This window comes from Sander lucioperca, chromosome 1, assembly GCF_008315115.2.
Source record: "Sander lucioperca isolate FBNREF2018 chromosome 1, SLUC_FBN_1.2, whole genome shotgun sequence".
Classification (NCBI taxonomy): domain Eukaryota; kingdom Metazoa; phylum Chordata; class Actinopteri; order Perciformes; family Percidae; genus Sander; species Sander lucioperca.
In genome coordinates this window covers 35,899,221-35,967,674 of record NC_050173.1, presented here as the reverse complement: position 1 = coordinate 35,967,674, position 68,454 = coordinate 35,899,221, and the positions used below count along the sequence as shown (strand labels likewise).

Below are 68,454 nucleotides of genomic sequence, written 5' to 3'. Positions count from 1 at the left end.
CAAGTCAAATCAACTTTATTGGGGCGACCTCTAGCTCACCCAGTAAGAGCGTGCGCCCCATGTAGGCTGAGTCCTGCAGCGGCCTGGGTTCAAATCCGACCTGCTGCCCTTTGCTGCGTGTCATCCCCCATCTTTCTCCCACCTTTCCTGTCTATCCACTGTCACTCTGAAATAAAAGGGAACATTTTTTTTTTTTTTTTAAATCAACTTTATTGTCAATTCTCTCAAAATATGTGCCAGACATCCAGAGGGATCGAAAATGCGTTTCTCTCCGACCCATGGTGCAGTAAGGGTAAAAAGATATATATACAACATCATATCAGGTATCAATTTTAATTATTCATAGTACAACACATATGTTTTGAAAAACAGGTGGTAATGTACTCTGTACAAAATTGAAACCTGTCTTGTGTCCCTAAAGTCTAATATAGTATACAAAATAATATTGTCATTGTATGTGATCAACTTTTTGTGATTATGTGCACATGTGGGATTACTTTAAGGCTGGAAGAGAGTTAGAGAGTAGTGTGTAAAAGTAACATTTCTTATTTTGTGACATAAATGTGCGTATTTCAATATACAGTATATTTATGGCACATATGTTTCCTGGCCGTCTTCAGGAACGTATTTCCTGAAAAGAGCAAGATGTGCCAAAACACAAAAATAACACTGCACTTATGTGGGAGTGGGTTAAGGCTGGAAGCAAGAAATAGTGTAAAGCAATATTGCAGTTTTCAACATAAAATATATATTTGAATATACTACATATTTATGCCACATACATAAGTCTATGTGCCAAATATGATTTACCTAGTACGTCAAGATAAGGTTTATTTTCATTGCAGGAAAAATTCAAAGCCTTTCTGGAAGTGGAACATGACAGGTTGGCAGCTATTTTCTTTTTCACCATAATCATAATCCTCATCTTACTTTCCATAAGTACGGAATGGATTATAGTTTGTGACTCGTGTACCGTTCAGATTCATTTTACACATTAAAAGTGTTCTTTCGTCTATTTTAGGAGTACAGTTCATACTGGATGATTTTGCGGAGTGTAATTCACATCCAGTGCCAAACATTCCGTACCAACACAGGACGTACAGTGCCTTTTATTTAGTGTGCGTGGATGGTTGCAGAGCAGCATGTCATTTCATCCTATTTGAATCCAGCATATGCTGTAGGTTTTGTTTAACCCCTTTTACCATAACCACAACCTTTCCCTAGCCTTAACCAAGTGTTGTAGTTACCTAACCTTAACCATAGGCTAACTAATTGCCATGACTACAATATTTCCCTAACATTGACCATACACTGTACTTAACTATACCAGTAACTGTGCACAGATGACGTAGAAATAGTGAACATTAAAGACTTTGTTAATGAATATAATACAGTTATGCAGAATTGTGTAATAGTATTTTTTTGTCTGGTGGTATGGCTGCTCCTTTACAGTAGACTCAGAATATCACTTATTCTAACAATATATTACACTATTTGCATTTTTTTTAAATCAGTGACAAGATTTCTGCCGAAGGATTCATCTCAACATGCTGAGAACAGTTATGAGTGTCTAGAAGCTAAAGTGAGGAACTTTGTCGTAACATTTGTTGACTTTAATAATGTTCTTTGCCTTAGAGCAGAGATCTTCAACAGGGGGTCCTCAGAGTTACGGCAGGGGGGCCACCAAATTCTTAATGTTTTGAAAGTTTTTTTTTGTTTTTTTTTATTTAAAATGTCTTAACATGAATCCAACATATTATTAGCAAATATAATGATAGGTGTACTGGCCTATAGGTAAGGTAATCAGTAAGATAGCCATCCACAGATACAGTTCATCCCAAATGATTCACTGTGCCATATGTATGTTTAACTCTAAAACATGATTTATAAAATCATGCCAATAATTCTTATTTTAATAGCACAGTTTTATATGCAACTAATTTTAAACAAGTTGTAGTAGGGGGTCCCTGATCCATATCTCTTCCAGTTAAGGCGTACTTAGAAGGAAACCTATTGAACTCCCATCTGTCAATCAATATTAAAAAAGGAACCAAATTCTCAGCAGTCCCACTATTCTCACAAAGGGCATGTGAGCCTCAGAAAATGTAAAAATATCCTGCGGATTAATAAATTCCCTTTTCTTGTTTTTCTTTCCATTTTTCATTTTTTTCGTCAATGGAAGATTTTATCTCACAGCATGCAACAGCTTGTGGATGGTTTATACTTGTGGACACAATGCCACCTACTGGATTTAACACATTATTATCAAAATAATAGAGGAGAAGACTCCACTCTGAACACAGTGTGCACTCAGTTCATTTTTCTGTAAGAATGATGGAAGTGCTGTAGTCATACGCACTATATGTTCAATATCACACTTTCAACACGTATTTATGATTATATTTTTTTGTTAAATATTTTTGAATTCAATCATCCCAAACAGACATAATTGTCTTTTCCATTTTGAGCTTGTTTTGAAGAATTAACTGTGAGACCTGAGAATTTCACCCCATGTTCTCACATTTCAATACAAGAAAGTTGCTCTTCCTCTATTTCTGCTGCAGATTTTTATTTAAGAGTCACTTTAAATACTTGTTTTGTTCCTGTTTTGGTTGTGTATTTTTTCAGTTAATTAGTGTAGCAATTGCAAGCGAAATACAACAAATCAAGGCGGAAGACATCTTTTCTGGGTCTTTGAGAACAATGGGGCTGTCACAGTGTTTACAGGAATTTCATGACTGATGTGAGATCATTTAAACTGTGGTAAGTCTGCATCTTGTTGTTGCGGTTGTATGTGACTTTCTCTTTTATTTCTGTCTATGTGTGTACCCGAGTGCACATGTGCAATAGAGTTGGTGTTAGATGGATGGGATGAGATTAGATAGATAGCTGGAAAGAACAAAATATTACTAAATCTGTTAAGTAATTCTGCGAATATTAAAGTTAACCTGCTGTGAATCCTACACATAATTACAATAATTAAAAGAATAGAGCTTTGTATTTTTAATATTGTAATGGTTAGTTGTACCAACCACTTGTTTGTGGGAGTGATCAAAGAGGAAGTTCTGTGCTGGGTTACTAAACATCCAGCAGACCCCAGTGTTTACTCAGCAGTCTAAGAAGCATACAGAAGTCCATGGCCCTTGAGTAAACCAGACTTTCTATTTCCATCAGTGTTATATTTCAAGACAATATGAGTTAACATTTTTGGAAATGAAAAAGGTTATCTACAACCATTTTGTGTTCCTGCTCACCTGATGTTGGCTTCAGAGACTCTGAGCTATTTTGACCACCTTTAACAAATTAGTTTCCAGTGTGTACTTTGATTAAAAAGTAGCAAATTTTACTACAGGATTTCTGTAGATGCAAAGCTGTTCAAATGTTTAAAACGTCTCAATGTCCTTCTGTCCCTATCACTACAAGGAATGAGAACAAACAACAGAAGCGAGGATGGTGTATTGATAACCTTGATTCTGTCTCTGTCTAATCATCAAAATGAAACAGTGTGCCACTTCTAGGATAAGGAACCAAAACCACAGAAAAGGAAACAGCTCTTTTCTACATTCCTCTTCTGCTAGCAGAAGTTGTTTGTGTGAGCATATCAAGGACAGCATCATGTGATTTGGAAGGATTTCAAAGCTGAAACCACACTGGTTTGGTTCAGTGTCGCTCAGCAGGTGGACTAAATCCTTGGATTGCTTCTGACACAAGACTAAAATGTTTTTTTTAGGCAGAAGACACCTCACTCTGTGTTGCAATCTCCTCTTTTGTCTACTCCTAGGTAAGACGTGAGAATGATTTGCATTTTGATTTAATATACCCTGCCAAATATTCCTTGTTGCCAACGGGACTTTCTGCCTTTTCAGGTTGTGTGACTGCAGAAAACATCATAGCCACTGTGGGAGAGGATGTGACTTTGATATGCAACTATGATGCTAAGTACTACGGCAAGCTTTCTGCATGCTGGGGTAGAGGAGCCATCCCCAACAGTGGCTGTGCCAATGAGGTGATCAAGTCAGATGGTACATCAGTGATCAGCAGACTGTCAGAGCGTTACCTGCTCAAGGGTAATTTTGGTGAGGGTGATGTGTCGCTGACTATCAGGCAGGTTGAGGAGGGCGACTCTGGGACGTATGGCTGCCGTGTGGAAATACCAGGCTGGTTCAATGATCACAAACATCAGCTGACTCTGACGGTAGTTGCAGGTGAGACCCACAGGGAGACATTATAATCTCTAAGGGGGAGACAAAACATTAGTATTTGTGATAAAATGAGTTAGTGGAATTTCCTGGCGACTCCCTGCTTGTTGGAAAAATGTCCCTCATAACTTCCCATAGACCCAAGCGATGAGGAGAAGCTGGAACAAGCACGTTTAGCAAATTAAATGGTTTTTTTTTATGGTCGTTTTTTATGGTTTTTATCGGTCTATAGATTAATCGACTAATTGTTTCAACACTATTTCACATTTAAATTTGTTTTATTTTATTTTAGTGCGCCCTAATGCCCTGAAGGTGGAGACGAAAGAGGTGAAGGAAAGAACTGTCACTGTTCGCTGGACTCCTGTGTTTGATGGCGGCAGGCCCATTACAGCCTACAGGATTGATCTAAAAAACAAACAGGGTGAGCACAAGAAAACTATCTCCATAAAATTTAGACATTTGGCAGCCAATTATATCTATTACAATATACAATAATTTTGGAGTATGCAGTATGGACCTTATGTATGCATCCCTGTTGCATAGCATCCTGGGATACTGCAGTGACAACTGAAGTCTCAAATCCTGAACTGACTCAGCTGACTTTGGTGGATTTGCATCCAGCCAAAACCTACAACATCCGCATGTTTGCTATCAACAGTGTGGGCATGAGCGAGGCCAGCAATGTTCTGACAGTCATAACGAAAGAAGCAGGTAGTGTCTATTATTCAGGCTTTCAGATATAATTAGAATTATGCAGAACTAAAATAAAAAAAGTCGATGGATCATGGATGGCCTCTTTAAAATGTTTCTTCCCTGCAGCACCAGAGGGTCCTCCCCTGGATATGCAGCTGGAGGCCCTCACTTCTCACAGTATCAAAGTCACTTGGAAGGTAAAGTCACAGTTGTGAAACTTTATTTGCAGACACATTCAAAAAGATTCTCAAAAAATGTAATTTTTTATATTTGAAAAAAGCTAAAGATACTTTACATGGCACACTCTTTGCCCAGGCTTTGATTGGACACAGTTGATCCTAAATGATATATCTAAAAAGAAAAAGAGTGTTAAATACTTTACTGTTCTAAGAGTGTTTTTCTCTTGACCAGCCTCCGAGGCTCGATCAAAGAAATGGGGTTCTTCGGAGTTACAGCATTAGCTACAGAGAGTACGACCCCGCGGGCAGACAGTTCAAAAGGTGGCAGCACGTAAGTGTGGCGGCCACACGAGAACTAGAGAGCGTCATCCTGAGCAACCTGAAACCTTCTGCCAGATACGGCGTGATTATACAGGCCAAAACATACGCAGGAATAGGACCGTCATCGACTGCACCTCTCTGCTCCACTCTGGATGAGGGTAAGATGGGAAACATGAGAGGATATCAAAATATGACTAAAAACATGAATATAATTATGAGTATTAAGGCAGTTTAATATTAAGTAATTTACAAAGTTTTAATTGTATTCTGTTGCAAGTTCACACAACTTCAACAGCATCCACTATTATGTCTACTTCCACTGCTGCCACAATATGGATACAAGACACTACAAGTTTCACTTCAGGTATGTGTTATTGGGGTTATTTATTAGCATCTTGACAACTATAGAAATAAGTGAATTGATTATGACTGGAAAGTGATTTTCTTTACTCTGTCCCAAGTTCACACAACCTCAACAATTGAGACTGTTACTGCTGCCACAGTTTGGGGAGAAAGCACCACAAGTGTCACATCAGGTACTTCATGTGTTTCGGGTTTTTTCACTAACACTGAATTCAGATTACTGTACATCATATTTATTTTGGACATTACATACAAATTAACTTTATTTGATGTATCCCAGTTAGATTACGTGAGTGCTGTTATAGTGTCCCATATATGTAGATCCATTATTCACAGTAGAACTGTGAATAATGGGAGTTATTTGGCAGGGTATATTACATCAAAATGCAAATCGTTCTCATGTCTTACCTAGGAGTAGACAAAGGAGGTGATTGCAACACAGAGTGAGGCGTCTTATTTGTCTGAGCAGGACATAATCATCACAATCTGTCTTTCTGCAGAAGAAACATATTAAATTAAACTGAGTTGTGTGAAAAAAAAAAAATCTGTTTATTTACTAAATGTCTCCTAGTGCCCCCAGATCCCCCAGTGGTTGAGTTAAAAGAGGTCAAAGACAATACAATTTCCCTTTTATGGACTCCTGGGTTTGAAGGTCACAGCCCCATCACTGGCTATTACCTGGAGTGTAAAGCCGTTAACGGTATGAGAAATTAAATATTTGCCACTTCACTGTAATTCAATTGTGAAAGTTAAATTCCCATTGTCAATCCCTCTGGCATTTGGTGATATTATGTAAAATCTTGTTTCTCTTTCTTTTTCTCCACAGCCTCGTGGGATTACAGAAAGACAGTTGTTGACTTTGGCCCCAATCAGACAGAGGCCACGATTATAGAGATAAATCCCTCCACATACAACATCCGCATGTTTGCTAAGAACAGTCTGGGCACCAGTAGAGCTAGCAATGTCCTCACCATCACCACTGGAGAAGCAGGTGTTGTGTTTCTTAATTCTGTTTATTTTAGTATTATTATTTTTTATTTCACTGTCTCCATTGTATATTACTGTGGTACATCAGGCAGAACAGGATGCTGTGGATCATTAGTTCAAGTTGTGGCCTGTATTCACACTCAGCAAGGCAGCCCAAAAATATAAATGAACTCAATTTTATTATAACCAAATGACAGTTCCTTAGAAAACAGGAAACACCTTATGTAACCTAATATCTTCCCGGATTGCTTCTTTTGATAGATGTATTGTTTTTGCATGTTTAGCAATTTTCTGAAAAACAACACTTTCAAAACTTCCTCTCAGCTACTTTGTTTTGTGGGTGTCTGACAGGTCATCCGAGGGGTGATCTCCCTGCCACCATATCTACTGACACTCATGCTGCTGTAAGTATGAAACCAATGACAAAAACAAACACAAATAAACAAATGTGGATATTAACAATAAATTACAAGACTGTATGTAAGTTCATGTTAAAGGGTTCACTCATAGTGACAAACCCACACAGAGTTAGCTGCAGGGCTTTAGCCTCTTGCAGCTCATTGTTTTGGTTTTACAGCCTACACATTTACTGCATGTTTGAGTCTGAGACACTCATCATCAGTGGTGGAAGAACTCACTCAGTAATACAAACATGTAGAAATACTCTGGTACAAGTAAAGGTTCTGCATTCAAAATCTTACTTGAGTAAAAGTACAAAAGTATTAGCATCAAAATATACTTAAAGTACCTAAAGGCTCATTGTAATTACTTCATACTGCTGGATAGCTTAATCCATATTAATATGTCATTATCTATTAGTTGATTTGTATGTTGCACAGTAACTGGTAACTAATGGTGTCAAATAAATGTAGTGGAGTAAAAAGTCAAATATTTCCCTCTGAAATGTAGTGGAGTAGAAGTATAAAGTAGCATAAAATGTGGCTAGCTGCTGAACATAGTTGAGCAACAAGCTAAAATAATTTGCGCTATTTTGTCTCAGGTGTAGGTAGACGCCAAAACGGCTAAAAAGCTAAAATGAGAGTGATATTTTGAGATTGGACTTACGTTCATGAGGTGGCCAGAAATGTGACTCCAAATGAATGCTCTGTATCCGCAGGATGTGAAAGTAGGCAATTGTTTGCTAACTCATCATTAGCCTTTTTAAAAAAAAAAATTTGCTAGTGACTTTGAGGCTGTGAATTTGTAAGCCTGTTCTTATGTTCTGATCCCAAGTGGCAGATATCTGTTTATGCTACTTTAATGCTCACAAGATAAGCAAAGATAGACAGTATCTCCAGTGAAGGTAAAGTTGAACTGTTATTAAATCCTGTCTGCTAGGCGAGCGTTGAGGAGAGTCAAAGTGGTCACCTAGCCGCCATCGTGGTGCCAGTGGTGCTGGTGGTGTTGGTTGTTGCCATGGTAACCACATGGCAACTTCGACGTGAGTATTCCTTTCATTGTTAACTTGACAAGTCCCACAGGATTTGCTTCATTAATTTGATCCTTACCCTCCTGCTCATATAGGAATAAAGCAGAAAAAAGGCAGCCTGAATATGTGAGTGGTTTGCAGTATTTGTCACATTTGTATCGAGAATTAAGCCTCTTCAAATAACTGTAATTCCCTCTCCTTGATTGAACAATAACTTTTTCTTGTGTGCAGATGGCTGACCAATGGAGCGCTACGCTACAGAGCCTCTGAGTCACTACAAGAGCTGTAAAACTCTTGAGTTACTCTACATTTCACCACGAGGCTAAAACTCACAAATAAGCAGTACATTTTATGAAATTTGCTAAATAAGATTTTATATATATATATATATATATATATATATATTATATATATATATGTTTATGTCATTGAGAAAAGAAACAGAATATACTACAACTTCAACTGCAAGTTGAGTTGAACTAACCAAAAGAAAGAATAATCACTCATTTCTAACTACTCACTAAATAAACTCTAATCACACAACATATCTCATTTAAAAGGTTCATGTGATATCTTATGAAAAGTTATGCACAAATGTTTGTGCGTTATCCTACAAATGTGCATCAACACGAGTGATCAGTGCACTTGTGCAAGTCCCTGCAGTGCAGAACCTGTTTAGGCAGCAAAAAAATCCACGATGACCTCCTCCCTATGCAGACTTTGTCTTTATACCACATCGCCTGACTTCCTCCTCGAGACGGCCCTGCACGTCCTGGCTCATGATTACTTGGGTTGTATATAAAATAAAGTAGTGCATTACTTTCCGTAGGTATAAGTATGACCAGTGAATGAGAACAGCCTATATCACAACACCAGCACGGATCTGCCTTTACTTCCAATATTTTTCTGTTGGAGCACCTTTTTATTAATTAATTTGTTGTTTTTTTGTTGTTTTTTCTCTTTCTAACAATATATATATATATATATATATATTCTTTCTATTTTATAACCATCAACAGGTCATTAAATGACCCGTAATATTTTTTATGTGACTTTATGTGTAATGAAAAAATACCACCATCATTGCTATTTTTCTTTAGGCTATAATAAACATCCAACGTGTTTGTTCATCAACATGTACTTTATTTTATTGGATAAAATATGTTTCATTGTGTCATGTAGAAAGTTAGCAGATTTACTTATAGGTTACCAGCCACCAGCTGTAGCAGATGAGCTGTTTAAAAATATAGTAAATGAAGTCTGCTGGTAATAGTCCAAACCACAAATGCATACATGATGAAAGGTAGTTTATGAATGCAGTGTTGAGATAACATTGTCAAAAAAGTCAAGTTTCATTAAAAAATATCCCTCCATCCCATTCTTTCCTTTAAATTGTATCTATACTTACACAAATGGCTCCCCTGACTAAAATCTTTTTATTGAAAAAAGTGTTTGCTTCATCACAGTAAAACAGTAGCCTACACTCAACAGGTGTACATAATTAGAAATATAGAGGAACTGGTGTTTTTAACCCATCAGTTATTTTAATTAAACCCAAACACTTAAGACCGAAAAAATATTCTTCAAACGACCTAATCTCCACAAGTCTCACAACCACCGACCACCAGTATCCAGCTCCAACCACAGGAGGGAGCCAGAGTGCCACCAGTGAGTTGATCTCATGCTCTCCTGTGCTCAATCAGATCTCACCTCCTCATCTCTCCTCAGGGACAGGCACCGTAGCCAGCTGGATTTCCATCCATCTGTCCTCTAAATCTCTCAATTGTCCTAATTAAGGAGATGAGGAAGAGGAGGAGATCTGATACCTCTGTAGAGCTTTGAGGCAGCTGCCTGCAAGGGAGTCTCTTACTAATGGGGGATCAAAGCTTGCATCTCAGCGGGGACTACATGGCACAATAGGGATGTGTACTTCCAATTCCTTTTCTGCTTGTTTATATCTATTTCTAAATAAGGCCTATGACTGAGCTACTGATGAAGGAGATGTTGTTTTTTGTTGCTTCTGCTTTCCCATGCTAAATTATTACACTTCCTGAGAAATTGACTGTCTACAGTGCTGTGTATATGGCTTGATTACTCTTTTGCAGTGGTAACCCATTACAAACTCAGAGCTGCTGACACACAAAGCCACAGTGCACTGTGTGACCGTGGCCTGTAAACACAACTCTACCACATCCCTCCTTTCTGGACTTCCTCTCAACTCTGGTCCCCTCACTTCCGCTGTCCCCTGCTCTTCTCCCTCTTTCCTCGGTCTCCTCACTCTGGCTTTGCTTACACAAACACCAGTGTCTTCCTGTTCTGGTGCTTTCCTCCATCTCTACTAACACCCCGCCACCATCATCTCCATTCATCCATCTTCCTCTCTGTTCAAGCCTTGCTGATTACACTGTGTAGCACTTACATAAACAGAGTAAAGAGGCAAGGAAGGTTGTGGGAGGCACTGGTTGGATGACTTTGATGAGGTCGCTTTGATTGGCCACACAGCCAAAAACCAGTTTACCTCCCTGCAACCTCCACCCCCACTTTTCTTGGTTCCCCTTGGACCATGCCTGCCACCCGTAAACCACACAAGGCAACAAAGCAGTAGTCAATACAACAAGTTGGTACACAGATGGAAACAGCTGATCTTGCTTAACCAATATGTGTCATCGCCACAACAATTTTGTCACCTCATTCACAGCATGGCTCCCCCACTCTCTTCTTTAAACATCCATTAAGGCAACAACACAACTCTCCTTGTGTAAGCCATGAACCAGAGCTGTGTCAGCTGTATCTTGTAAAGGCTTCTGTGTAATACTGCAGGTGGGAGATTGAAGAAGGAGGGGAGGGGAGGGGAGGGGGGGAGTGTATGGTCATAATAATGGCAGTATTAGCAGTGGGGACAGAGTTAGTACTGTAATAAATCATGCACTATGGTTCTGGCCACATCAAGGCACCAGCACTCAGGAAGTGGAGACCCTGAACGCTACCACACACACCAAAGGCTGAGCTCAACAGGAGGGGCTGGTCTCCAGGCCTCGTTGCCCCAGAACGGATGCACGGGCCTGGGCCTAAGGAGCTGCCAGATGTTGGCCCTTCTGGAGTGCCTTATGAATTTGCGAACAGCAGAGCAGATGAGAGTATTGAACAGAGCAGAAATGAAAGGGGCAGTTTGTGAAAGCATGCAGAGCTGGAGGTATGGCCTATTTGCTGATGAAAGACACACTAATTGAATCAAGTCTTTATCCAAACCCACCGCAAACTATGGCAGGTCAAAGGGAACTCTTGTTAGAGCTAAAACATGCCTATGAGTGTGCAAATGAAAACAAGTAGCAATCCTAAAATCAGATCCATAAGTTTTGTGTGAGCTGGAAAAAAATTCCAATGTCACAGTGACTGATAACAAACTTGTTGGTTAGATCTAAAAAATCAAAAAGAAATTCTCTTCATTCATGATGAGATCTGACAGTGCATTTGTGTGTGTGTTGATGTGATCTGATTATCCAACCTGAGCCAGATGGAAGGCAGCGCACATGTTTGAAGGTCAGACATAACAGTCACCATGGAGACATCACCAAGTAGACCATGTAAACCAAGTACAACGTTATACTGCACTGTCGCTTCTCCCAAGGGACCTGTGTGTGTGTGTGTGTGTGTGTGTGTGTGTGTGTGTGTGTGTGTGTGTGTGTGTGTGTGTCTTTTGTCTGGCAGTTTCAATTATCACTCTGTACTTTGAGCATCTACAAAGGCATTAAGATTCATTTTCTGATTATTTTACTGCTCCCCAATCCTATAACCAGGCAAATTATTCCACAATGAAATAAAAAGTTACAGCATGAGGCAACTTTAAAAAACTTTATAAAATCTGTTTACAAAATACTTTTTAAAGTAATTTAAAGAAATCCAACTGACTTGTGTTTTGCTTGTGACTAACGCAGATTAAAAAATGATTTGATAAATGTAACTGCATGCTTTTGAACTAAAAGCGTTTGTCTTCAAACACATTACACAGTTGTTTCTATGATGCATATGTAAACTGAACACTGCAGATTTATCATAGTATTTTACTATTGAGCAGATCTTGAGCTAAGTGGCAAATTTCAACCTTCTCAGAGGCCTAAGTTTCCATAGAAACACGGACTTTATATTGATGTAGCGAGTTTATCAAATGCTGGAAAAAAATGCATTTGGCAGCCAGTCATTGAGTACAGAAATAGCTATGCTGACATGCTTGTTGCCTCCCTTTGCACACCCATAATCCTTAATGCTTGCAGATATTTCCATAAACGTTTGAACATCCCAAACCATATCTTGTACGATTCATATCACATGTCACCTCTCATTCAGGCAGCATTAAGTGTCAGAGCTTTGAACAGAGGCATGAGTCTTAATCTGTTTAAATGTGCTTCCTTCTCTGCGCTAACCACTGACTTTTGCCTTTTTTTTATACACCTGCCCAGAGGCGAGTTCTAGTAAGAAGAGGCGTCAAATTGGAAGACCTCCATCGTCCTGGCAGCTGAACACAGTGGAAGTCTTGGATCTGTTCAGGGGATTGGACCAGCTGAGCTCTGCCATGGAAGACAAGTGGCTGGCGCTGTTGAATGGGAGAACGAGTGTGGAGCGATGGAGGGAGAGGGGGTAAAGTAGAGGGGGAGGAAGGGAGGGAGAGGTAATCACATCAGGGGATTAGTGGCTGTTATTAATGGAGGATAAGGCTCTTTGCTGTCACTCTCTCACCCACACACACACAAACATACACACACACACACACACACACACACACACACACTGATGCACATATACACTATCTATCTATCTACCTATCTATCTGTCACATTTCTTCAATTACACAGCTGCCTCTTCTCTCCTCGTCCGACCTCTGGCCTACGGCAACGCGTTATGATTTTGGTTTGTAATATTCTCGCTACCTACTTCATGAGGGAGAAAAATGATCTGCTCCCGTGTGTAAATCTGTGTATGTGTGTGTGTGTGTTTGTGCTGGCATGCCACCCCTTGAAAGATGGCCATTCAGTGGTGAACAAACAAGACATTTGTCTAAAGTCTTGCATCACCTCGGGGGAAGACTGTGGAAATGTGCTTTGCCAGGTTATCTTTCGCTGTTATTTTCAGTCTCCCTGTGACTCACAGGATCCAAACTTCATGACAAGAATTGTGAGAAAAAAAATATCTTTTCGACACCTGTCTGTCATTTGTGCCACATACACTGAAACATAATTTGACAAACTGTCTAACCTGTTTCTTCAATCCAATGCCTACACACATGAATTAACACTGCACACATATATACACGCATGGCTATAGTGGTGTGTGTAAGGCAGTTAAAGAAGATCATAAGATGGTGTGTGCGTGTGCGTGTGCGCACACACACACACACACACACACACACACACACACACACACACAGACACACAGAGGCAGATGACAGTCACAATGGCTTCTCAGCAAGAAGATGCATGGGCCTGGGCTAAAGAGGCACATTTGCAGGCTCTTTCATCAGTGAGAATTCGCCTCAGCCTCGCAGAGAGCCACAAAGACACCAGCATCCCACCGTGAGCCGCAGACACGGCTGCACCGCAGTTTCATCATCTGAATGGAGTTTCACAGCAGTGGCAAGGAAACCAAAGTCCCCGAGCCCGATCATATCACCCGAGGACCCTGGAGGTGCAGCTGCATGTCATAGAAGCTCAGAGGTGACACAAATAAGTAAATAGACAGAATCCACATGCAAAGTGAGAAAAGCTGGAGGGAAGGATGGAGAGTACAGTACCTACAGTAGATAAAGCAGAGTAACTTAACTTGTGCATGAAACTTCTTCACAGGTGTTGAATTAAGATGTAGTGACTTGAATAAATTGGTACTTTGTTGCACTTTTCTCCAAATAAGTAAACAATGCTAAAAGTACGACTGCCTGCATGTTTTTACATGGCTTTTTTTTTTTTAAGTTGGTCTCTATGAAGAAAGGGAACCAAAGGCCCTGTGGGGATATACACACATATCCGCAGACACACACGCCAATCTCTCTGTCTGTCAGCTCTGTGCTCATAATCACATCCTATCCCCTCGTGTTCCCATACACACAACCCCCCTGCCTCGCTTCACTGTAGAGGGAAAGAAATGAGAGATCTCAAACGCTCTCTAAGATTAAGGCTTTGTGTTTTACATGTGTTATCGTTGCTTCCCTTCGTTATCCCCCTGCTTTTGTCTCAGCCTCCTCCTCTAATTAGAATCTTGTCCCTTTCATTCCTCCATGCGCCTTTCTTACACCTGTGAGAGTGAGGAGAAGAGCAAGGAGAGGGGAGAAGAGGAGAAGTAGAATAGGGAAAGAACGGGTAGGGGAAAGATGAAAAGCACACCACACAGAGCGAGTGGCGGAGCGTTGTGGAATGCGGCGTCTGAGGGGAGGATGAAGGCGCTTGTCACGTCTCATCACACGAACGTACACACACACACACACACACACACATATACACACACATATATACACACACACACACACGACCTGGCTGTGGTGCAGCAGAGACACAGTCCCGCTGAGCCGAGCTTTGAAAAGAAGAAAGTGTAAAGGGAATGAAAAAGAAGAGAGAAGAATAAGCAATAAGAAGCCAACGTGTTGGATGTTTCATTTTGACCCATATTTGTCCTGACGCATAAATCAAACAGACTCTGAGGAGCCCAGCGCATCTGTCACGACAGGTAGTTGGAGAAAATATCTAAGCAGATCACCCGAATGCACACACCGCTGGTGGCATGAACCGCAATTAGGAACTGCAAATAATAACAACAATAGAATACATACAATTTTAAGGCAAGTAAGCCTAGATGCTCCAGTTTGTTTCTCTTAGAAATGCTCTAACAAGCATAGAATCATTGCCTTGCTTGCCTTCCCTGCTCCATCCCCCTCTCTCTTCCGATCCCTCCAGCCAAGTTCAGCGCTGTCTGTCCCCTGGCCCACAGTGTGGCCTCCTTGGCTGTTTATGTGCGAGGTGAGGGCAGGCTGGCACTGTGCCTCTGTGTGCGGTCAGGCTGTGTTTACATCTGTCTGGCCCTGGAGCCTGGAACCTGGAGCTGTGCGCCGGTGCATCCTGGACATCACCCAGCAGACTGTAGCAGGACCTGGGGACCGACTTTCACTCTGGCTCAGACTGTGCAGTACTGCCTGATGAATGGCCTACAGTCTTACAGAGCCATGCATGTCCCTTTGCATAACTGACCCCTTTTTCCTACATTGCTCTTAATATCTTCTACTGCTTTTGTTGTCTACTGCCTCCAACTATCACTGCGCTCCACACTATACCCAGACTTCCCAATATCTTCACATAAGAGAACGTATAAGGAGCTTTCGCCTGCATGTTAAGAAAACTACAGACCCTTTCTCTGATTGAATGTCTATATGTTAGTACTTAGGATTTGTGTGTCTGAGATATGTTCAACATGCACTAATCTGCCAGAAGCAGCAAAGAAGGGAAAGAATTGAATAGCGCTGGTTGCCGTACATGACAAACAGTGTGATCTGCCTTTTGTTTTTGATAGCTGATGAATATGCATGTGGCCCCGGGAGTGACTGCGTTTGGGGTGGGGTGGAGGCTCAGAGGAGCATGTTAAACAATGGAATTACATCTCTGACATACATCCACCGCAAGGCTGGGATTAAACACAGCGCAGAGGAAAAAACAGAAAAGAAGGGGAACGGGATAGAGATGGAGAGTGAAGTGATAAAGAACGGATCCGCTGCTTATCTATTGAAGAAATAGGGGCCTCGGGGAGGGGGGGGGGAGGGGGGGAGATGAGGAGGGAGGTAGTGGTGGCGAAGAGAGGGGAGGGGATGGTGGGTCGTCAATCCAATGTATTTAATTTCTTTTGCTGTTAGTGAATCATCAAGAGGATGATCCAACAGCGGATCAAAAGAACGACCAGGGGAACGGGAAAAAAGCAGATCAATGCCACAGAACAAAGGAGCAGTCTCTCCAAGATGATCGCAACTCTTCTTCCTCCATCATTCACTTACTCTCCCTCCTTCTTTGCCCACTCTCATCTCTCTATTTTTTTCTGTTTTTCTTCACACATACACAACTTTCATAAATGGTGTGAAGCGACGAACAGGACACAAGGGCATTGACAGGAGTTTATCATGTAGTGGGAACAGGCTTGGCACTGGATATTCTGGCCTCCTTAACAACTCCCAAAATGTTCTTGAATGACAAATTTGGTAACATCTGTTTCATCTTTATGTGTTTCATCTGTGCCCTGTCATGTATTGTGAGCAGCTTCCCACGGGGGCTGCAGGCAGACCACTTGTTTAGTCTGAGCTGCAACAACTATTTTGAAAAGCCCACAGATCAGAGCTGCGGATGTCCAGTCGACGTGTCCGTTTTTATTTTGAATCCCTGAGTCTGCTTAGACATTGTTCATGTTTAAAGTAAAGCCTTAATCTGGACTGTTATATCCCACTATAGCCATAGCATAGTTCCCCCTGAGTGCCGTTGGTTTGAGGTGGTGTCTTTAGTGTTTTCATGTAGTATTGTTGTTGGCCCGGAACTGCTCCTTCTGTCATTTTGTCAGTGAAAGGAGAGCATTATGGTAACATATCTCAAGAGGTTTGAGCTTTGACTACAACACTGTGGTAAAAGTATTGTAATCACAATATTGTGTGTGTGTGTGTGTGTGTGTGTGTGTGTGTGTGTGTGTGTGTGTGTGTGTGTGTGTGTGTGCGTGCGTGCCTGTGTGTGTGTGTGTGTGTGTGTGTGTGTGTGTGTGTGTGCGTGCGTGTACACACAGGAAAGGTGGGTAAGGGGCCTGTCATGTCAGGCTTGAAAGGCGCTCTACAAGACAAACGGGCAGCCAAGATGGTTTGACCATGTCCAGTTAAAACAAATATAAGAGGCCTCAGCGATGCTGTTATAATCCCATTTTACATTTCACTGCCCCCCACTCTCTCACTTTCTCTCCCTCTCTCTGTCACCTTTTCTGTCTCTCTGCCCAAACCGCTGCAACTCCCACACAGTTCACCGTGAAGCCTCCTCATACCTGCCTGTCTTCTCCAGATGGCAGATTGAGACTGGAGACTGTGCGTGTGTGTGCGTGTGTGTGTGTGTGTCTGTGTGTGTGTGTGTGTGTGTGCACGCGCGCGCGCATGTGCATGCGTGCACGCGCATGAGCTGTTAAGCCTGGTTCTGTACCCTGCTGGAGTCCCCTCCCCTGACTTTCCCTCCCCCTGTTAAACTAGAATGAACTGAAATCTGAAAAGTCAAGCGATGTCCAGCCAAGCTCACGGATGGTTGACGGTCAATATTGACCCTGGGCTCCATGTCTTTCTGTGGAAACGAGGAATAAACCCCAAGCCCCCCTTCCATGTCACCTTGACTTGCTCACACACCGATAGGACCAAGTTGCCGGCAGAGGCTTGACCCAACCGCTGACCCTGGTGTGGGTATTTTCTCATCCTCCTGCTGGTTAAGAGCAGGCCACAGTAGGAGAGGGTGGGAATCTGTTCTCAGTTGTGCGAGCCAACAGTGAGTGATGGATGGGAGTGAGATATTGTCACTGATGCTTAAGTTTGAAGGTGCATCGTTAACTGCTCTTTGCCAAACGACTACAAAGCCAGTCCTCATGCTCATGTGCTGTATTAAAGCTCAGCATTAGTTCTGAGAGTTTGCATGTCTGGAAAGAGACAGAGAGAAAGTAAAAAAGTATTGTATGTGCGTGCAGTGATGTATAAGTATGCCACTGTGTACTTGCTTTTGTGTGTTTGTCAGCACAAACACCTAACATTGAAGGAGACAGGCTGCCTCCTGACAGTTATTTGCTAGTTTTGGTCTCTCTGTGCTCTGTCTAACTTTCTGTCTCTCTTCCTCTTCCCAAATTACCCCTGGAGGACTGAGCGAGGGTAAACACAACCGCTAGGAAAAGGCTTAAGACACACCGCTTGTTATTGTGAGTGGTTTCCCTCTCTTTCTCTCTTCTGTTTATCTGTGGCTCTATGATTCCCTATTTGTCAGCCATCTGGGTTCTATAGAAACTGAGTGTATGCTTTTTATGCATTTGCCGCACAAAGCCGAGTAAGCATTGTGCAGCAGAGACACACAAGACACACAAGGTTTAAATCCAGAGTTACAGCTGGGTCAGCTGCTCTGTCAGTGCATTACGGAGAAAATTACACCATTGCAAGAATGAAAGCGCTGGTCCTCAGAGGGCTTGGGAAGGGGAGCATTTGAGCGTAGGAGTTTGATATTACATGAAATCATTTCAAGTTCCATCAATTATCCAGCTCATTGGCCAAGGTGAGATGCCACCAACTAAGGCTTTGAGGTTTTAGCCTCGCTGAGGAGAGTGAACTGATACTAAGCGATTTATTCATGACACCTCATCTCCTTCTCTTTCACTCCCCTCTAAATATGAGCTGCCTTTGGGATAAAGAATTCCTACTTTGCCTGATTATGAAGAACCCAACTGCTCCCAGACAAGTTGATCATAGATAGATAGATAGATAGATAGATAGATTGAACATCTGAGGTTGCTATAGCCAAGCATATGTCAGGCATGCATGATCACACACATACACCATAATCACAGATGTCCTTGGTTTCATCAAACCCCCTAATTTTCCCTATTCACATCTTATAACCCCACCCCCATCTCAGTCTCTCACAGCGCACCTGCACTCAATATGAGCCCCCTTCCCACCACACACACACACACACACACACACACACACAGTGTTTGCAGGACCTGCTCATGTGCTCCTAGGCAGCCCTCAGCCTCGTCACCACTCTGTGTCATGTGTCCACCGACAGGCATTACACATGAGCAACCCCTCCTACACCCACCTTGTTCTCTTTCATTCAACCTGGAGTTTCATTACAACAGGATATCCTGAACATTTTACATTTCCTTCAGTTGTGCAGCACATGTGCTCGACTGGCACAAAGCGAAAGAGAGGGGGAGCTGGAAATGCTCTCAGTCGACCAATGAAAAAATAGCCAGCTACCAGTTCATATCCATGTGTTTTCTCCTTTCTCTTCATGTTAACTCGCATGTCTGTTCACTTCCGCTCTGCCGCATCCCCAAGGTGACGGCTGGCTTGGGCTACCGTGGCTCATACCTGAAGGCGAATGTGCCCGCTCTCCTTTGTGGCCAGAGGCCATCCTACCCCATTGATTCTAAACAAACCTCAACTGCATGTTTCTTTGATGAGTTCTGTCCGAATTAGTTAGCATTAGTTTCTCTCCATCTCAAAGTTATCCCCAAAGCCGAGGAACATACAGAGGCACTCTTGTGATAACCACTGAGCATATCTTTCGGTGTTAACATCAGGTGAAAGCCAAGTTTTTCCTTGACATACTGTGGAATCTAAGAAATCCCAAATACATTTAGATTTGAGAACACACATTGACACAAACATGCACACTATCCCAATCCCCTTACATTTTACTTAAAATATTATTTGTTTACACCCCCCTCCAAAAAGTCCCAATGTGCTGGAATGCGCAGGGAAAAGCACTCTGAAGCCCCAGTGTGTTTGCAACCCTATAAATAAAGGTGGCGGTGGGGAGTGTGGTTGACCATAATTACACAGGCGCTGTTAAAGCCGAGGCGCGCTCTCTGTTTGTCTGTCTGCTGGTCCAGTCATGGCCACTCCCACACACACACACACACACACACACACACACACACACACACACACACACACACACACACACACACACACACACACATACAGAACCCCTTTCAGATTGGATGTGGGACCAAAGTTTAGTTTTTTCTACATCTGTCTGGACTTTTAAAACATTGTGACTGCTGAAAGTCTATTACATAATTGAGGTATATAAACAAACAAACAAATGTTCAGCTCTTTTTCTTCTTTTGCTTTACAGATGTACAGCCTAAAAGAGCCACTTCAGATTTGTGTGTGTCATACTCTTATTGGTTTTTCTGTGTGTCCGTGATTGATTAGAAAACATTGATTTAGCTTGTAATCTGTTGGTTGGAGAAATTGAGTTTTTTATGTCTCGAGTAGACATGTTGGCCCAGCTTTTCAATGAGTTTCCAAAACCTTGTAATTGAACTACCCCCCCCCCCCCCCATACAAAAGCAGAACTGAGTTAGACCTGATTAGAGTGGCAAGACTCTGTTTTTAGTCCTTTTAGCTATGTGTATTTTCATCTCCATCTGGCCGCTGTGAAATGAAGTTCACAGCATTGGAGTTAAGATGTAAACACACATTCACACAGTGTTCTCTTTCTCGCTAAGCTGCAGAGACAGACATTTACCAAACTGTGCTGTATGTCGCATATCTGTACCAGCCAAGATTGGTTTAATGGTGTGTGTGTGTGAACGTGCACCTGCGTGTGTGTGAATGTGTGTAAGTGCACACAGACAGGAACGTGTTCGAACAACAGCCAAGATATTTTTTCTTACACATGGAGCGGAGCTGCTTTAAGCGGCCAGAATAACGCTACAATTTCTATACTCTCAGCCACATGGTACAATTTGTTCCAAATCACTTGCCTTGTTGTACAAATCACAGCCAGGCAGCCAACTATAGCTAACTCAGTCTATTACCATCAACAGGCCAACTGCCAAGAGAAGAAACACATCCAACTGTTTTAATTCCTTGTTTTTTCACACAAGCAGTTTTTCACTCCAGCTTATAAAAGCCAAATGACAATAACAATAGCATGTACAAGAAAACCAGACTTGTTTTGCTGTAAACTAAAGTCTTCTTAAAGCTGGTGTCTTTGCACCAGGCCAATGGTCCTTGTTCCCCCACCCTCTTTATCCTCTTGTGGTTTGGCACAGAAGGCATGCGGTCTGGGCAGGGTAATTAATTTTGTTTGTCTGCACTGTGCAATGTGAATACAATGCTTGGTCCAGTTTTGCTATTATGCGAAAAAAAAAATTACACACATTCCTAATCACACGTTTGTCTTAGGATTCTTGCACACTGAATGTTTGAGAGTTGGATGGTTTCCCCCACAGTGGGCAAAGATGGAAAATGCTGAAAAGCATCAGGTTAGTGTGATTACTTTCCCCTCATCTCTCTGGTCCATTTATCTCAGAGGTACTCTGAAGCAGAACGGCAGTAATGTATTTTAATGCACCTCTACATGATAAGTTGACCGGCTGCTGCTACATGTGCCACACTTTAGTATTCATCCCCTCACATTTCTAAGTCTTCCTATGCACCACTGGGCCTCGTAGCATTAAACATTCAGGAGAAACAAATGAAAGGCTCTCTTAAAAGCTCTAACCAATAGGCTTTTACAAGCCTACCAGGCTGCATTCGAATAAAAACCAAGACTAAAGTGGTCTAGACAGCAGGAAATCCAACTTTGAAAGAATACAACTGAAGTTAAATGTTTTCCCCTTTGGTGGTGGAGAATGCATTGTAGTGTACCATATATATACTCATTTGGTTTATTGCTTGCAGAAATTGAATTGGTGCCACAGAGATGCAATATTCAGATCTTAAGGGGGCTGGTGGAGAGTGGCTGGATGGCCATAAAGACAGATGAGTGAAGGATGGAGAGTTTGTGGAGCTTTTGATGAACGGTGATGTATCATCACATACTTTAACGGTCTCTAACACTCAGGATCAACTCCAGTTATCCCAAGCAGAGGCAATGACAAATGTCATCAGGGAAATGTGGGAATATATGAAATTCCTCACTGGTTTCGGTTCAGAAATGACATTAGTGTTGGACAGTAAATCAACAGTATCCAGAGATGTCTCTCCATCTGTCTGTCTGTCTGTCTGTTTCTACCATGTGTCCTCTAGGTGTCACTAGAGATGTTCATGGACCAGACAAGGCTGACTTATCTTGGAGTGTGTGTTCACAGTGTGCGTCCACGTGTGTGTCTGTGCGTGCGTGAAAAGTGAAGCTGCAGCTTCTCCTGTGCACTGACAGCCTCAATCCAGTTGCCGTGGTGATATCCTCTCCCAGGTGCATCAGTCACACACACACACACACACACACACACACACACACACACACACACACATACTGTCTCTCTTCTTCTCTCAGACACACAAAGGGACACACACCTCTGTCTCTCAGGAGTCGGCTCTGCTTCCTCACATGCCTCGACACCCACAGCTGGCTGTTTGTGCCCTTCCCTCCAGTAGCTTAGACAACCATCATTAACACCAGTGTCCCTGCGCTGCGCTAGTGTTAGCTCCTCTGTGTCACTCTCCCTCCCTGCGCCGTACACCGTGCACCCCGCTTTTCCGCAGGTGTCCAATCCCCCCACCCACCCACCGCGCACTCGCTAATGAGAGTGAAAATGAGAACAATGGGGAGAGGAGCGCGGGGCCCGCCAGCTCATCTGGGCTCCGTTGATCTTGTTAATTGCGTCCGTGGACGCGCTCCGCTCCCTTTGAAGTGTGTCTGAAGAGCCCGCTTCAGAGACTGGCAATTACCGCACATCATGTAATTGCTGCAAGACAGGCAGCCATATGAGAGAACTCATGTTACTGTATGTGTGCGTCGGGGTGTGTGAGCCTACATGTCAACAATGTGTGCGCGTGTGAGAGAGAGAGAGAGAGAGAGAGAGAGAGAGAGAGAGGGAGAGAGAGAGGATGAGTCTGATGATGGTGATGCCTTCCAAGGTGTTGTAACAGCATATCAAGTAACGTCCTGTCAACCTACAACACCTTCAGAACAAAATCTTAACAGCTTTGATGCACCATACAGCTGCATTTTGTCAAATGCCTTTTAACCACTTTGTTAAAATCAATTTGCACAGATCAAAAGATATTTTTTCTCTCCTTTAGAATTCAATTAATCTGTTTATTCTCGCAAAGTACCATTGCTGTGGTTTTAAGAGGAGGCGCCCATGGCCTGTTTACATCCTCTACTTCTGCTCATAAATGTTTCGAGGTCAGTGGAGCTTTGTGATTCTTTGTGGCAGGAGACCTGTGTCTCTTCAAACGCTACGTAAAGTCCCTTTTTATTGGTTTCATCCCTCGCCTTTGTAGACTGAAACATACCAAGTTTGCTGTTGTTTCCCTTTGTCATGTCCTGTGTTTCCACAAACTATCCAGGCAAGGTACAGTAGGCTGTATGCTTTCAGCACTGCTATAATGCTTTTACAAGGCATCACTTGGCAAGTAAGGAGTGTGTGTTAGGAAGTCGCGTAATAGCTGTGATCAGGATCCGAGCCCTAAAAGCAGACCTATATACTTTTGTAGGAAAGTAAACTTAGCACAACAAGTAAGGCAATTTGTGTTTGGTAGATTATTTCTCTGTGGTAACAATGCTTTTTGCCAATAAATCTTATACCATTGGAAAGCCTGTTTAGTTATAATGGTGCCCCATTTGTAAGGAACATGCATTTGTGGGATGAGCAGCAGCGCTGAGTATGTGGGTTGCGCCCATGAAAAATTTGCCAAATCTTCTCTGCCAATGCCAAACAACTTATTCTGCCATTGACTCATTTGGTGTTTGGTGGATTAGATGATTGAAGTTTGAAGAAACAAGACATATTGGCAGTTGAACAATTTATTCATTTCACAAACAGGAGCCTCAGTAGCGTGTGGAAGACGCTACTGAGGCTCCTCATGCTGGTCACCAGCCTGGTCACACACTGATTGTGGGATGGCATCCCATTCTTCAACCAGCATTTGTTGCAAGTCAGCCAACGTGGTTGTGTTGGTCACTCTGGCACGAACAGCACGCCCAAGCTGATCCCACAAGTGTTCAATGGGGTTGAGGTCAGGACTGCTGGTTGAAGAATGGGATGCCATCCCACAGCAGTGTGTGACCAGGCTGGTGACCAGCATGAGGAGGAGGTGCCAGGCTGTTGTGGCTGTGTATGGTTCTTCCACACGCTACTAAGGCTCCTGTTTGTGAAATGATTAAATTGTTCAACTGCCAATATGTCTTGTTTCTTCAAACTTCAATCATCCAATCCACCAAACGAGTCAATGGCATTGGCAGAGATTTGGCAAATTTTTCATGGGCGCAACCCACATACTCAGCGCTGCTGCTCATCCCACAAATGCATGTTCCTTACAAATGGGGCACCATTTGAAAGGGAACTAAACAGGCTTTCCAACGGTATAAAATGTATTGCCAAAAAGCATTGTTACCACAGAGAAATAATCTACCAAACACAAATGTCCTTCCTTGCTAAGTTTATATGAGCGGTAAACAGCCTGATTATTAAGATGCTGCTAGAAGTATTGTGCATGAACACTCAGCACAGTGAACTAGTGGAAGAGAAGCTGATGAATTGCCCTCCCCTCTTTAACAATCAAATCATGGCCAAATAAAATGCTCTGTCATTACAGACTTCCATTTCCTGTACTTGCACTTATCTGCAATGTATAACTTATTTGTCTAATGAGACAGATAAATCAGTGGCCCATGCTTCTGCAATATGACAAGTGTAATTCACATCCAGATTCCCTGTTAGAAGCAATAATCTATATATCTATATATCTATATATCTATCTATCTATCTATCTATCTATCTATCTATCTATCTATCTGTTCCTTTTAACCACTGATTAAATACTCTTTGCAGTAATGTATTTCAGAAGAAAAGAGCCCACTGTTCTGTACAAAAGACCCAGCTGATATATGCTGCCAACCTGCTCTGAGCTGCAAAGCCTCTTACTCACCCCCTTTGCCATAAATCAGATAATGTAACAGTAGCACGCCGCTGTGCTTTATGAGAGATACAGATACAGCGAGGCAACCCTGTGCTCTCACTCCCACGTCTGAATACAATTGAAAGTGGTACAGATGAAATGTACCACTCGGGGCTAACTACAGCTGTAAGATAAATACTGTGCCACATACTGCTGTGGTTGCAGACAGGGATTTGTCTCTGTGTGATAAGGCCATGAGTGTGCACACTATCAAACACGCACAACGTGTGTGTGTGTGTGTGTGTGTGTGTGTGTGTGTGTGTGTGTGTGTGCCATTATAAATAGGCATGTGATGGAGGTTGTAACTGATTGAGGAACTGAGAGAGTACCTGGTTATTCTTACTGTAACAAAAATTGTTTTCCTCCTTTGTAGCAATAGAACATAATAAAGGTTACTGTAGGCTACTGTAGGTCAGTGCTCCTCCATTCACTTGTTATCTATCAGATAAATTGGATAAATGCAATGGGTACATGCACATGGAGAGAAAGCTGGCATGTAATCAAGTAAACAAAAATAATGCATAATTTATACTTCTGTGGCTGTGTGCCCATGTGTTATGCGTAGGCTGGTGTGGGCACCTCTTGTGCACGCCAGGCATAGTACTGCAGCGGATCGCACGCAGCATTTCATTTCACACATGCGTGTTGGGACCAGAACTGTCTGGAAATCCCACCTCCCGGCTCTGATGTCCAATCTAACTTCTGCACCGTCTGCGGTGCCTGGCAAATAGGGACCATACATGTCGGTACAAAATGTCATCTTAATCCTTTTAATAGTTGAGATATTTCAGTCTGGACCAAATTGGTGAACCGATCAACTGTAAGACCGACATTACTGTCCTTAGAGCCATACCGCTAGCATGGCTAAAAAGTTTATTTCCTCCAGCAATTTCTCGCAGTCTATGAAAAGAAACTGTTGGTGCAAGCCTGGGAGTGACGTCAGCTCTAAATAAGCAAAGAAGACAGTGGACCTGGTTAATTATCCATAATATGAGCACCTGGGTATCATAATAGGTTGTGACATTTCACATACACAGCCCTCTAACTGTACAGAGAAGTTTGAGAAGCTTTCTATGAAAACAAAAACAAAATCAAAAAGTACATTGTAACCCTCACACAAGCCTTGTCAGACTGCTGTACAGGTGGGGTGAAGCTTAGCCAAAACAAGTGTCTCCGTATATTATGGTCATGTTATAGACAGTTTACTTGCATGTTCCACCCTGAGCTGTGGTGTTATAACACATTTACTAGTCTGTAAAACAGGCCAACAGATGACTAAGGAGCAGGATTAGGTTAACTGCTCCATCAACACAACAGGCACTCCTGAAATATTCTCTAAAGGTACATGAGAGAGAGAGAGAGAGCGAGAGAAATGGAAACTTTATACATAACATATAATAAACTGTAGATGGGTTAAATACAATGAATGTGTTGCAACATGCTGCATTATTTTGCATGTGGATGGCCCAGCATAACGTAATAATAAACACATACATGCATACACACACACACACACACACACACACACACACACACACACCTAGTGCAAGGGGAAAAAAAGGATTGTGCCGAATGGCAGCCTGCCAAAAGAGTGGGAGAGAGAGGGAGGGAGAGAGACACACAGAAAGAGAGAGAGAGAACAAGGGGAAAGAGAGAGAGAGGGCAGGAAAGTCCTTACATAGCCCACAGGAAGAGCTGTGTCAGGGCAGGAAGCTCCTTGTTTGGACATGGAGGTTTCCTGGCTGCTTAGAAGACTGACATTTCCTCTACTGGTTGGCTCCTGTAGAGGGGATCACATGAAGGCTTTAGGGAGGCTGCAGAGGTGGTGGTGGGCCGCCGGTCGGGCTGGGCTGGGCCCGTTCTCTGGTTTCAGCTCCAGCGCTCCCTCCCTCTGTTTCTGTTTCGCTCTATGTACAGCCTGCAGCTAGTGGCTTATTGCTGTAGCAGACACTTCACAGGCTAGCATTTATTCTCTGCACTCTGTACCACTGTGCAGTCTGCAATGTCACATAACACATGTTGCTCTATTAGCATAGTGATGTAGTTACTATGGGTTGGGACAGCATGGTGAACTGTGGATTGCATCTACATATAGGCCTAACTATACATTTGTGTAACTGTATTTAAGATTTAGTCTGTTTAGCCACACTAGCGGCATGGCTCTGGGGATGACAGTGTTGGTCTGTTGGTGCAAACTGAAATAGCTCAACAACTCGGATGGATTGTCTGAAATTTGATACAGATGTTCATAGCTTATAGTTCATAGGATTGATCCTAATGACTTTGGTGATCCTCTGACTTTTCCCCTAGAGTCACCATAAGGTCAACATTTTTATTTTTTCATATTTTGGTTTATGATCTAACAGGCTACCTGCTAATGACATTCCCATCAATTTTAGTTGTACTGTTTTTTTGCTGCATGCTTACATGCTAAACTAAAATGGTGAACATGTTAGCATTCCATTGTGAGCCTCACAGAGCTGCTTGCGTGGCTGAAGACACTTTGTCTTAACATTGACAGTTTTGCTGTAGGGAGAACCAAATTGCTTTGATTTAAAGTCTACCTGAAACTCTTTTTTTGTCTGCTTTTTTATATTGTCTACATAGATGATACCTTATTTCGATACAGTTAATCAAATCTTGCATATAGCAGTGACATTAGCAGTTGGTAACACTGACCGGCAATTTCCACTGGATGCGTAACGGCTGCGGATCCGCTCCGGAATGTCGGCGGAGTCATTAGGTTTCCATTAAAGTCAATGTGTGTATTTCCACTGACTGTGGAACAGCTGCATTCCGACTGCGTCCCAGCTCCGGCGGTCCGCAGCCCTCCGGAGCAGATGCGCAGAGCTTCTATTTTTGCCGGACGCCGGAGAGCTCCGCAGCAATTCAGCACACGGCAGATAGTGCGGGACAGGAAGTCGAGCACAGAAACAAAATAAAAATCCGGTTAATTTTCAAAATAAAATACACCATGCTCACGGCGGATCATCTTTCCCTGCACTACACCTTGAAAACACAGCACAGAGTTGTTTCCCCTCTACTCCTCTGGATGGAAACAAACTGTTGTTGGTTTTGTGGTTCTATTCTACGTGAATTTGCGAGATATCGTGGGTCCTCGTGACTACAGCTGTCAGTCATGGCCGCAGACATGCCGCAACAAATCCGGACCTAGTGGGTATTGACGGAAGGTGGAGCACGCAGCCGTTCCGCAGCGGAGCCGGTCCGCAGATGTTCCGCATCCAGTGGAAATCTGGAGTTAGCCTAGTCTCACAATGCCAGACCTATCTCCACTGCGCTGCGGATGAAGGTCTGGCTAGTCCACACAATATTCCTGGATGGGAGAAAAACGTGCTCTGGTTTATTGGCATTTCTTTAAACCAATCACAATCGTCTTGGGCCGCGCTAAGCGCCGGACAGAGCAACGGTGCCTTGCTCTGGAATTAAAATGGCTGTCGAGTGTGTGATGAGAATTTTACTCCAAAAAAAGAATTTTACTCCAAAAAAAGATAAATATAATTTGATTGTCGGTTCTAGCTCTGATGCTGTTTACAGAATCGACCAGAGTTTAGAATGCCAACACAAAGAAAGCAGAAGGTGAGGGACATCCGGCGGACCCTCCAGCAGCACTGGAACTATCCTATAAATGAAACGTCATCAATATAGACTAAGTCTCACATTACCAGATCTATCTCCACAGCACTGTGGACGAAGGTCTGACTACACCACATATACATTCCTGGATAGGAGAAAAAAAACGCTCTGGATTGTTTGAATTTCTTTAAACCAATCAAAATTGTCTTGGGCGGCGCTAAGCTCCGGACGCACCAAAGGTGGCTCTGCAAAGTGGACTCAGGAAGTTGTTTTGGTGAAACATTTGCACCCTGCAAAAGAAAACGGCACATATAATATTAAATGAAGTTAACTGTTCACACAATACAGTACCATGAGCTATTTAAATTAGCTGGAAACATAATTTGCTCTCACCAGTGTATCGCCATGTGTAATGTTTCTTCGTCCATAGCAATCCCCACCAATCACTCCCAAAACGTCCCAGCTCTATGTGAATGCCACATAACACCAGCACTCTGGCAGCCTGACTTGAAACTGAAATGCTTGCTTATTATCCTGTAATGTGTTCAATGAAGAACACATGATGTGACAGAAAATTATTTAAATTTCCTTTTTTAAGTGCTTACGACCTTATCATATGATGAGCCCTGACATTCAAAGTGCATCATGCTTCCATTCATTTGCAGCAAAGTCCAGAAAGACATCTTCTTGTTGTGTTTGAGCTTTTCTCAGTTGTCTTTAGTTATGCTGGTGAACTGTTCACCAATTCTCCTCATCACTTTGCCTTTTTTAAAGCTGTGAAAATAGCTGCCAAAAATTTAAACCCAGACACTTTTCCGTCAATGGCTGAAACCTTGTTGTGGGCTCATGCTTCATTGCTTATTGATTGGCCATCTGTGCATTTGTGTTGACAATAAACTTCCACTGCTCCCAGACAGACATGCAAACAGACAGAAAGACAGACAGACTGACAGATGTTTCCTGTTAAACAGTGAGTGCTCCAATCAGACATAAATCTGTAAAGTGACAAGAAAAGTCCTATACCTGCTCTCTCTCGCTCTCTCTCTCGCTCTTACACACACACACACACACACACACACACACACACACACACACACAGTAAGGAAAAGCAGCAGACTGAGGAAGAGGAATTAAGAGAGAGAGAGAGGATGGACAATAGACAAGCAGCAGGATGTGAAATACTATCCTAGACACAAACAATCACAAATAAACACACATCTACACACATGTTGGTCCACACACACTGACATCCACACCTCAACCTGAGGCACACACACACACACACACACACACACACACACACACAAACACACACACACACACACACACACACACACACACACACACACACACACACACACACGTGTGTTTTTCCTACTGTCGTGTCTCTCTAGATGATTACTTCACAATACACAGTAGTGGAGCAGCAGTGCAGCCCCGTTGCTTCCTAGCATCACTGGCAGGGTGTGAGTGAGTGGTGATGGTGGTGTTTGTGGCTGCCAGGGAAAATGTGTGTGTGTGAGTGTGTGTCAGATGGGTTCAAGCCTAAAATTCATAAGCAGACTTATAGAGGTTGAACATTGTTTAGCATGTGTGGATGTAACAAGAAATGTGCCCTGGACCTGTATGTTAAAGGTAAAAGTCATATAGAGGGATGTAAAAGTGCACACAGGAAGATGGATGAGGTGTATTTTGGAACAACGCAGCGAGTAACAACCATTCATTTAACTGCAAGTTCTCCTCATTTGACTGCTTTAGAGAAAGAGAGAAACCCGCATTCTCATCCTCACAGGAACTTTTAGCCCGCTGGTCTGGATAGAATAACAGAATAGGACTGGGGTCATTACTCACAATGGAGGACTCTATTAAGCGGCTGTGTACAGAGCTAAATGCACACACACAACACACACAGCCTGAGGTGTAGAAAGAGCAGACTGAAGTGTGTGTGTGTGTGTGTGTGTGTGTGTGTGTGTGTGTGTGTGTGTGCACGTGTATGGGTCAAACGTGTGGCCCTCTGTGTGTGAATTATACTTAACTGCAGGGATATTTCTGAGGAGCAAAAAAAGTGCACGCACAAGCTACGTGCAGCCTTTGTAATCAAGCACCATTACTGGCGGCTTCACGACCATTAGAGGATGAAAATGATGGAGGGCAGGAGGAGATAGGGCCGCTGAAGGGGTAATTTCACTGAGGGGGCATCTGAGGTATTTATGGCCAAACGATTGAAGCGTTGAAAGCGTGCCAAGTTCATGATCTGATCACAGATGTATCCTAATGGAAACAGGATAGCCAGGGTACAGTAATGCACAGCTTACCCTCGGCTGGATGTTTGAGTCTACTATATAGAAAACTTTGCTTGTCTCACCTTGCCAACATTTTCCCGTGTTAAAGTTGGGTTATAGCTGTGGTCAAGGCTCATGACTTCACTTTGGCAGTAATAACCTGTCAACTGTTCCACATTAGGAAGCGTTAAAGCCTACATCTACACTTGACAGAGCTGACAGATGCTGACATGCCACTGCATGCAGTCACAGGCCCTAAATGAGGACCTATCGGTGGGGATGTGACAGAGATGTGGCTGTGCTCGGCTCACCGCAGCACACACTGCTTACTGCTAACTAGCTGTTAGGGAGGCAGACGAGGAGAGACAGAGAGAGAGAAAGAGGAAAACAGGATGGATCGCTTGGATTTCTATCTATATAAATCGGCAGAAAATTAGATTACATTGAAGGACTAGTTCGACATTTTGAGAAATAGACAAAGAGATTGATACTACTCTCATGTCAGTATGGTAAATATGAAGCGGGGGATTTTGTCACCTTTGGACAGAGCCACGCTAACAGTGTTTATGATAAGCAAAGCTAACCGGTAGTATCTTCATATTACCGTACAGGTGACCGTGATATCGAGAAAGCCATTTCTAAAATGTCTGACTATTCCTTTAAACGTTGGCAGACCCTTGGAGAGTTTCCCCTGAGAACACTAGCTATAAAACAAGCGAGTAAATATAAACCATTTACAGTAAACGTGCATGTGTATGCATGTGCTGGTGGACAACAGAGGCTCCCAGCAGGTATCCCCAGGCCGCTCCCACACTCCTGCTCCCCAGGCGCAGCAGACTGATGACATCAGCTGGTGTAAAAGTGGCCATTAGTTCCACCTCATCACTGTGGGACAAATATAGAAGTGCAAGGATTTTATCAGACATGGAGGACAGCTGTAGTGAGGGGGCGAGAAAGGAAACCTGGCCAGATGATGATACACATTCACCGTATCCCCAAATCTCACTTCTCCCACTCCCTTATGATCACGCTGTCACCCCTGAGACTGACAACACCTTATGGCTGCAGCATATAGGCACATGTAACATAGTCAGACACACACACAGCACCGTATATATTTATACACAATTATAGCAGTGATGCAGATTCTCGCCAAGAAAATGGACCATTGTTACCTTCCGTTGGTATTTGTTGCTGCATTTCACTTTATCATTTGGGTGTGTTTATACCTATGGCTACACACCTGTTTACCTAATTCTACTTTTTGTATGTGATTATGGCTCAGCCTTTAAATGAGGCTTAGCAGCAGACGGATGACGAGCGCTGCTTTTGCAATACCTGGTGCTGCATTATGAAAGCAGAGCAGTGACAGCACACACAGTACAATTGTCAGTGCAAGTCAAAACTATAAAACATCAAGACAAAGGATGTCTCCTGCCAGCGCTGTTAGTCCTGATTCTATTATCCTTAGCCCTGAACCAGTGAGATTATTTTTTCTTTTTTCAGTTGTGTGACTAAAGCATTATTTCTTTGGCAGATTGCATTATTTATTATTGAGCCATTCCACAGGTTTTACCTAAAAAGTGGGTTATGGATTATTTTTGGCAGTATATGGACGAAATACAGATTAAGTTGTGGTCAGTACTGTGAAAAAGCAGTGCACTTACAGGATTGTGTGTAAATGTGTGTGGTGCATCTCCGAACAGGTGGCCGTGGTGTCGGTCAGACATCTGGCCTCCGCTTTTTGAATGACAGGTGGTGAAGTCACTGCAGGGCACATCTGGAGGGTGGGGAGACACAGGTTTTCTATTAGGTCTCTGTTTCTCTCTCAGTTTTTGATCTATCAGAGTAGACACAGGATGCCCTGATCTGATCACGAGAGGCAGTTAGTTGGTTTTGTATGAACTTTATTTGACTAATCTCACTGTAGTGGTTGTAGCAGTGCTCCTTGTGAAATCATGCAAATGGCTCAACGGCCAGGAACATGTAAATAAAGGCCAAACTAATTTAGGGATGCACAATTCATTGGCCGAACATGGGTATCGGCTGATATTTGTCGTATTGACCAACGGGTGCGTGCGCATTTGTGTTTTTTTTGCAAAATAAAAGTGAAGGAAAATGTATTATGCTGTCTTGGAGAAAGATCAGCAACAAGAACGTTGTTTTCTGTATGAAAAACACAATGTGAAGGATAGCTCTATTTATGTTTCTTATCACTTTTCTATTTACATTTAATTACATTTAATTAAGTTTCGCAAAAAATGTGTTTGTTGGGCTGTACGGACATTTCTTTCATTGAGTAGGTAGGTAAAAAAAATAATATTTTATATTTAAAACAAGGTTATAGTAAAGGTTGATTCATACATTTGTATCATTGGATTTGTGCGTATTCAAAGATAGTGTAATGAAATGCTGACTGTCTTAAAATAGTTATATTATATAATGAATATTCATTTGTTTCCCTGGCACAAAAAGGGGAATAAATAACAACAACAACATCGGCATCGGCTATCAGCCAAATGGTTATTTTAAACATCAGCATCGGCCCAGATTTTCCCAATCGGTGCATTCCTACAAACTATATATAGTAAATTCAGTTTGAGTTCTATTCGGTCACAAAGCCTGCAGACACACACACACACACACACACACACACACACACACACACACACACACACACAAGTTTTGTTGCAAAATTAGGACAGTACGGCGCTAACAATGTTCCTAATAATGTCCCCAATAATGTCCAATCTACTACTATTTATAAATATCTACTATAGTATATTTACAATAATGTTTATATATTTCTATTTTTGTTTGAATTATTGTTATTTAGGAATTGATGTCTTGCACGGTGCCGTCAGAAGCCTCTAATTTGCAGTAGGAAGCCATCTGCTGCAGAACATGCATCTCTCTGATAAAAACAAAGTCTTTGAGAGGCATGACTGCATTTATTTACTCAGGCTCAGAGACCTGCTCAGGGATTGCTTATGATAGTCAGACTCACAGACAGAAAAGAGAACAACTCGAGCCCACTTACTAGCCTTAACACATAAAGACTTACGAGGGCCTGTTTGCATTTCAGAGCCACCCAGGTGCCTTTTGTGACGCTGTAGTGTGCTTGATGCTGAGTTGAAGAGGTATATTTGGAGGTACTTAAGCATGCAATGTTTTGTTGACTGTTCAAAGCCATGTACTTCAAACAAGCATGGCTTATTAAGTAGAGCTAAAGTTGCCAGGACACCTGTAGATTATTGTGGAAGTGATATGTCAAAAATCTCCTTTGTGTGCCACAAATAATTTCAAAGCTGCTTGTGAGTTGCGCTGCTCTTACATCTGTTGTGTTTTGAACAGTTACACAGCTGACACACATGCAAACGATCACACGCATCTTACCCCAGAAAGGAAGAGCGAAGTTGTGACATACTAATAATCTTTTATGTGCTTTTGTGATTTTATGTGCAAAGCTGATGTTTTAGGTTGGTCTGTCTGTATTTTATTTACAGCATGAGGAGATAATTGGGTGATGGACCGCTGCATTTTGTCCAGGTTTGTCGTACTTACACTTTCTCACTGATGTTTGTTTCAAACTGGGATATGCCAAGCATGTCTCCTGAACGCCGCGTCTGTGTAAATGTTGCAATCTACCTGAAATGTAACTGTTAGGAGGCTGGAAATCAAGCAGTTTAAATATAACCTACTTATCCCAAATGGCTCAACAGGTGTCGAGTGCAAGATGCAAAGCCGGAGAAAGCACCTGACGACTGTAACAGCGTTCCCTATTGGCAAGATTAAAAAAACATCCCATCGAGGCAATGCAAGGCTCTGAACATTAGATCAATGGAGCATATTTAAAAGACATTAGAGAGCTATCCTCCTGTCGTATCCTTGTGATAAAATACAAAATCTAGCCTTCCAGCATGCAGTACCATGTCTCTATGAAGGTGATTCTCCAGTGTCTTTCCCCCTGTGCCTAATCTCCATGTGGAGATGAAGCATGGAGGACGGCCAGTGCTAAGCTGGGCTCTGGGTCGTCCTACCCAACGCTGGTCTCTCACCAGTGGTCCAAGTATGTCAAGGGGTGAGGGCAGAGGAGAACAGATAGCTGCTGGCCCCAGAGCCTCTCATTCACTCTCTAACTTGCTCACATTAAAGAGATCTCTAATCACTGCGGGGACTTGGCCAATGATGTGCTTATCAAACGGCATATTTCAAAAAGGCATCTTAAAAGGCCCGAGGGCGAAGAGGCAATAAGAGCACATTTGTATGTGGATGAAAGGGAAAAGTGTAGACAGACCTTGCATCAGAATACAGAGGGGGGGGAGATCATTAGCATCTCCAGCAAAATATGCACTAGGAGAAAGGGAGAGCAAGGTAGAGACAGACGGGGAGAGAGAGGGAGAGAGGTGGTAGTTCGGGTGGGGTTGGAGGGCTGAGGGAGTAAGAACAGTTATTTTCGCCATTCGTCCTTTTTTGTTTTACACAGTTCCCAAAAAGAATAAGAGAACAAATACATTTTTGAACAAAGGCAGGGCTCTTGAAGTGGAAGCCCATTGGGGGTGTAAGGTGGCTCCGTTGTGGGTTACAACAGAGTGAAGCCACAATGCAACTGCACTCCCAACTCCTCTCGCGCTTCTCGCACACCTCCCTTAACAGAACAGGCTCAGCGCGTGAGCTTTGATATGCAAGGAAAAGCCTTGAATCAGAGCAAGAGGATATGACGGGCTGTACAATTCCCTCATACTTAGAGGGATATTGGTCGTCTGTCTTATTGTGGTTATGGACTGTGACAATACTGGCTGAAATATTGTCTCTTAACATGAGAAAGGGCTGAGAGAAGCACAGTCTGTGGTTTTCACACAGAGTAAAAGACTCCTTAAAGCATGGCAGTATGAGAAAGTTTTGATGCAAAAGCTGCTGAATAGCTCTTGATTTGCAGCCAGGGACCAAAATAATGTTGTAAACAATGACAGGAAATGACAGATTTCAGGATTTTAAGCCACACAAGGAGGCTTGAGCTGAATGTGGTTCTGTGTGATTTAACTCAGAGATCAACCACAGTGCTGATTTGTGTTTTGTTAAAGTATATCCTGTTACCTGTATGTATTACATTTATTTATTCAATTATAGCAGTGATGCAGATTCTCGCCAAGAAAATGGACCATTGTTACCTTCCGTTGGTATTTGTTGCTGCATTTCGCTTTATCATTTGAGTGTGTTTATACCTATTGCTACTCTAACACATACACACACACACACACACACACACACACACACACACACACACACCTGCAAATTGTCAGCAGATGAGAGGGTGGTGTCCAGGTAGCTCTGTTTCATGGGGATGCTGAGCTTTAACCAAGGACACACGGAGCAGAACAGCGACTGCCAACACTGCAAATTTGACACTATTACACACTTACACATCACATACACAGCATGCAGACACACAGCAGGAAACAACTACATTAGTCAGAGTCTATAGACAGTCACTGTGTATATTGCACACAAATTCATGCATACAGTACATGTGCGCACACACACAGACCTCATCAGACCCAATTTAGAAAGTCAATTTGGGATCAGGAGACCAATTATCTTAATTATTTTCCTTTTTCCCTTCATCACTCTCTTCTACTTGTTTTCCTGCTTTCTATTTTAGCTGTGTTTGCATTTGTGAGTATTTTGGTTAGTGCATTTCACAACACAAAATTACTCCAAAGCTCCCAGAGAAAACCTGAGGAGGGTTCTTGTCTACATAGGCTATAAAAACTAAGCTGTTTTGTTTTCAAACATGTAGCAAGAATTTCTTGCCTAGGGAACAGTGGCAGATGAATGACGAATGTGAAGAGGCTGTTATTATATTTTGCTTGAAAACCCCCCAAAAAAACAGTTAAACCTTTAGGGCCAGTCTGTTCAGCTGCACCCGTGCAACAATTCAGCCTAACCTGCACAGATATTGCCCAATTGTGTGTAACGGCTCATTCACTACGGGGTGACAGCATCTCGCCAAGCACATTTGCAGAAAAGAAGGTAATTATCATGTGATGGATTTCACCTGCACTCTGTGAAAATAACCCTGTGCATGTCTAAGCACAGTCGGTTAAAAACTTTTTTCTTTTTTTTCTTATAGCATGCAGATCAAATTGCTGGAAGTCTGTGTACTCAACATTAAGGGCCAGTATGTATCATAAAATCTAAAATGAAATGGAAATTAAGATCAGCTCAGTATCTTGAAGAGCATGTTGGATTCCGATAAGAATTCCTCATCTTTAGTGTTCATAGGCATGGGAGTCATGCTTCTGTGTTATCATTAATACAGGGTTCAATCGGAGAACAGCGATTGAAACGGAGAGTTTCAATAAGATCATGCTGTGCAGATATTCCTCAAATAAAACGGTGGCTCGCTGTGATGGGAAGTTGTGGTATAATAATCCAGTAATAATCTGCATACAATTAACATATAAGATGATGGCATACATGATGTTCATGTATGAGGGATGTACGTGAAGAAACGAGGGGTTTATAAATTGGTTTGATGCACCAATGGAAATATTTGAAAGCACAGAAGTCGGACAATAAAGCATGAGAACAAATATACATATATATTCATATTTTTATTTATATTTCATTTCTGGGAGGATATCTTGTACACCAAATATCCCATTGGCAGTTAAGCGCATTCAATGTGTTTAGAAGCCAGAAACAGTCACTTGTTTTAACAAACACAAATACAAAATAAAGATAACCACAAAATAATAATGAACTGCATGTATATAACATACAAAAGAATCCCAATGCCTACTCAGTAGGTAACTTCAACATTCCAGCTCTTGAAGATGTGGATATTTACACATAAGTTTTACAAAAATATACTTTATAGTTTTTCTCCTTTTTTTGCTTACATTCTAATGAAATGAAGCGGTGCCCTCATAGCTCGTCCCTTTTCCTCCCTCTGAGTATGACTTACATTCTGTAACAAAAATATTCCCTCAACCCTTAAGGCGAGATGCAGTGCACCCTCTCTCGCGCTCAGCCGAGTCACAACATCAGCAAGGCTTCACAAAAAGGCACCAAATAACGGGAGCGTTTGTCTTGTTTAGTTTTTTTTTGAAAATGTTTTTTTTTGTCCTTTTCTCTATTTTTCCCATATAACCGAGCGATATGTCATATGTGAGAAAGAGAGAAAGAGATAGTACCAGTGGATGATATTTACAAACAGAAACATCACTCTTACTCATGCTTGAATACTTAAGTGCTTTTTTCAAACAATGTCAAAACGTATCACAGCATCATCACTACATAATAGAGAAAGTATGTAGAAAATATGGCCCTGCTCACTTCAAATAATACAATGCAAATATGCAAATAATTTTTCACATCAATGGTACCAAAGAATGATAAAAACGAAACATGGCACGTGTACAATATACATATATGGTAGCTGATGTATATCATTCAATGTCTTTTGTACTGTATGAGTGCCTGCAAGGACGAACGTGCCTTAGCACCACAACTGCTGGCAATCAGTTTGTCTCTAGGTTTTTATGTACCTAATGGTAGAGACTTGTCAGTGCCGGTTTCTACACTCTATCTATTGAGTCCCTTATGCATTTGAAGTCCTGCATTTGTTTTACAGAGACAGAAAGAAATCCCTTTTCATCTTCTATTGTCTTTGCCCAGTCCTTGACATGTGTCTTTTTCTCTCTTTCAGGTAAATCTCAAGATTCACCAAACACTGCACATGGAGCAGACAAAAAAGTGCTTTTTGGAGGGGAAAACAAAGTCTTTTGATGCTGATTTCTTTCCCCTCAAAGGGCCTTAAGGAAGGAGAGGTGCGGAGAGACTATAAAAAGTTTTTGTCTTTGCTCTTTCTTAGCAGATCTCGATTGTCCTTGGGGAGAGAGTGGTCTGCATGTCTGATAGTGGGGTGGGGATGGGGGAGCTGTAGATGTTGGAGGCCACTGAGGAGGGGAAGGAGGAGGCCATCTGGGACTGAAAGGACATGGACATGGACACTGATGGGTAGGTGGTGGCGATGGAAGGAGATGGATAGGAAGTGTGGACGGGAGAGGAGTAGCAGGAGGTGACAGGAGAGGGGTAAGAAGACACTGGAGAGGGGTAAGAGGTGATGGGAGAAGGGTAGCTGGAGGCAGGCGAAGCTGCTGATACCGGCGCTGCTGTCACCACCACTGCTCCTGCCTTCTCTGCCTTCTTGTCCTTCTGCCGTAGATGGATCTTTGTGTGCCTCTTCCTCTCATCACTGCGGGCAAACTTGCGTCCGCAGATCTCGCAAGCGAAGGGCTTCTCTCCAGTGTGAGTGCGGATGTGTGTTGTCAGGTGGTCACTGCGGCTGAAGTTGCGCATGCAGATGCGGCACTGGAAGGGTTTCTGGCCCGTGTGGATGCGGATGTGACGTGTCAGCTCATCAGACCTGGAGAAGCGTCGATCACAGGTCTCCACAGGGCAAGCGTAGGGCCTCTCATGAGGAGGTGTTTTGCTTGGCCGGGTGGGGTACTTGCGCATGCGGCTGGGCTTAATCAGCTGGGACTGGTAGACACTCTTTAAGTCCTGGGAACCAGTCTGGGTGGCAAAGGCCTTAATGGTGGACAGAGGAGTGAGGGAGGGCTGGCTTGACTGACTCTGGAAGGGCTTTTGGTCAGGGGGCACCAGGCTGATCTCTCCCTGCTGCTGAGGGAAGAGGTAGTCAGGAATCATGGGCACAGGGAAGCTAGTGTTGCAGGTCTTGCCATTGGGGTAGGCTGGAGGAGGGTACTGCACTGTTCCAGCTGAGCTGGAAAAAACCTGGCCCTGGTCTGGGAAGATGTCAGAGTTGGGGCTGGAGTAGGTTGGTGCGGCTGAGTAGATGGGGTTAGGCTCGCTGTGGTGAATGGAGGAACTGAGGCTCTGAGATGAGGAGGTAGAAGAGGAAGAAGTGGAGGACGGGATGGATGAAGAGGAGGACGAGGTGGTCTGTGAGGCAGCAGAGGAAGAGCTGGGTGCAATATTGCTCATCAGACCAGTGAACAGGCCCAAGATGGGCTCCGCCCAGAGGCTGTTGCTGCAGGTGGTGGCAGGCTCCAGGGTGAAGCGGCCTGTGTAAGAGATGGGGGGCAGCCTCTGGGTGGAGTAGGTCTGCTCTCCCACTGACTTCTCACAGTTGAAGGGGATATCAGGTAACGTATCTGCAGGGAGCACAGAGAAAGAGGAGACATTAATCAAACTGTCAATATCCAGAGGGAGGGAGAGGGGGAATCCTGCCAGAGCGGTGGACAGTGTGTCACCCCTCTCTTCTGAGACTGATCAGTCAGGTGCCCACGCAAAGAAACCCCCTCCAACTAAACTCTTTCCCCCTAAACTCCAAAACTGTCTCTTCCAAACCTCAACAAGAGCTGCTGTGCAAGCTTTCTGTGCTTGCATTTTCCTCTGCTCACACTCTCGATCTTTCTTACATTCTTTCTGTCTTCCTGTCTTGCACACAAACACGCACGAACGTGCACATTCTTGAAGCCCATCACAGAGCCCGAGGCAATTGATTACCGAAACTGCAGTTCAGCTGGTTTTAGGAATGCAATTTGAATTGAGCTTTAGGAGTGTCTAGAGGCACGCGGTGACTGAGCAGTGTTTGAGTCCTCCGAGAGTCGACAGGGATTCGATAAATTGATATTAAGTCAGATGTTTGTTCTTATTTTTTATATTGCGGTTTCTGTTCATTTGTGGAAATTAACATATTAATATACTGTGTCCAGTCAGCTTAAATTTAAATTTACTTGTAGCATCCAATTCCACTTTAAGTAACATTTCTCACCACAAGCCATGATGAAACTAATTAATATAGACTTGTAACTAAAATATTATGTCAGCTGTAGTAACATGATCAATTAATAATGTACATTAATTATACACAGCAAAACATAAATATTGGCTTAATTAAAGTTATGCAGCTGTTTATTTCTCTTAACTCTTTTCTTGGTTTAGTGTAGCTCAGCAGATGTGCTATTATCTTTAGTTCACTTTTACATGCAGCACAGAAAACCAGAGTCTAAAGAGGCAAATCTCCAGATCTTACCTCCAGCAAGGTGGTCGTACTGTTCTCCTGGCTCTCCGGAGCCAAAGCCTGCACCTTCGGGTGCTGAGGCGGAGAGGAAGGGCGTCCCTGCAGAGCTGAGCATCATCACCTCCTCCAGCTTCGGGTAGTTATCCATGGGGGAGTGAGGGAAGCTCAGAGGCTCTGAGATCTGCAGGGCTGGGAGGATCATCTCGGTCTTGGCTGCAGCCATCCTCTGCTGGTGCTGGAGCTGCGCTGGTGGCTGGTGATAAGTGCAGTGAGGCTGGATGCACGCCGGCAGAGCGGTGCCTCGCAGGTGGAGGGAATCACTTAGCCCAGCTTAGGGAGCGCTGCACACTTCTGCTGATGTCAAGGAAGATGTTGTTTTCTGTCTTGCTCCGTGACTCTTGTTCTCCAGTTGTCCTGTTGTTTTTCCTTTTTTTCTCAGAGATGAGTAAAGATCCACTTGTCTTTTCAGAAAAAAATCAAAAGTGTCCTTTATACTCATTCCCTAAGATCCATCGAAATGAATCAACAGATCAATCTTGATTTTGTATCTATGTATTAAAATGGCTTATCCAATCAGGTTTTAACCTTCTTGGATGGATGTTGTTTTGAATTGACTTTGTACTTTTGTTGTGATATTACTCGAAGGGAGTTCTGTGTGTTTGTCTATCTATCTCTGCTCTAACAGTTGCTCTTGTGGGCTCTCAGGGCTCTCTCTGAGCTGAAAGGTTTCCCCGCTCCTTTTATACCCTCTTGCCGTGACGTAGATGTCCATATATGGAGCGGAGGAAGCCCATATTTAGGCACTGCAGTGGAGGACACATGACGCTGGCCTGGGGGGAAAGCAGAGAAGAGAGACTTTATATTAAGCTATCGCAGTAAATTGCGAAGACAACGCCGCTCTTCCTCAGTCCAGAATCAATGTGTCTTCATAGCAGAACAGCTCCGTGAGACAGCAGCATAATTCTTGCTCTCTCGTCGCCCCATAGATTTGATTTGGATTTCCCATCTGTGCAGCAGGCTGCACTGCTGCCGGAAAGCCCGGCTCCGCCGTGCCTTATAAGGTCGTGACTACATAAGGACCTATTCCGGTGGGTTTCCATTTCCCTGTCCTTATTTGGAACTTCCTGAGGCAGCGCTGATCGCTGCTTGGCAGTGAATGAGAGGCTGGAGTGCAAATCATGTCCAGCGCTCACAATAACGAATGTCAGCAGCAGAATCCTACTTCTCTGTTTTAAAGCACAGCTTCAGCTGAACTATGAGACTCCACGTGAAACACTTTGTGTAACAGACGAACTGCTTTACGTTTATTTTGTTAATGTTTGAAGGTTAAAGGCTGCGGGCCAGCTGAGCGATAAATAAGAACGAAAACATGTTTTAACCACAAACGCAGCAACTCTGTGTATTTATTATACACATAGGCCTCCGTTTTCAAACAAACAAGCGAAAAAATAATATCTAAGTATAGGCCACATTAAAAAGTAAATTTACCTTTTTTGTTTTAGGCTGGAACATCAGTTTCACAGTGTAGCCTAAATGGTTGGAAGCTTGCCGTGCATTTCTATAGGCTAGATCTATAGGCTTATTGATTATGAATAATTAGCCCGCATGTTAAATTGATTTTGACGTGTGATCTAAGTGAGTGTATATTTCTGTAGGCAATGAGCTTAAAAAATATAAGACTGTGCAAACTCTGCAGGCTGGTAGCAAACTTCCTCTAAATTAACTTTGCATCTCTCTTGGCTGTGTCATTGATTAATGAGAACAGATAGCCGCGGATGCTGACGAGGTGCGGGGCGATCTGTCTAATTGAGGGGTGTCCCCGGCTCAATATTCGGGGAATCTCTCTGCCACTCAGCGGCCTAATGGGCCGCATTAACAACGCTGCGCGCAGCTGCCAGGACGCCTGCGGGATACCGATGTTCCCCCCGGCTGCTCCAGCTTCGGCTGGCGCGCCAGCACTCCTCGGTGGATGCTGACGGGAAATCAATGTGTTTCCCTTGCTGCTGACTGGATCTATATGCAAGCAACCTCATTGGGAAACATCGTGGGCAGGACACTTTGAAGTGGCCTGAGAGAGAGACAGAAACAGAGAAAAAGAAGAAAGATGCTGCTGATGCGTTGGAGAGGGCAGCGCAGGTGAGACTCCCCGTTCTTCAAATATTTGATTTAGACTCAAAACACTGATTGCATTGCTCTTAAAGCATGTTCAGCTGCAGTCCATAAGGGTTGGTGCCCTAATGACATTTCACCACAAAGATCTAAATAGATATAGATAGATAGATAGATAGATAGATAGATAGATAGATAGATAGATAGATATGGAAACCAAACATAATTCAGGTACGCAGTAGGTTTTTGGTCTTTACTGAATTGCATTCTCTCCCAGGCGTTTCCAATTCAGCCTCTGGCAAATCTCTCTGTTTACCCCCATTAGACTGATAGCAAAATTCTGTTATATATTATGCAGTGATCTGGAGCAGAGGCTCCTTCACAAAACCCAAATAAGCCTGAAGTAGATGGCGCAGCTGGAGAATGTGTAATGTTGTTTATTCATACAGTCAGATAGGAATAAACGCTCAAATCTAATCACTTTTGATGGTATGTGGCACTGCACAGCGATGTTGTATTTTAGGAGGAAAATGGTGCTCCCACTACACACACACACACACACACACACACACACACACACACACACACACACACACACACACACACACACACACACACACACATACACACACACACATACACACACTCCAAAACCTGAGTTTACATTTAGTTTCTTCAGCAAGGGAGATGCCACTGTGTCTCCAGACCTGAGGAAACAAGGCCAGAAGCTCAGGACATGATGATGGTGAGCTGCACAAAGAGGCTGTAACTGTGTGAAGAGGTGGTGATGCCGAATCTAAACTCCTGTCTGCATCCACTGCTGCTTTCATGCATCAGTTACTGAGGTCGATAAATTTGTGGCAAAGAAAAGAAGAAAGAGCAGAGAGAGCAGATGAGAGAACTCATCATCTGATGACAATGTAATAAAATCAGGTTAGGGAAAACTGTCGGAAAAGTAATAAAGTAATAAAGATGATAAACAGTTCACAGTGGCTGGTTGGGCCTCCCTTCACTCTGATGCATGGAGGGGGTGGAAGCCAGATGCTGTAAGGGCAAGGGAAGGAGAAATTATTTGTGTGTGTGTGTGTGTGTGTACATAGATGTAGATGTGCGCACTGTTGCATGTGTGTGTGTGTGTGTGTGTGTGTGTGTGTGTGTGTGTGTGTGTGTTTGGGTCAGCCGGTTTATTCTCCTCAGTGTGTTCCCCATTTCTGCCCACACAAACCAGCCAGAGAAGTCCTTGCCTGATGAAACGCCAATGCTCTGCCAGTCGGCTCTCCTTTCACCTACGCAGCCACCACGCCCCCTTTCACACATACAAACACACCCAGCACGAGCGCTGGTTGATATTTAATCATGCCCCAATCTGCCACGGAGAAAAAACAACAAAGTAGATACAGTCAAGCCAACAAAAAGAGAGAGGAGGTGGACGAGAGAAGAGGAGTTGAAACATAAAAATAAAGGGAGAGGGGAGAGAAAGCAAAGAAATAGAGATGTATAGATCTCGAGGATATGGAGGCAGGTTGAGAAAAAGAGATTGAGAAGGTGGGAAGGAAGGGTGAGGGCGATAGAAAATATAGAAAATAGAGAGATCAAAAGAGAATCCTCACACCCACATACTGTACAGTACGTGGGAGCAAATACCAAGCTTTATGCTGGCATTTGTCAGCAGCCAATGCATGCAGTCAGTCAGAGACAAAGACAGACAGACAGACAGGCAGGCAGGCAGACAGACACTCCTGCTCCTCTGTCACACCTCCTCTCCTCCCAGGCCACCCACACCAACCGGTGGTGCAATCCCTTCCCATTAGCATACAGGTGTGATCAGCATTGTGTGCTCCCATGATGCATGGACCAAGATTAGAGGGTGGACGATGGCAGTAACTAAAGCTTGCATGCATGTTACATAATGTAGCAGAAAGGATGGGGAGGAAAGAATAATGTAATAACAGAGAGAGAAAGAGAGAGGACCTGGTTATTTTGGAGCACATAATGCAATGCAGCTATCATAGTTTTATTTTCCCAAGTGGGATGGAGAGAGAGTGGTGGATTTTAAGATGATAAAAAATGTAATGTGGCATTGATGTGTTGGGGCCTATAAAACACAGGGAGAGTTGATAATTAAATGGTAGAAGAGCGGAGGCCTGATCGTCTCGGACAGAGTGACAGGCTGAATATTAGCCCATAGCCTTAGAGTGATGGAGAGAGGAGCAGAGAACATGATAGGAGGTTATTTGATAAATGTCATTTTTCTCCCAGTTTTTAAAGTGACGCCAGCAGGAGTGTGCAAGCTGACCTTTTACACACAGAGTGAGATACGCCTGGGAAAAGACAAACTGGCGTGAGAGGGATAAAATCTGTCGGAAACGTCGAGGAAACTGGAAGTGTAAAGGGGTTGTAAAAAATCTCCGGACTAATTGACATGCAAGAAAAGCCAAATGGATCTGATGGGAGTCTGGAAACCACCGTCGACGAGGACATCCATTACCGTATGTCTGTTTAAATAAATACTTGACACCTCGACTCCAGTCATCATAAACTTTGGCTCACTTATTGAAATCTAAGACAGTCCATTACAATACAATGCAGAAGATTACAGCACACCACCTGTTGCGGCGCTGAAGCAGCCAGACATTTTTTTACTCTGTTCAGAGGAGGCCAGGAATGCTGCTGTGGCTGCTGGCCTTGTGTTAGTGGCGTATGATTATGTGGGTAAGAAACAAGTTTTCTTTTACTGTGAGGGCTGACCTACTAAAGCTTCAGGCCCCGGACGGGGAGGACGTTTGAAAAACGGTCTGGTCACACTTGAGTCACTGCAGGCGTCCCTCCCTGTCGTATTACCCCAGGCTGTGGAGCAGGATAGGATTTAGTGTACTGTATCACACAGAAACAGGGCCCCGGCATCGAATAGCCGCTCTATCTGCTCATCTGCCTGTTGTTGCCTCCTGAAGGTGGTAGCTAACAGAGACCCAATTACCAAACACAGCACAAAGCCCACCCCACCGCGTCCCCGAGGATGTGTGACTCACTGGGCCCCGGCCTGTTTGATGCTTGTGACAAAAGATCTGACCTGTGACCTTTCAGCTACCGATGAGTCACCGGTAGCTCGCTCAAAGACGGGGCTTCCCCACACCGTGTAGCGGTCACAGTAGCAACAGGTAACATTTAAAGGTTGTCATAAAACACTTTTCTGTCTTTGTCTGAGCTGTGTATACCATAATCCGTGGGTGGCAAGAGCCTTGCATGTTGACAGAACCGATGTATATAGGTCAGCTGTGTGTATGGCATCTTCAGTGGTATAGACCTTTTTATGTTATTGTTTAGGGTTTAAGAAGCCAGTGCATTAGCTTAGCTGATCAAGTCAATAACCACTGAAGCCAATAAAACATTCTATTTAAAAATGTTATTGAATTTGACCAGCCTAGATAAGTAATGGCACCCGTTGTGCTGTTATTGATCGTGAGCTGAGATTTGGCTCATTTTCTCAAGTACTGTACTGAAGTAGCATTTTGAGGTACTTGTACTTAACTTGAGTATTTCCATTTTATGCCACTTTATTCTTCTCCACCACATTTCAGAGGAAATTGTTGTACCTTTTTTCTCCACTATCTTTATCTCACAGCTGCAGTTACGTTTCAGATGAAGATTTTACATAAAAAACAAATGTGTAGCAGAACTATTGTTGTGTCATGACCCCTCAGATTTTTCTTGTGACCCTTTTGAGGGGCCCGAACCCTAGACCCTAGGTTGGAAACCACTTAACTAAACTACCTTACTGTATATAAAGTAGTTCAAACTACAACAGCTACAAGAGTAAATGTTGCTGATGTAATTACAGAATAAACAATCTAATAATATGATATAAAGATGCCATTTTCTGCAGAACGGGTGCTTATTCTTTTGATACTTTAAGAACTAATAATACTTCTGTACTTTTATTTCAATAAAATTTGAAATGCAAGACTTATACTTTGTTTTATAATGTGGTTATCATACTGACTTAAGTCATCTGCTGTCAGTCACTTTGTAGTGTAGAAAATCCGGCACAGACCAGATTTGTTTTAAGTTTACTTCAAAGCTGCCTGGATGTTGCACTTCGTTGCACTGGGACAAAGCTCCTTATTGGCTGATTGACTGAGCTGACTAAAACCAACTCCTCTATGCACCGCTGACGTCCTCATGTGGACAGAGAGACAGACAGGAAGAGAAAAAGGAGCGAGCGGGGCAGAAAGATGTGGCCTCAGCGTCCAGACTGAAGAGCAACTGGTTTGTTGTCTTTAGCGAACACGTTTGGGTGTGACTCATGTGCATACGTACTCGGAGCAGACAGAAAACACTCAAACTCACAGACCTGTTTTTATTCTACAGTCTTCAGATTTTTGTCGGGACTTTAAACTTTGCTTTAGTCCACAGTCACATGGAGCTTTGCCAGTCCACATCTGTTTATGTTGAAGAGCAGTGTGGGTTTATTATTGCATCAGACAGTCAAGCCATCACCCTTGCTCACTCCTTGGCCTGTAATGTTTTTTCAGAAAATGGCAGGAAAGGGAAGATAGTTTGGTTTAAATCTTTTATTTTCTGAACTAAGAGCTATAAACACAAAGCCTGAGCTACTTAAAATTTGGTAAGCTTGCCCTGAATCACCCTGTCTCTCAATGGATGACCTGTCTAAACCTGGTGTTATACAAACAGGCAAGACACACACACACACACACACACACACACACACACACACACACACACACACACACACAGTGAGAGTTATTTGTTTTGTAGTGTCGGAGCTGAAGTAAAGTGAAGGAGTGGAGAGGGTGAGAAGCAGAGAGATAAATGGCTAAGGAGAGATACATAGGCAGAGGAAGTGATGGAAAGGTGGAGCCAGAAAGTGACTGAGACAGAGAGTGAAAGAGAAAGTGACTGTCGCTGGGTTGCTGACAGGTGAGCCTCAGGGCAGGTACGACAGGTTGATTCAGGTAAGCCCCTCTCCCTCCTCTCCCCCACCCTCCAACCCTCCCCTCTACTCCAGCTTGAGACTGCCGATGTGGGATAGCCTACAGGGCTGAGGAGACAGGTCTCCATCAGAAAGCCCTGCAACCCTTTACAATCATACGATAATCATTTAACTCTGAGTGCCATATGTCAACAGGCATGACGGCTGACGAGGCAGACAGACAAGATGACAAACAACAGTTACGGCAACACCCGTACGCTTCATAGGAAAAAGGAAAAAAAACAAGGGAAAAAAACTTCCAAGGAATGGAAGGCGGGAGGAATGAATAAATGAATAACTGTCAGAAGCATTTGGCTTATGGGACAATGGTTTCTTAAAGAGTCGATGCTCGGAGGCCACATGTCACTTTGGGTCACTTGGACTGAAGATTCAACAACATATAAACTCTGCAGCAGTCAGACAATAAAGCATCTTAAAGGAATACTTCACCCCCTAAAATGATCATTTGTATCTTAATTACTCACGGGTGAATCGTCGGACGAGTACATAGCGAGAGTAGTGAGAGTGTTTGGGATACAAATGGATAAATGAGACTTGGATTATACTGCAGTGGTTTTGTGAGAGTTTGTTAACAGAATGTTTTGATATAGTTTTGCTGTTGTTAAATGTGGCCACCTATATTACTTAAATTCATCAGGAATGTTCTCAGTTTTTGGATTCTTTGTTTACAAGTGGAGGCATGAGAGAAAAAGTATTAAGTATTCTTCAAGAATTTAAGTGGGGTAGTATTTCCTCAAGTGATAAGTAATTATAAATAATCTAATTTACTCTAATGTTTTAAATTTTACATTATCTATTTCAAATTACCACGGTCAGAGTCTCTTTTTCTCTCTTCAATTAACCTGCACCTGGGTGTGCAGGTTAATGGTGCAACTGGATTAAGGAGACTAGATTTGTACATAATGCAAACATTTACCTTAATGGGAGAAACGTGACTGAGGAGCAGTATTTACATTAAAGGAGGGTGAGAGTTCAGCTGAGTCGAGGGAATATTTTTCTGCCTACGCTGGCTGCAGACAATGTAATGAATTTCTATAAAGCAAACTGCAAATAAAAATAAAGACACACAAAGGAGATTGCATGTTGATGGATGTCGGGAGATGCTGACAAGTAGAAATGGGTGAGGACAGCGTTGAGACTTGCAGTAGCGTACAGTTTGTGAAAGACATCCAGTGTCCTCAGTCTACCTCAAGTTTTTTTTCTATATTGCCCTTTTCAGCTGCCAGAGTCGAGATTATGGAACAATAATCTCAATTAAATCCAGGATTAACATGTATGAGGAGGAGTGATCAAAACAGGAAGTAAAAAGCTTTATCGCCCACTTTTCAACAAGAAATACACACACATGTTGCTACATAGACGCACACCAATGTGTTCCATTATTTGTGTTTGTCTTGCTATCCAAACACAGCGTGTATGTGGCGTATTGAACACAAACACTCACTTACACACACTTACACACACTTACACACACACACACACACACACACACACACACACACACACACACACACACACACACACACACACACACACACACACACACACACACACGATCATGTCCAAGTACATGTATCCACAAGTGTGCTGACGGCACACACCCAGCATATAGCCTGACATTCTCTTGGCCGCAATACACCACACAATTAAAATAAATCTCCTCTGAAGGCCACATGGTGCTGCTTTTTCTAATAGCCAAATAGGGGAACAACTCCATAGCAACACCAGAGAAATGTTTACGTGTGAGAATATTTGGATATGCACTGTTGGAAACATAAACAGGTTTAGCGTCATAATTTAAGATTTCTCTCTGTATTGACTTAAAGAAAATAATGCGAGTTGAAAAGTCATGAACTTCCATTTTTCTCGCAGTGGGATTGTGACAGTGTGTTCTCATTACTAGCACACAGACAGCCCTCCATGGGTCTCACTCTCTGAGTCTCTCTCTCTCTCCCCATCTATCTCTGCATTCCCAGACAGCTTTAGCAGTTCAAACCCTCGCACTGCGGCATTGTCACACACCACACTGGTTGCCATGGAGAAATAGTCCTCCTGGTCTCCAAGGTACCCAAGTCTATTGTCTTTGGCTTCTTTATTTAGATGAAAACATGATTTGTTGGAAGAGATCTACTTGTTTTTTCGCTGCTTCTCTTTCCTGTCTTTTCTTTCTTCTTCTTTCTCCTCACGAGCATCAATGCAACGTCGCATGATGTGTATTGTTTCATTCTTCTCCTTTCCAGGAGTTTGACTATGCGCATGTGTGCGTCAAGCTTGCCTGATGTTTTGTAGCAATTAATTTCAGTGTGTCTGCATGTCAGCGCCCCAGGAGGGGGGCTGTATAAAAGTTTTCCCCATTGCCACAGCTCTCGCCATGGCTTATAATTGCCTTCTATTACCAGGGCTGGGTGTCACAGCCTGTCTGTCACCAGGAGACTCTCAACTAGCGACAGATGAGGAGTTGCAGTTTTCTAACTGCTGCTCTTTTTGGCAGAATAGATAATCCAATATATATATATATATATATATATATATATATATATATATATATATATATATATATATATATATATATATATACAGTAATGAGTATTGTCCTCCAGCTGTGGCCTTGTTTGTTGTGCTATGCAAAAAGTTCACCTTCAGTGATTTGTGCACCTGTATTGTTGGAGAAGTTGATTTGAAGACACCTAAATAAGAGTGGTGCACTCAGAAAATGAGCATTAGGTGAGCCACATACCAAACAACAAAGACAAAATGTTCAGTGACTCTGATGTGGCTCTAAAAAGCAGCTGTAAGGGCTTACAAACACTTACAATCAGCGAGCTCTGACCTTTGACCCCGTTTATTTGCATGATTCCAGCTCCACTCGCAGCTGTCAGCAAGCTGCTACTTCTGTAGTCGCTGGCAGCGCGACTGAAAACCAAACAGGAAGTGACATCACATCCGTTGCTCCGTGATATCATCAGGGCTGAGTCGGAGAAAATGATAGAGTGAAAGGAAGAAAAAAGACAGAAACAGAGAGGAGCTCGGCTGAGCGGCTGATGGGTGGAAAGAGGAAGCTGTCTGTGTTTCGTTCTTATTCAGTGGCTGTGGCTCAGACAACCTAGACTCTGTGGTCTTGTTTAAGGCCAGCCAGACAAATAAACTGATCCAATTTAAGTCACTTATCTACTTAATAAGATGACCGTCTTAAATCACCACATATAAACGTTTTTTTTTTTTAACTTTATAATCGTACATAAATATTTTTGGGCTAGACTTTGCTAACATCAGCACTTGCTAAACATTTGCGCAGTTAATTCTTATATCTGCCTCTTGTTTCTTGCACTTTGTGTAACTTCTAAATAGCTACCAATTAATTCAGTTTCACTCGTGTTAATTTCAATAATTGGAATTTTTTTTAAAGGCAAATAATTCAGAGAGAATATGTGTGTTTGTGATACCATCGTCTGTACAGTCCTTTAATGTACTGTATGTAACCATAAAACTGAATCTGCTGTCAAAGATCCGGTGTGTGTGTGTGTGTGTGTGTGTGTGTGTGTGTGTGACCTGCCAGTTCACACAGATACACTTGCATTTCTGTTTTTTGTATGCATGCACGGTGATGCAAAAGTGGAAGGAGAGGTTTTTTCGGAAACTGTGACGCTGTGCTTTGTCAGCGCTGGGTGCAAGGCAAGGTGAGTTACTGTTGAGCGCTTTTGTGGCAGAAGCGTGCAGCAGCTTGTTCCTCTGGCACTGAGGCTAAACACTGAATGGAGTGGGTGCAGGTAAACATGCTAAAACAGGCCCTATCAGTAATTGTGCTGCCTTGTTGACATCTTTCACATTTGTACACCTACTTTTTCTCAATATCTGATGTCATACCTCTGACTTTTCTGTGTTTGGGATCTGGCAGTTAGAGGATTCATGCTTCAGCATTTTAGAGTGAAAAATCACAAGCACAAAATAAAAGAACCAAATCTGGATCTGACCATAAATGTGCATGTTAAATACTCTGAGTTGAACTTTTGAATCAGCTCAAACAAGGAATAGGTAACTTCCTTCTCAGTACCTGAATCTTAGTTACTGTAAATTTATTTGAAGAGATTTTTCAAAGAGTCTACCCACCTTAACAATCCCCCATGAGACACACTTTGAGCTGATGTGTTTCATCACCCATTGCCCAACATTTGTTGCTATGATGATGCGATTGTGTTGATGATGGTATTCTGACTGGGCTTGGTCTCAGCCACAAATAGGCACAAATTGTTTTGAAAGCAGGCTTCATTTCTCATTTTCAGAATGGGGAACTAGAGAAAATGAGTCAGAGTGGATGTGTTAAGATGCTGACACTGACTCTAAATCAGTTCTACGTAATGGTTTAACAGGAAGATTGAGCCTACTTGGGTTAATGGAAAGACGGTCCCAAGAGCAGTGTTCAGAGGAAAGGTGGTGTTGAAAACATTGAAAACGTCAAAAGGAGATGACCCGCTGTGAACAGTACAAATAAACTAGCAGCTGTACTGTATGGACTGTTGTGAATAGCCACATGTACACACACAGACACACACAATGCATAAACCCACATCTCTCCTCGGTGAGAACACCAGTGAGGAAAAGGGGAAGCGGGTGGGTGAGAGGGGAGAAGGAGGGGAGGACTGTGGGAGAGAGGCAGGAGGGAAGGGAGAGGAGGTCTGGAGCGAGTCCAGGGGAACTCCAGACTGCTGTTACCCAACATGCTCTCTCTTAACAGGGGCTGGGAGGCTGACTACTGCTGCTGCTGCTGCTGCTGCTGGAGAGGCCCAGAGAAAAGGGAGGTGGGACACACACAAACACACACAAACACACACACACACACACACACACACACACACACACACACACACACACACACACACACACACACACACACAATCTCATGTACACCCTCACCCCCTGACACACTGCTGTGTCACCATAGTAACACACTGACCCTGGCCTTAAAGTTGCACTCCCGAGTCTGATCTCCTACCGAGCTCTGAGTAGGGGGGTGGACTAAATCTGCCTATTTATAGTAGCAGGCCCTTTGGCTCATTTTCTACTAGTGACACAATGAGATAATCTGCTTTCTCCAAAGCCCCACCACATCTACCTTACATCAGCCTATCTATAGAGCCACACTAGCAGAAGGACAGGGATAGTGCGAGTTAGGGATGGAGAGACAGAGCTGGGAAAAAATGAGAGAGAATGAGTAGGAGGGAGGAAGTTACAGAGAAAAAAGAGAAAAACAATGAAATAGAAACTAGGAGATTGACGCTTTGCTGCCACTGATTACGTGTTCATCTTTTCTTTAACCCCTGTAACCAAAATAACACGCGCTGGGCCCGTCACTGAAGTTCGTGCCAGTCATTAGTCCAAGGGACTTTAAATATATACATGTATAAAGAAGCTTAACTTTTACAAATGTTTTGTGTAGCCAAAAATATTTCAAACCCACAGATTTTATTGATCCCAAAGTTTGCAAAGATATGTGTAAAAAATCATGAGCAATATGTGTAGCAAATTTTCCATTTGATAGAATGGTGCAACCAGAAAAAATGGGTTAATTCACTCAGTGTCAACATCGATACAGAATATAAAATGTATATGTGATAATGTCAGACAGTGTGGAATAAGATGACTTTTACTATCTTAAAAAAAAAAATTAAAGGGAAACAAAGTGGGAAAAGTTGAAGGGGTTAAAACAGATTCTCAATCAGCAATTTTGTAGTGAGTGCATGTGTGTGTGTGTGTGTGTGTGTGTGTGTGGCTGAACTTACACCCACGTGGACACAGACCAGACTTTGGCCAACGTTACTCGGCAGTGCCCGGGGTAATTGTCCCGCTATTGGCTTCTGCTCCCAGCCAGACTGAGTTAGCGGAGCCAGTCACAGTGAGCAGTGCGTAACTTTAGCCAGAGTTAAACCCTGGCTGCGGTCCAAGTCCACTGGCCTCTTTCTCAACCTCTCTCATCTCGACTGCACTGATACCGAGCATACGCTGGCAGCGCAGAGGTGGGTTCAGTCGAGGCCCCACAATACCCTTGACACAAAGACAGAGTGGCGAGAGGAGCTGCTCCAGATAAAGGGGCTGATATTGATACTGCCGGTCTTTTACAGATATATTCCCGGACATGATCTGAAGGCGTTCAACAATGTTACACGGCTTCAGTCATGTCTCGTCTCAGTGGGATTGATCTGTGGTCTTCAACACATTTTTTTCTCCCTGTAGCTTGTTGGATATTTTTTCTTTCACATATTTCTTTTTCCACTCCTTCTCTTTCATTTTTGCATGTTCCATTTACTGCCTACTACAAATAGCAAACAACTTTTTCACTCTTCCTTTTTTCTGTGGTATGAAGCTCTTGAACCATACATTCCATTAAAATAGCCCATGTTCTATTTTTACACCAACATGTGACACCAGATCTAACAGGTTTTGAGGTGACAGACATTTCAGTTCCTCAAATTTGACAGCTGGTGAAGGGGACTGATCTGAACTCTGTAATGATGCACATTCATGAGTATTTTTGGTGACACAAACAGACTTCAGCAGTTGTGGTTGTAGTGAGCACACTTTTAGCTAAAGCAAGGGACTAATCCAATAAACTGATCAATGATGACCACATCTGCGTCAAAACTATGCGCCAGCTCTCAGGCAGGTGTCAGATTGACACACATGTTGGTGCCAATCAGTCTATTCTCTGAGCAGACTTAATTCATGTGACCATCATGGGCAGTTAAGCTTTAGCGGCTAACTGTCCTGACTTGACTAGCTCCTCTATAACCCCACATCATGCTAATTGGCTTGGTCTGTTTCCTTTGTGGCAGACTGTGTCACACAGCAAACTTAACCTCAGCCCAGACATAAGTATATTAACATGGTTAAGTATAAATAGCTCAGAGTAGTTAAATTCAACCTCTACGTATGTGGAAGTGAGTATTTTGGGCATCTGTGATCTTGTTATTGGTGTTAAATTTAGCTCTGTGGTCCTCAGTGAGGAGTGGAAACAGTGACAGGGACCTGTTTTGCCACAACACACTTCCTGTGCACTCTGAGTAGTGAGAAAACCACAACCCAGTGACGAAACGTTCGGAAAAAAAGAAAAAGAGAGCAACAGAGGCGTGGAAAATCTGTAATGAGGAAGTTGTGGCTTCATTTTAAAAAGGAAAAATTGTTGACTGAACTGTAATTGGATACTGTAAGTAAACTGTAAAGTTTCCTGTGTGCGGACTTTCCCCTTTAAGATAACACCATAGGCAGTGGTGATAAGGTGAGCAATAGACTGCTTTTATTACTGCTGTTGCTTTGACTAACTGGAATTATTTCTGTGCACAACATGTTCGACACACAAGTCTATTTCAACAAGCATACTCACACACACTATGTAGATTCTTTTTTTTCTTTTTTATATTCTTACGCTCTTATGCTCTCGTACTTTGTAGCTGCTCTCACTTCCCGTGGGCTATTGTTTTCCGTGATCTCTGCTAACAGTGCACAGCAGAACACAGAAAAAAAGGACTTTATCCTTTGTATACTCACAAATGTGCTGCAGCAGTTCCGGATAAAGCACAGCGGAGCATCGAATTAAGAGACAGATTTCTAAAAGTAATCTGTTACATAAATTGCTCTTTTTTAAGTTAATTTAAAAGCCACCACTGAGTAAATCTTGCCTTCTGTTATGTGATTATGATATTTATAACCACAATCATAAGCTGCTAGTCAGAGGAAGTGAGAAATGAGCGCATGTTAAAGATATTTTTGGTTCATTTGTGTCAGTTACCGCAAAAAGCATAATTGAAAATGCCCATATTTTTGTCTGTTTGTGTGGGAGTTGGAACACTGTAACATAACAGCACCAGTGTGTGTGTGTGTGTGTGTGTGTGTGTGTGTGTGTGTGTGTGTGTGTGTGTGTGTGTGAGTGAGAATCTATAGTTGCATAGTGTTGGAAAGAGACAAATTTGTGATGTGACTTTTCTCTCTCTGAACCAACAGCGAAAGTCATGAATCATCTCTGCTGCATAGACACAACCACAGGAAGTACCCATGGAACACGCACACACACACACATATATACACATACCCACATGCACACCCAGCACACCAAAGCATTTAGACTCAGAATGATCTACTGGAACATACAACAGGCTAGAAATAAACACATAAACACAGCCCATAAACTGTGAATATCTCAAGAGTATAAATGCATCAAGTTTCCAGAGATTTCTTCTTATTGATCACAAGTCTTAACAACGCAGAACATTATTTTTCTTTGAAACAGGCACCAAATCTTGTGGATCAATAAACTTTGGTCGAGAACCCATCACATCAACATCCTAGCCATTTGCTGCAGTAGACAATGTTACCATGGTGACCCCATACACACTGGGGACATACGCAAGTCATAAATAAGTGTGTGTGTGTGTGTGTGTGTGTGTGTGTGTGTGTGTGTGTGCATGCGTGCGTGCGTGTGCTTGCGTACGTGTGTCTTTTGTGAGACAGGGAGAAAGAGCCAGAGCTCAGCCTTGACCCCCGGAGTCCTTCTCCTTTGTAAACCTTGTTTGGTTTGCTGCGACAGAGCAGAACAGTTGCTCATTATTCCTGTTGTATGAGCCTGGTCTTGGGGGTGACAGCCATACTGAAAGAGACCTCTCACTGACCACGAGGAATAAACACACATAAACACACATACGTACGTACAAACCGTGAACAAGAGAAACAGTATAGGAAAGGAGCTCAAGGTTAGAAGACATCCAGGCATGGCCATAGAAACACACATAACGGAGTACAAAGTGTTGAACGGTAATGGGATTAATCAATCAGAGGGTCGTTTTTGTACCTTTTTGTGTTTAACTGCATATACAGTATATTTGCAGTAACATCTTAGATTACGCCCCCAATTTACGGTGTCATCTTTTGTACTAATGGTAAAGGCTGTATCAGATCTCAACTTATTACATTCAAAGCTTCTATTGGGGCTTTCGAATGAAGCTTTGAATGTCTCCCCTCATGTTGTATTACCAGGGGACAACTACCCAGTGTCAGAGGGGTATGCAGCAACAATTTTTGGCGGCCCCCCCAAAAAAAAAACAAACAACAACAAATAAATAAGTGTGCCGGACATCATCATGTATGGGGTTTAAACAATAAAGGTTTATTTTAAAGTATATCAGCCACTGTAGGCCTACCATAATTATAAATAATTATATTGTATATATATACATATATAAATGTACTTTATTTTCATTACAATGAATAAGTCATCATTGATGGCATTCAAGAATATGCGTTGCGGATGTTTAAATTTGCATTCTGATTTGTTTACTACGTCCCCGCTGTCAGACATAGGCTAATGTTATATTTCCCACATGCCCCGGGTTTTGATAGAGAAATGCATTTTTCGTTCGCAATGGCAAGACTAGCTTAATAGCCTATCACAAAACATGTTAAATTATTTCGATTTGGCATTAGAAGTAACCAGACTTCATCTGTAAGCAACACTAATGTTAAAGTGCCAAATGAAACGAAAGTGAGGAGGACTCGGAGCTTGAACTGGACATTTAGTTTTGTGTGGTCTAATAGAACTCATACCTGATGTCATCACTGGTCTCATCTCTACTTGATGCCATCGCCGACCTCATGTCTGTCTCATTCACTCCTTGCCTGTGTTCTTCTCCACTAAGACATATTGTCAAACAAACATTATGTAATATATTTTCCATATTAGTTTTTCCATATTAATAATATTAAGAAATGAATCTGTTGGTATCAAGTGGCTCCCCCTACACTTCCACCTAATGTTAGACCTACCTGTTGCTTTCCCCTGTCTTTCCTGATCCACCATCCTCACACCTGAATGAAATGAACTCACTGTTAAATATAGCAGCCTAAATTCAATTCTTATCAGCATAGTGATGGCATCTGATAAGACAACTATTATGCAGTAAGGTTGTACTGCTGTTGAAATCACATTCACATTTTGGATTTTAAAAAGTACAAATATAGAGAGCCACTTAGCACAGACCTTTAAAGAGAGAGAGAGATGTGACCCTGTAATTACAGCTTCCATGTCACCCAACAGATGTAACTATAGCCTGTATGTCTGACAGCACAGCTAACCGCTAATGGTAAAACTAAATCTATTAATGATTCCATGGTAAACCAGAGTTATTGCATAAGTTATGTTTTCCAGCTTCTTGTCATTTATTGTGCATGCTACCTTATATTTACCAGTTGTTATTTTACCTTAATAAAATTGAGATATATCCTGCATGGGATTGGTACCATAGGGTTTAACCAAAATCTAAATGTAGCTATCAGCAACTTTGGTTTGCATTAAGCTAGCCGTAAACCCCACTTTAGCTGCTAGTGTTAGCAAATACTAGCTTGTCTGAGAACAGTCTGTTAACATGAATATTTGCAAGCCTCCAAATTTGGTAGCAAATCTGTGCAGGATTCCATGGTAAACCCCCATTTGGCTACTACATTCCCAGTGTTAGCAAACGCTAGCTAGTCTGTTAACATGAATATTTGCAAGCCTCCAAGCACAGACGTCACACTTTAAATCCTACCTGTTGCCTTTCACCATCCACTTATTTAACTGCTGTCCATCCCTTGACATGCCATCTCCTTTTCCTTTTTCTATTTTTAGCCCCTGACAGCTTTTTAGCTTTATCCATAGACGACAACTCACTACTCGTACGCGCGTACCTGCTCGCTCAGCTTTACTGTCGCTTTGGCGCCACCCATGGGACGGCGCCCCTATGCGCCGCATATAACGTATAGGCTACCCACTTTTTGCGCTGCTGTGTATTACGACCCCAAAAGGTGACTGTGATGTGGCTACCAGTCAGCGCAGGGTGATGCTCGTGACAGCGGTCAAGACAGTTAAGTTTAGGCAATAAAATGACATGAAATGCGATTTGGATTAAAACAACACCTTAAATAGTACGTCTGGGCCATAAACACCCATTTCTCAGGTGAAAGTCTGGTGTTTTCCCCTTAACTTCTTCCGATACACAAACACCACTCCCCTGCTTGAAGGTCCTGAGTTTTGGGATCTATCCATCACCCCGACATCCCCTTTATGGATTTTTGTGGTCTTTTAGTAGGTGCTACTGTCATTATTAGTACTAGTGGTTGCTGACTTACACCAGCAGTCAGTGTGGGACTTACAGTAATAAATACGTGGAATACAAATTACAGTGCATTACTTTTCATAGCTACTATGTATGAATGGTTCATGGGAACAGCCTGAATGGGTACCTATTTTAATATTACAAGGGAAAGTATGAACTACTGAACAACAATCTGTTTGGGAGGAACAAAACAAGAACTTTTAACTGTAAGTATTTTTAACTACAGGGTACCTATTCTAATAATACGAGATACAGTGTGGCCATTACTGAGCAACAAAGCTGGATGCTTGGGGAAATATTCTGCAGAACCTTTTTCAGTCTGCCGGGGTTTATTTCAAAATGACCACAGAGTACTTACTGGATGGGCAAAGTGGGAAGAATTTCGCCACACCTTGTGGGCCGTAATCATATTTGTGTGAGCGGTTTGTATAAAAAGCGATGAAGAAGGTTGAGAGAGAAAACGTCCCCAGCCTTGTACTTGCTGCCAGTTGATAGCGTAACTCTGATCCCTCAGATGTGGCCACAGGCTTGGCACGCTTGGTTGTCCAGGTGATGGCTGCCGTGGAGACAGAGGGCCTGACCGGTCTTGGCCCACTCTGTTACACTGACTGTGCCAACTTACCGTCAACTGGACACTAAACAGCAGTGACACACGCCTTCCTCTGCTGTGGACCATGGGCACATGTGTTCAAACCTGGAAAAGATAAACTAAAAGGGTGCACAGCCATTTGAAATCTCAAATCAGATTTGCTACCCTCAAATCTAACCACATCAGTAAGAAGACTGTTGAAATATCCGACCCGGCATCAGCGGTGTAGGGGGTTGGTTTTGTTGCTGGTGGGCTGTAAGCAACACAGAGAAGAGATTTGCAGAGACAGCCCATAACAGCTCCCTTGGAACCAATGACTCAGATATGCAGATGTGTTTACTTCCCTTCTGTTTCCCACCTCAACCAGCACACAAAAGGCAGAGGGAATGAAAGTGCCTAATAATGTCTTTAAGTGTTTCATTTATATATTTATATGCCGTTATAAAGAACTCATTTTTTTTACTAAAACTTAGACAGGCACTTCAAATGGGCTCCTTGCCTCTTCTCTCTATTCCCTCCCTCCCTTCTGAGGGTATTCATCTTTTGTCTAATGTGTAGTGCTGCTCTCTGTTAGTTTCTTTCTGACACCATGCCAGCAGAGTCATCTGCAAAGGGACTCATGTAGGGATTAAAAACCATCAACAGCTCCCCTTTAACAGAGAGGTAGAAAAAACATGTTGAAAAATAAAATACAAAAAAAAAAAAAAACTCCAGACAGTTTTGAGAAAACTTGTAGAAAGAGAATGCAGATTGTCACCTGACCCTGAGGCAAGGCAGCCCTAAATATAATAAAGAGAAGACAACAGAAGAAGACGAGGCGACACGACATGGGTAATGTGTTTTCTCTGCTGGTGTCGTCTGGCAGATCTGGGATGATTGAGTGCTGATGCCTGCCTGGGCCGCTTCAGAGAAGATCGTCTACCCCCCCTCGGCTCACACACACATGCACACACGTGAGCAGCCTCTCTCATGACACACACTAACATGTGTGCGCACACAGTTTTCTGAGTGACAAAAACATCAAGGCGTATTAACTGTCATCATCTCAGCATCTCTTCGTCTTTCTTTGTGGTCGAGGGAATATTTCAAGGTAACGCTTTGTTGTTTTGTTTTGTGTGTGTGTGTGTGTGTGTGTGTGTGTGTGTGGTTTTCTCCATGGTGGATGTGTGTCTTAATTATAACGGGGTTTAGTGAATTAGGGCAGGATGTGTAATAGACTCAAATTTGCTTAATCTCTGTTGAATAAACCTCAGTGACAAACATGCAAGCAGAAAATCATATATACTTACTCTACTGCATAACTTAAATAAAAAAAAATATATATATATATATATATATATATATATATATATATAGAAAGATGTATTTGTGACAGTAATCTATTGTGTTTACTACAGAATGTGTGTATTAATCTCTGTATATTTTCATAATCACTTCTTATTGTGAAATTGTCAGCACCAGATACATACAAACAGGTGCTGGCTACGGAGGAAGTTGATTGGCCTGATTCCATGATCCATTTTCCCAAGGCTTCCACACCCTTGCAGCTGTCCTCCAGAATATGAGAACCATGTGCGTGCATGTGTGTGTGTGTGTGTGTGTGTGTGTGTGTGTGTGTGTGTTTGCCGTGCATGCTTGCGGTTATGACAAATTCACTCCTTGTTGCTTGCCAATAAGTGAGACAATGATATTCATTGACAAAGAATAAATATAATATAAAATAAAATAAAACGGCAAACTAAATCGTGGACCAACACGACAATTTGGCGGCCCTTAATTGATTCTTTGAACAGGATTTTCAAATTTCTCAAAGTTTTAAAGAGTCTGACCTGCTTGGGAATAAGTTTCCCTGATGTTCAAAGTGAAGTCGTATAACAGGTTTCGGGCTGTTTTGCATGGCAGAATGTTTTGAACTGAGCAGTGACAGCCTCAGCCCGACTGAAGAGTCTACAGTACTTCGACTCGCCTCATTTCTATTGGAAAACACTTCTCTTTCTCCCTCTCTCTCTCTGTCTCTTTCCCTCACCCTCCTCTCTCTGAAGCTGCAGATCACTTGAATAAGAAAGGGGAAGGAACATGAATAAAAACTGAAGGCACTTCTCTTCAATGTGTCTCTTGATGGTCTTCAGATCTTTAAAACTTCATCACAGGGAAATGCAGGGTTACTCTAAGAAAACTGAAGGACTCTGACTTCCTAATCTACCATACAAGACCTGATTTTGAGAACACAACACCTTTTTAGAGCAGCTTCTTTTTCTCGCTCACAATTTGATCTTTTCTGTTTGGTTTTTATTAATTGATGGATAGGTAGTGGACGTATCAGTACTTTTTTTGCTTTTTGATTTGGATGAAAAAAAGAAAACCAGGGACCATATTTGTCAAAAGAAAAACATGGTCTGTCTGTCCTTGATGTCAGACTCTTGTGCCTTAAGAAAAAAAATTCACAGGGAATAAACTTCAGTGTGAGAAAAATTACAGGAGAATTTTCTATCACCTTCTCACTCCACAGTGGCTCCATTGTTTCATTTTTTCAAGTAAAAGTAAATATGACTTGGCAGTCAAATAAAACAGAGTCTAATTATTTGTGAGATGGGGGAAAGTGTTCTTTAAAGATCTGTAAGAGTATCTGTCTCAGCGAGTGTTTGCACTGACTCCTGGTCAGTCCTGTGGATCGTCTCTAGTTCTGAGTTCAGAGGAGTGAACGCTCAACCTGGGTCTGCATCAAAACTCTTATCTTCCGGAGCCGAAGCCGGGCCAGACATATTGACTGATGTTCTAGCATAATGAAAACATCCCCTGCAAATCTGATTGGATATCAGCTATCAGTTGTCGTTCAACAACAGCAGAGCAAATGAGCCGCCAGCACCCCCCCCCCACCCCCCCCCCAATCTCGCTCTCGTTAATCGCAGACTAAAGTGCACCAGCTTTGACCTCACTCACTGTAGATCTCATGGGTTTCCCTGGTTGTCCTAAACATGATCTTAACATTATTATTATTATTATCTTTAAAACAGGAAGATGCTTCACAAAATGAAATTCAGCCAAAGCTTCAATGTACTGATGCTCTGATAACACAGCGCCAAATGTTGTCACTGTTTTGGTCTTTATAGCAAATTATGTTTTATGTAGGTCTAAATAGTTGAGCATATAGCAGCAGCAAATCAACACTGAACTTTCCATTTATGTCTGCAGCCATTTTAGGAGAACTAAAAAGAGGTGTGCTCATTAGATGAATACCAAACCCTGCACCTGCACTGGCACTATAGCAGGCTATTCACACTACTATTCTCCCGATATAATGTCCAATTTAATGGGATGAGTAGAAGAAAAGAACAGAAATCGAGGCATGAATCACATTGTCCTTTGGGGGCTGGTGTCAGCTGGGATGCGGGGATACATTTGGGAGGGTCACTTGGCCTAAGGCCTGCCAGCTCCAGTGCTCTCTCGCTCTCTCTCTCTCTCTCTGTAACTGAGCGGCCCGATCACATAGTTCACCCTACGAGAGAAGACAGGAAACAGCATCCCCTTTTGGAAAGTAACAGCATTTCTTTGAGGGGCAGCCCAAAAGATTTAATCTTAGCTCAGATTGACATGTCTGTTTGATTGTCTACACACCAAGCCATGTAATATTAAGTGGCAATTTTAACTATATAGATTTAAGGCACAAGTGTACTGTCATCCTTGTGGGAATGAACACAAAATAATTCAAAATATCTCTGACCCTTGAAGCGCTTTACACTGAGTGCCCTGCTATTAATTGTCTCCTTCTGCTGCTCAAAAATAACAGGATAATACAACACCCCAGTGAAGAAGTGTGAGACTGAGATTCCTATTGTTCGTCTTGTCTCTTGCTGTCGCTGCAGCTCCTCATCCTTCCCTCCGTTCCCTGGACATCACCGAGCCAACAGATTAATTAGACAACTGATAGCAGTGTTCTCTCTTAGTGCTGGCCCACTGAGTTTTCGTTTTCTTTTTCACTTCTTGTAAGCCTCTAATTTCTCTCTTTACATTAATGGGGCTTACTTGGTGTATTGACCCGGGGGAAAAGAAAATTAAGTCTCTTTTTCTCTGGGGGGGCTGCAGCTTATCCCGAAAAATCTAGTTTGCTTCATCCATTTGGCGAGGGAAAATGTTACACCCGGCATGTTTGTAAGGCCTGAATAAGAATAGATCCTGGATTAACAAGTTTGCATTTGTGTCACTTTTGCTAACTAATCTTTATATCACACAAAGGCAATGTTGCAACATTTTAATAAAAGGTATTGGTGTTTTGTGAGAGCAGCCACTGTTTCATGTTTTTCCATTCAACGTCTGTCAACCCTCCCTGGACACAGGTCCTGGTTGGTTGCCTTGGAAACGAGCATATGACTATTCTGAGAGCCACAGTAGTGAGGGAGAGACAAAGCGAGTGTGGTAAAGGTAAGTCACACAAGGACCCTCTGGTCAACCTGATAAAGTGTGATGAAAATCAAAGGCCACAACTCCGCGATCCTTGCGATTCAAGAGAGAAAAGTAAGTTGCTTCTTCTCTGAAAGCTTGGAAAATAGAGCAAATACTATGTTGCCGTCAGAGCTTATAAAGTGGAGGAATCAATAGAGAAAATAGAGAATGGATTTGTTTTTTTTCTTATGTACAAACTCAAAATATGCTGCACTCTATGATTGGCTCCTTCAGTCATTACTTCTTTTGCATACACACATTTTTACACACACCTTTTATCAGCCCTCTGCACTATCAATGCCTTAATCTGTGCATTAATTACACGTCTCTGAAGTGTGAGCCATACTTTTGTTTTCCTGGCACTAAACCATCATGCATGGGTCCAGGTCTGGGGCTCCACGCTTTTTATTCATGTTCTGAGAGGAGACTGTCAGGCCTAATTATAACAGCGTGCTTCTAACCAGCCTGTTTGGATACCCTCTGCCTCCCTACCCCCCTCAGACTATCTCTGCCTCAATGTACTGCTGCGTACGTCTATCTGTGCATTTCTGCATATTAATCTCTTTTTGTCTGCGCTTTGTATGTATCACAGAGAATATGTATGCAAGCAATGTAAAGTACTACTACTTTTACAGTTTGAGCAAAGGCAACAGATGTCAGGAAATTACTCCATGTGTTAATCTCGACCATCTAATTGAGTGAACAGAATTAGAAGGATTTTGAGAACTTGTAATGCAGCTATGCATCATTTAAATATTAGCCAAAGTCAAGCTTGGTGGCAAGTAAGACAAAAAGAGACAGAGAAGGAGCGAAAGGTCAGCATTGAAAAAAGGACATTGCCCTACTTTTTTACGTTCCTGATAACAACAACCAGACCACTTCTTCATTCCTGCCACATCTCATAGATTTAAGCACACACATATATATATATATGTTGCAGGCAAAGAAGCTGCCATGAGGTCAGTGTTTGTTTTCTTTTCTCTTGTCCTTCTTTTCATTCTTCCCTTGTGATCCGAGGTGGCAGAGAGAGCGGCCTGGGCAGCATGGAGGGGAGATGTAGGTCTGTTGGTGACAGCACAGCAGCCCCACAAGGGCCTTTCGAGCCACTCCAGAGGCCATAATTCAATCATAACACAACCGTGATGAAGACATAAAGACAGAGTAAGGGGATAAACCAAGAGAGTTGTAGGCAGAGGAGAATAGAGTGAATAGAGGCATGAGTAGAAAGAATCAGATTACCATGCTCTTAAAGAGGAGGGGAGGATGACACTCATCCGACCTGATTTAACCGACAGAAGCGTAAGGAATGAAGTCCTCGGCTCATCTGTGTCCTGACCTCGCCAGCGAGCGACGAGTTTGTGAGAGGGGAGCAGAAGAATCGGTCATGCTTGGAGTGAGATGGTGCTTAATCGTCCAGAGGCCGGCATTGAGTAACTCTGACTGGACGCATCCGCCGCCGAGCGAGGGGCAGGGAAAATCTGAAAAGCAAAAAAGTGATAATCAGGTTTTTTACGCAAGCGGGGGAGCATGATTTGCACATAGGCCGCTCGGGGCTGTGTGTGACGAGGCCGTCAGCCACTAGTGGTCCTGCAAACCTGACACAAGTCATTTCACCTCAACTCCACTCCGGTGATGCACATTCACAGGATGGTAATCATGCCCTGCACTCTCTGGATGTTGCCAGCTGGTTGTTTAATTCTAGTCACTTTTCCCCCATATCTGTCTATTTTTCAGGTACCGTAATTGTATCAAACATCGGTGAGAAAAAAAATGTCATCCCTACAGTAACAGCCCCTGTGATTATAGTTGAAGGGCCTAGATATTTCCTTTTAATGTGTGTGTGGTTTGTTCTTTTCCCTGCGTGCACATCGGTGTGCATGTGTGTATGTGTTTAGGTGTTTATGTCTGTGCATGTTTGTCTTAGACTATTGATCTGGTCAGCCCACAGCAGACATTAAATGAGAAGAGTGGAGGCTGAGGCAGACAGGGAGAGTGATGGATGGCAATAAAAGAGGTAGGAGATGGCGGCAGGCAGAAAGTGTTGCCTTCAAGTGTGCATAATATGAACAAGGCCAAACATTACAAGTGTGAAAAGTAGAGAATGCATTTGAAGATTTAACTAAGCATGGAAAACGTGCGCTCCCAGTGTCTCCAGTGTTACCCAGTTCATTCACAGCTGGTGACATCCACCTATGAATGAGGGATGAAGGGGATAACAAGAGAGAGAGAAAGAGAAAGACAGGAAGAAAGATATGGACATTGAATGGGAACACATTACATGACCAAGAATACACCAAATAAAACACATCAGTGACTCACAAACTCTGTATACTGTATACAAACACACACAGACATGCATGTACACAGTAAATGTGTACTTATAAATCCATATAGCTCTACTTTACAGAAGCAAGTGGCTCGAAAATATTAAAACAACCTTGGGGAGCATGAGCTCGCTGTGAACGCTGTGTGCCTCCACTACATGGGCTCTTTATATATCTCCTATTCAATCAATCTGTTCTCTTTCGTCCACTAGTTTGGTCTCTTTCTCACCGAGTTATTTGTGTCATTGTACTGTTTGTCCTGTGCAGTGGGTACTGAAAAGCTGTAGGGAAGACACACACACACACACACACACACACACACACACACACACACACACACACACACACACACACACACACACATTCATAAACTCATGTGCATGATGCACACAGAGCAGGCAGTGGAAATGTCACAATGTCGCCTGCATGATGGCTTATTAACTCGGTCTAACTAACTGATTTGGACAGCAAATGAACAGGTTCTCTTCATATGTCCGTGTATGAATCATACTATAATTACACACAGGAATGTACATTCATACACAGAAAACATAAATACGTACATAACAGTATGTCCTTGTCATCCAGAGTGAATGCCATTCTTCAAGTCTATACAGGAACACGTAGACACATCCAAGTATTTTCACATGCAATCAGAGACATGTGTGTCAGTTGTTGCAGCATATACATACAACATACTGCACTCACAGGAGGTCAAGAGCACCATCTGTGCATGTTCAATACTTAATTAGATTCACAACCACTAAATAATGTATTTGTAGGACAGAAATAGATTGAAGAATACCTGAGATTACGACGGGGGGCTGTTTCTGACATTTTTTTAATCAACATCTTTGAAATCATCGTGTTTATCTTTTCTTTTGTTTTTCTGCACGCTCGCCTGGTGGCACAGCCAATCAGTCAATCTCATTAACACAAGGCCTCTTAGGTTATTAAAGAGACACTCCTCTAAAATGTATTGTCAAACACTCTCTCTTTCTCTCTCTCTCTCTCTGTAGGCTTAAACAGTGGTTGTCGAAAGTTTCCTCATTGTTGGAGAACAGCAGTTTGTTCAACTTGAGTTCAGTCGATTTACATTGAGATTGTAATGGTTTCTCATTTCCACAGTGGAAAAAAGGTATCAACACCAGCATAGAAACTCCTCAAACAACCCCTTGTGGCATAATCCATCTCTCTGCTGCCCATCTGAATGCCTAGTTTTTCTACATAATTGTCCTTTCACCAGAATATGCTGAATACACTCCTTATGATGGAGCCTTGGATCATTGGGGAGGGCAATAATGTGACATAGTTGTGTATTTTGCCACTTTTTTGGTGAAAGTAAAAACTTGTTCTGAGCTTAAAGATACAAGTTGTGGTGTGAATTGTGCTGCAGAAGTAGTTTGAGAAGTATATAAAGACATTTTGTAGGTTTTTTACAGTGAAATATTTAGCGTAATCACGCTTACCACAGCTGCTGATCCCCATCGATGAGATTACAACCCACTTTCAAGTCTGCAAAGTGACAGTGTTTGATACCTTTTGGGCTTGAGTGTTGCTTTACTGACTTTGAATTACTTTGTACTAATCTAGCCATGCATTTTGGGCGCACTTTAAGGTCGATCATTACAACTCATGTCGCATTTTTCTTACGTGAACACTTGTAATGCTAATGCTAAGTATCTGAAATACGACGGAGGATGGCTAATGGCACATTAATGCTTCTTTGTGTGATGAAGTTGATTCATTGCATCAAAGTGTGTCACACAGTGTGAATACCCGTTATGTAAAACTGTCAGCCTTGTAAATCTGTTCTAACTACACAGAAAACAATGCCGAGCTGTGCTGATATTGTACTGCAATTCAAAAAGGAGGATCTTTGTAATGCCGACGTATCTCCTCGCTGTCAACACTGACATGCTCATAAAACACAAGGCCTCATTTTAAGTCAAACAGGAAATAGCCTGCACAATCCTGGGAACAAACAAGAGAGGACAGCGGTGCAGTTTGATTGGGCCGTGAACGGTCGCTGTCGTTACAAAGCACCACTGTAAGCTCCATCGATTATCAAAG

General features: G+C 42.6%; 2 protein-coding genes across 2 annotated transcripts; one reads left to right on the top strand and one right to left on the bottom strand.

Moving 5' to 3' along the window:
• Nucleotides 1-3,553: 3,553 nt before the first annotated feature.
• Nucleotides 3,554-9,445, top strand: LOC116064318 (Down syndrome cell adhesion molecule-like protein 1 homolog). The gene is made up of 14 exons (XM_031319451.2): nt 3,554-3,781; nt 3,867-4,205; nt 4,492-4,620; nt 4,743-4,910; nt 5,019-5,089; nt 5,304-5,550; nt 5,670-5,756; nt 5,854-5,928; nt 6,327-6,455; nt 6,582-6,746; nt 7,094-7,146; nt 8,081-8,183; nt 8,267-8,297; nt 8,403-9,445. The coding sequence occupies exons 1-14, from the start codon at nt 3,718-3,720 to the stop codon at nt 8,458-8,460; spliced, it is 1,719 nt and encodes a 572-aa protein (XP_031175311.1). The 5' UTR covers nt 3,554-3,717; the 3' UTR covers nt 8,461-9,445.
• A 27,869-nt stretch (nt 9,446-37,314) lies between these two features.
• On the bottom strand, nt 37,315-41,514 carry egr1 (early growth response 1). The gene is made up of 2 exons (XM_031319461.2): nt 40,786-41,514; nt 37,315-39,901 (listed from the first exon to the last, which is right to left on the bottom strand). The coding sequence occupies exons 1-2, from the start codon at nt 40,994-40,996 to the stop codon at nt 38,592-38,594; spliced, it is 1,521 nt and encodes a 506-aa protein (XP_031175321.1). The 5' UTR covers nt 40,997-41,514; the 3' UTR covers nt 37,315-38,591.
• Nucleotides 41,515-68,454: the final 26,940 nt, after the last annotated feature.

Coding starts and splice junctions, on each gene's coding strand:
- LOC116064318 (XM_031319451.2), top strand. CDS start 3,718: ATGTTTTTTTTAGGCAGAAGACACCTCACTCTGTGTTGCAATCTCCTC. Junction 5,090..5,303: donor GTATCAAAGTCACTTGGAAG/GTAAAGTCACAG, acceptor TCTCTTGACCAG/CCTCCGAGGCTCGATCAAAG. Junction 5,551..5,669: donor CTGCTCCACTCTGGATGAGG/GTAAGATGGGAA, acceptor TTCTGTTGCAAG/TTCACACAACTTCAACAGCA.
- egr1 (XM_031319461.2), bottom strand. CDS start 40,996: ATGGCTGCAGCCAAGACCGAGATGATCCTCCCAGCCCTGCAGATCTCA. Junction 39,902..40,785: donor GTACGACCACCTTGCTGGAG/GTAAGATCTGGA, acceptor TGCTCCCTGCAG/ATACGTTACCTGATATCCCC.